This window comes from Cupressus sempervirens, chromosome 5, assembly GCF_028749045.1.
Source record: "Cupressus sempervirens isolate cs-2001-9-10 chromosome 5, ASM2874904v1, whole genome shotgun sequence".
In the NCBI taxonomy this organism is placed as follows: domain Eukaryota; kingdom Viridiplantae; phylum Streptophyta; class Pinopsida; order Cupressales; family Cupressaceae; genus Cupressus; species Cupressus sempervirens.
In genome coordinates, this window is record NC_143122.1 from 642,870,725 (window position 1) to 642,942,813 (window position 72,089).

The window sequence follows — 72,089 nt, forward strand, 5'->3', positions numbered from 1 at the left end:
TTATTTTAATAAAACGAAATTTTATTTGAAATTGACCATTAAGTATTTAATTTCTAATAAAGATTTGGGCATAATCCTTGAATTTATATTTTAGCATATATATAAAAGAAATAAATGAATATGAATATGATACAGTAGACTTTCGTCACTTTACCAAAAGAAAAAGGAGTAAGAATTAAAATTCTAAGTTTGGGAAAAATCTACTGGTATTTCTTACAATAGAAGCAGCATGGAGTGGAAGAGCAATAGCAACAATGCCAATGATTTCCATTCAGATACAACTCATGCCACACTGGATGGATAGCTACCAAGTCAAAATTTATAATATTCTTCTATTTTAAATTAAAGGGTTCAATCTATTTTTTAACTTGTTCAAAAAATGTTGTATATATAAGCTCAATATCTACTCTCTGCTTGCACACAATTCATTCCTTGTACCATGTGCCATTTCTCTTGCTTTAGGGTTTCATTTTAAAATTATTTTGCCCACAAATTTATACTTTTATCATTGAGTGCTCTTAGCAACCCAACTAAAATTCAACCAATGACATGATTGTTCTCTTGAATGTTGGAGCTTCCTACTTCATTGTAATACACATTATCTAGAAGTGATGTAGATACTAGCTTGAAGTTTATTGGATGTAGAATGAAGGTATGCATGGTTGGTGTTTGAAAAATTTAAGAACAAAAATGACAAGAATTTAGATTATTAAAGTTTGACCAAGATTTAATTTTTGTACCAAAATATTATTTAATTTGAGCCTCTTATGCTTCCATTTTCATAATATCATGGGTTGTCATTTTGGAATTGCTCAACTAGTATGGTATTGTATTGCATTTCTACACACAAGTAGAGGATTTGGAATTGACACAAGAGTAGACCTAGGGCTACTAAGTTTGGGTTTGGCAAAAAACTTAAGTGTGGGACATATTATTCATAAAAAATCTATTTTAATTAAATATATATTAATAAATTTTATCTTTCATAACACCTTTGAATATATTTTGTAAATTTAAGACATTTTAGTTGATTCCTCTACTATTTACATTATGTTATTTTTTTCCATATCTATTTTTTGTAAGATATTATATGTCATTGTTGTGCTCTACTATGAACATAGATTAGATATTATATGCCATTGTTACTCATTGCTCATCATGAGATTCTAATGATGGGCTTTATATTGTAGGAGAAACTATACCAATGGCTTCTGAGGGCAGCAAGATTAGTGGCTTCTGAGGGTAGTAGAATCAGGGCCCATATTAACAACATAGAACAAATTTCTTTATCTTTAGGTCTAGAAAATATATTGTTCTCCTTTTATACTTAATTTAAGATAAACATGCCACAATTTATTCTCTTCTAGTCCTTAGTCAGGTATTAGATTAAATGGTTTATAAATTAACATTTTTTTAGGATATACTAAGAGCTCTAGTTCTATTTCTTTGGTGATAATAGTGTATGTTTACTTACATAGATAGGAGTAAAAAAAGTGATCACTTTACAAACTTCTCGACAAGATTCTTAAATTTTTTTCCAAAAACTATAAACTAAGATCTTATGAATTAGTCCTCAACAACCACCTTATAGATTAAATGGGACAATTCCAATAATTTCTACTCAAATGCCAATGGATGCTCTCTAAATGTAAATGAATTTTCAAATGCCTACTTTGACATGTTTTTCAATTTTTCTATTCAACAAATAATAATGTCCACGATTGCTTGATTTCCCAAAAAAATTCAATTCCTACATATTTTTCAAAGTCTAACACACCTTGATAAAACCATTCCTATTTAGACTAATAGTTTTCCTCCTCTGCAAATGCTACCATACATTCAAGACAATATCAATGCTCTATTGACGAATCTCAAAGGTTTACAATCAATATCATAATCACCTCCTCATATTGTTCTCACATCATGATACTATTCCAAAGGTCTCATGGCCACATATGAAGACCTCAAATCTCATCTTTCTCTCTCTCATGTACCTTGGTATCTTCCCTTAGTTTCCATACTTTCACTTCCATAAGTTTAACCATTTTAAAAACAAGTTAATTACTTTGCATGACCATCCAATATAAAAATATGTTGCAAGACAACTTTTCAAACCCAAGCCAAACTTCTCAAGCTTCGATTATGGTTGACACATATAGGCCACAACATCAATCACAAATAATGTTGATTAATGAGGCTCTCAACAATGTTCATTATTTTCAAATCGACTCATTCAATTCCAAAGTAGGTGATTGCTTATTTGACACAATCCATGTTCTCCTTCATGATCAATACACACCTAATGAACTACATAATGGACTTGTCAATCACTTCTTATGTAGTATTCACAATGGTTGTGTTGAAGCTGTCCATTGTTCTCAACATGAGCTACACCCATCAATATTGTATGATTTGCATAGGGTGCATGAGAAAATTAAATATCTGCATAGAATAAGAATTTCAGCAACCAAAGTAAACAAACATGGTGAGGTTGGACTTTGGGGTGACATATTTTGTATATGGTGGCTAGCACATTGGTTAAATATCTCAATATGTGTTTGGTCTTCAACACAAAAGAAGCCATACTTACATTTTACCAAAGATCCATCACATCCTACGATATCTATCCTCTTCCATGATAGTAATCCAACATTTGGCCATTATGAGCCTATTTTTTAATGAATAGGTAGAGAAACTACACTTCAAAAAATGCAACTAGGATTACTGAACATGGATTATAATGCATTGGACAATTGGCATATGATTTCCCACTCATTTAGTGACATTGGCTTTCGTTGGGTTCCTTCATTTTCTATTCATCCACAGTAAAAGCATAAATGTTGCCATAATGTTCTTGCTTGATAGCAGATTTGATGTGATTTCTTTATGCTTATTTGTAGCCTAGACATTGATAAATGCAATTAAAGTGCACAACAAATTTTCCCTGGCATGCTTTCTAGCATTCAAAGAAGCTACTATAGTAGATAAACATACTCTCTCACAAATACACTTTCTAGCTTCCACAGTTGTAGTGCCCATGCTGAAAGTGCTCTAGAGGGCTCTAAATTTTTCCTTCTATGGATTTTGCACATATTTCATGCTAATATACATGTATGGAAAGTAGATACATCACATAATGTACATGAATTTTGCAATTGTAAAGAACCATTGAAAATCATTGACTTACTAGGCTTCACATCCAACAGATGACACTGTCATTATGAACCACTCCAATGAAATCTACATCCAGTAGCTAACACACATAGGAAGCCACCCTTCATGCTACAACTAATGTCAAAGACATGTGCATTGAAAAACCTACACAATTTATCCTCATCTAGTTCATGTACTAGAAATTCTGTGGACATGTCTGGTGTAAATATGAATACAAGTTGATCATTGCATAGCTTGAACCAAGAAATACATAATGAGAAAACCTAGTAGAAGGCCATGGGAAATGGTCATGCTAGTCAAACCAGTAACACAAGTACAAAAAAAAGTTCACACCCACTAAGGAAGAGGAAACGTGTGTCACAACTTGGTAAACAAAGTCATGGTTCAAACAACCACATGCTTGAAAAAAAAAAAAAATGCAATCACAAAATTCACTAACAAATACTTGTGAAGCATCAAGGACACACCAACAGAAGTGTGTGCTCTTTGTGACATGTTGCACTTCCACAAAGATACCTACACAGTCGATGAAGCATTTCTCCACTCCTTTTCTTTGCTTCCCTTGATAGGAATTGTAAAAAAAAATCAATAGGCCAACCCATTTGCAAGAAGTGTTTCAAAGATATTGCAGATGGCGACATTCCCTCTTTTCCAACACTATGGAATATTAGGTGCAATAATTATATTGATGTTGTACATTCCTTAACTACTTTAGAAGAAAGACTTGTCTCTCTTCGTATTTCTTTTGCACATATTAGACAATTAGGATACAAAAGAGCACAATATGGCTTGAATGGAACAATAATCAATGTGCTTTTGGATTCCAACAAAGTATAAGTAGCTCTTCCAAGATAACTTGATGAAACAAGAACAATAGTTGTTATATTAAAATAGAAGTTACAATATGACAATGCATATGTACAAGGGAATGTTAGACCTCCTTGTGTAATGAATTCTTTAACTATTCTATCCAAAACACCCCTATATAGAAAAGAAAACATTTCAATTAACAAAGATTGAGAGACTCTATTTGCTAGCCAAATGGAACATAACTAGATGCAAACAGACCTAGAAATAGAAGTAGATGACAACTCAAATGACCTTAACAAAGAACCCATTATTGAATCACTTATACACTAGTTTAATGACCCTTATCCAATCAAGGACCTAGATACAACCACCATTGATATTACACCATCTGAAGGGTTTAAGCCTCTTAGGATATTCCAAGATGTATACTCAGAAGAAATGAATTTTCCAACTCTTTTTTGTGGCTTCCCATGCCCAGATGACATAATTAGAAAACTTACCTTTCAAAAAATAGCAAAGTGGGAACTCACGCACAAGGACCAAGACTTTGCAACACATATATTTGATATTTTCTTTAAGGCTATTAAAATCATTATTCAACAAATATCTTCTCTCACATGGGTTTTTATATGAAAAGCTGAGTTAAAAGGTAGAAAGCTATTTGCAAGAGATGTTCATGGCTTTGCTAATCTAGAAAGAATATTACAATCACCATTAGGGTTTAGATCTCTAAAGAATATACTTACATCTCTTGACTATTTGGAAAATGTTCAAAAAAATATATTTTCCATGATAGAACAACTAGGTCCTCCAACTTTCTTTGTGACACTAAATAGTTCTGAACATTTTTAGGAGCCATTATGCAAAGCATTGCAATGTAAATTAATATTAAAATGGACTAAACACAATGAAACAATAGAAGATAAAGACCTAGATTTCAAAATTAGGAAAAATCCAATGCTATGTAGTTGATACTTCAACCATAGGGTGAATGCATTCCAAAAGATGATGCTTAAAAATCCTACATTGCTTGGCAAAGTACATGACTATTCCTTTGTCACAAAGTTCCAAAACTGAGGTAATGAACATGTTCATTTCATACTTTGGATAGAAGATGCACCTGTCTATGAACAATGTAACAATTATGAAATACAACATTTCATAGACACTTACATCTCTTGCAATTCCACATCGCTTGATGAAAATCTGAAAAAATAAATTAAAAAAATGCAAACACATTATCACACAAGGACTTGCAAAAATACAAAACATCTACTTGTTGATTTAGTTTCCCCTTGCCTCACATGAGGAGGACAACCATATTAGAGCCCATGTCAAATGCTAATCCTCAACTTAAAGACAAGGCAAGAAAGTTATTCAATGAACTAGTGAGTAAACATTACACAAAGTAATCAACTTTCGATAACTTCCTCAATGACTTCCACATAAAAGAAGTAGATTATATCATAATGCTATAGGTGACATTGTCCTTCAAAATTGTCCTCCTAAAATGAGAACCTATTGACATTTGGATCAATACATTTTCTAAATAAGTTCCCTCCCTATGGTATGCAAACACAGATAGACAGTTTATATTAGATGCATATGATGTTGCATCTTATTGCAACTCATACATGACTAAGCAAGATAAGACCTTGTCCCTCACATTTCACCAAATATGGGAACAATGTACTAATGCATACAATGACAAAGTTTACTACATACAAAAACTAAGCCAGGCTGTCCACATTGTTCTCTCATTACCATTGTGTAGAAGTTCAAGAAGGACCCTTTTCATCAATACTTCTCCACCTAAAAATAGAATTTCTATGCTAAAAAGACCTAAACTACTGGAAAAAGAACAAGATAACTAAGAAAAAATATTGTATGCATCCACAATAGATAAATACATAGAACAATCAAAACATTTCCATTGCCTCTCATTGGCTGAGTGTCATGCCCAAACTACGAGGGCAAAAACACACATTTTTTTTTCTAAAAAAAAATTAAAATGCTCAAGTTTGATAAGTTTGCGATCACAGTTAAAGTATAGGTTCTCTACGTTATGTCTTAAGTTTAAAACTCTAGAGGATGAATACATCGTTAAGATTTTGAACTTTCGTTAAAAGGTTGATATCGATCATGATTTACGTTAACTTAAAACAATATATGCAAATTATTTAAATGACAAAGTAAATGAATTTGAGTTTTAAAATTTATTGCAAAATCTAATCAATCAAACCTACATTAAAACTTATTTAAGAAAACAATAAACCGATAATATTAAACCTACTTGATGCTCAAAAATTTGTTTAAAATTAAATTAAAACTAACTAAATTTACCTTAACATTTTTAAACAAATAACTATTAAACAACAATAGGAAAGACTAACATAAAACTTAATATATTAAGCTAACTCAATTTAACTAATATATATTCAACTATCTAACAAAATAAACTAATATATTAATAATTACCAAAACAAAATAAATTAAATAAACTAAACTATCATATTAACTAAACCTAACATCAATACTAACAACTAAAACTATTTAAAACAACTAAACTACAAACAAAAAAAACTTAATATTAGATTAAACTAACTTAAAACTTACATGCTAAATCTAAAATAACTTATAATTTAAATAAATTAAACTATCCTAGCACTAACCCCATAACACTTAACTCCTATTACTAACACTAACCTATACTACACTAAACCCTACTCTAGCCCTCCCCCCCCCCCTACACCCCCTAGGCCTGCGCATGGCAGGCCGGGCCCTGTCCTTGCGTGGGCGGCATGTCACACAGGCCTAGTCTAAACAAGGCAATCTAAAAACATAAAAAGAAATCACCTGCGCCTCAATCCACGTGATGGGGCAAGCAACCAAAATTTAAACATTTTCTCATAATCATGAAAGACCACTTGATCTCCAAGTGCTACAAAAATTTATGGGGGAACCAGGGTGATGGGACGTAGGAACAGGGTGATGTCACCCCCCATGCACTTTGGTTGACTAAGTTTTTAAATTTGCAACATAAGTCCTATCAAACTTCATCCAAAAGCTGCATCCAACAAGGGGATATGGAAAGCATTAAACCTATAAAGTTTTATAGGTAAGATTATAGATATTTAGGATATATTTTTCTTTTCTTTGTTTTTTTTGTTGGATATTTTAATATTATTTTTAATTTTAAAAATAATTAACAATAAAGCAAAAGGTATAAAGAGGGAATCTTTAGATTCTCTATTACCAAAAAGGTAACAATATGTTTCTCTCATACAAATTCTAGAGACTATTTGGCTCTTGGATACAACTTTTTTTTTTTCTAATTTTTCTAAGTGTGGATTTACAAAGAAAAAGTAATATTTTTCTTGGGTCTATATTTTAAGGTGTATATATTTTTTGAATAGATTTGAAACATGGATACCATAGTTTGAGTCACATTAACACCATAATCATTTATTCTCCTATAGGACTTAAATTGGAATAATTCGACCTTTGTCATTATTTCTTTTTAAAGAAAATCTATAAACACTTGTTACAACCTTACCATATCATGAAATTGAATTATCCGTTTTGTTCAATAATGCCATAATTGTTTGATTTTAATAATCATGAAAACTAAATCTACATGCATGATCATAATTTTTGCTTTCAACATATAAGGAAACTTGAATTTTTGCCAAATTAAATCAACATCAATTTCATCCTATTTTTGATGTGCATCCATCTAAATTTAAATCATGATTAAATCACATGATAACCAATTATACTCAAACACCAATTTTATTGGCAAACCTAATTCAAAGGCTCAGCCGGGAAAGAACCAGGAAGAAAACCTGGCTTCGTTGCCATTACAACAAAGTTTGAAAAGTAAATTACATAGAATATCAATCCCAAATTACAACAACTTAATTGAATTTTCTTCATGATCCTCATCAAGGGATTCATAATAATTTTTGCAACACATTTCAAGAACTATGGGGGGAACAAAAATCTGATCAGGTGACCAAAAGCATGACCAAGAACAATTCAAACGTGCATAATCATACAAGGTTTTCACAATATGATTCACAATGAATCAACACTAGGGAAAGGTGGATTCTTCCAATAGGAGAAGTGAAGCACAACACCAAATCAGATGCCCAATCAAGGCTATTAACCAAGAACTTCTGTTCTTCCATTTAAACATGCCATACTCATATGAGGTTTGTGCTGACGGGTAGGGGCCCATAACACCCTACCCTCTCTCCCTCTTCTCATCTTGAGAAGAGACTCTACACTGGTTGGAGTCCAACTAAATAGACCTTTCCCAAAATTGGTCACTTCTGCCCTATCCAAGGGTGAGTAATACCAAAACACCCATGCAAGAAAAATCTCAAAATTGCAAACATAAACATGAAAGGAAATCATCCAAAATAACATGGTTTTCAAATCTTCCCAACATACCCACAATCATAAAAACATTCAAATAACAACAAGGTAGCATAAGCATGAGACAAACATGAAAATATGTACAAGAGAGATGAGAAATCCTACCTTCACAAAGAGGTAATGGTAATGAACAAGTTTGAGTAGAGCTTTTCCCTTCCTTGCTCCAATCTTCCAAGACTCTTCTCTAAATGTAGAGATTGGGTAAAAACCTCCACTAGTCCAAGAAGGGCCTCTAAATAAGCCTCAAACTCAACCACCAAAGGGATCAATAACTTCACCCACCCACCTACAAATCTAGAAGCTCCTAACTCAACCCACACTATGGTTAAACACTAAAAGGAGGAGAGGTGAGGCAACTCATGGTAGCCATGGTCAATTTTCGCACAAAGGCAAAAAGAGACTTTTTGAGTGACCTCAAAAGTCAAAAAAAAAGGGGCTTAGGTGTTGGAAAAGACCCCTAACCCATACCCATACCCTTTGGGTATAATTATTTCATGTTTTAAGCCTTAGGAAAAAGGTTTAGAGCCAAACCAAAAGCTAGGAATAAAATAGGACCATCTAACTACTCTAACATGGAAGATTAAGCACTAATCTAGATTAAGGGTGACTAAACTCAATTAAGAACCAAAAAGCAAACTAACACTAACTTAAACCAACTTGGGTCCAAAGGTAATACAACTAACCCTAATCAGCACACTGAAGAACATAAACAATTTACGAGTGTCAAGCAACACTAAAAGAACATAGTTACAAACACTAACATTCACTAAACACAAAAAGATGCATACATACATCTCACAATACAATACTTGAATTATGAACAACAAGGTTTCCCAAAAATTAGCACATAGAGATTAGTTATGTTCCTCCGTAAGGTTTCCTGGCTAAATATCTACACACTCATTGCACACATCAGTAGTCCTGTAAAATCACATGTACATATATGTATACATATCAGAAATCCACATAAATTGAAACATACATCAATAAGGGTTTCTTCATCCTGCTTAATTCTTAACCATTTAGAATCTCTTAAATCAAAGTCTCAATCCTACATTTACTGATTTCATCAACATACATATACATGAAACATTAAATGACAAGCATCAAATATATCTAAAAGTAACATCACACAACATGAAATAATATAGTATGTTCTAAGCATCAGATAATGTCTCAACATCTCGAGTCGTGAATATCAAAATAATAGTAATGTATCACTATGCTACGATGGGTCGGGGCGAGGCCTTACACTGAGTATACATCATTTTACTCCACCAAGTCCACAAACATACATAAAAGGAAAAAGCCACTTATTATATGCTTTTTCAAATACAATCCACATATTGATTGTGAAAACTACCATAGAGAGAAACTACTACTATACATAACATTCCAAAGTAGTGAAGATACACTTTTACTTGGCCATGAAACATGGAGTGCAACATTTGATGCACACAAAGTACAAATTTACAAAATTGAGAAGTTGTTCACCGCGCATGTTGACAACAAGTGGGAAAATATCAATGATGCCACAATATAACCTTGCAACAACTACACACCAATAAACTTTGAAGATATGGAAACAGAAAGTGAGCAAGAAAAATATGACATTATGGTCGATCTTAAACACATTAACTATACTAAACCTATGTAAAACACCTAAAACTCTCCATTCTTAGAAGTTTCTCACCCATTTTTATAAATTAATGATGAGTACTTCAACATATGGCAGAAGTTGAATAAAGACCAACATTCCATACTAAAAGATCTACTAATGAAAAAGTGTCTACATCCTCAGAAAACAATTTACTTGTTCCTTACTAGTGTCACAAGTACTGGCAAAACCTTCACAACTAAAGTCATATTTGAAGCAATGGTCCAAATCTATGATAAAAAATTAAACAGTGACCCTTTTGAATTCAAATGACTTATTGTGGCTGCCATAGGAAAAGCAACCTTTAGTGCAGGCAGCATAACTATCCATTCATCTTCAACCTGCCATGCAATTCCTCTAGGATGCTACCCCTAGATTTAAACATGTTTGATAACCTTAGTAAGAAAATTGAACAATTAGAGATCTTGATTATTGACAAAGCCTCATTGATTGGCTCTAATATGTTGTTCAACATAGATAGAAGATTGTGCCAAATCAAACATGTGCGAACAAAGCCCTTTGGGAATATTGATATCATCTTCTATGGGAAATTATACTAGGCTCAACTTGTATGTGATTCTTGGATTTTTCAATAGCCAATAATTCATGGTGAAAAGTTCCATACACATTTTGGAATGATCATGTATTGTGCTTTGAACTAGTAACGATAATAAGACAAAAAAATCCACATTTTATCTTTGTTCTAAACCATATTAGAATTTCCCATCAAACTGATGATGATATTTTGTACCTCAATAGAACATGCCTAAGGATTTCCCCCATTAATCCAAAATTCCCATACTTATTTTACAGAAATATAGCCATTTAAGAACACAATAAGAAAATGCTTGACTACTTACCTATTGAGCTCTATGTCTTTGAATCCATTGATAAGAAAGATACTCCAATTGATAGCGTTGATCTCTAAGCTGAAAGGTCTTCCATGCCCAACATCATGTACTTAAAAGAAGGATCTTTGGTAGAGATAATTGTTGGAAACTTGGACACATAAGCTGGCATAGTCAATGGTGTTGATGGTATTTTCCAAATCAAACATTGAATCAAGAAGACATTCTCTAGATTCATTTTAATGATCCTAAGATTGGAGGATCTTGCCACCTCAAACTGGAAAATTTGTACACAATCTATATTTCACCTTCTTGGACACATATCATGAGAATAGCTAAAAGAAAAAGAACAAGTACTAAAATAGTCACATGAATACAATTCCCTCTTCAACTAGCACGTGCATGAACTATCCATAGATCACAAGGGTTGACAATGGATGCAGTCACTTTTGACCCATACAAAGTTTATCAACATAGCCTATCTTATACTACTTTGTCCTATGTACACAACATTGACTTATTGTATCTAATACACAAGATGGAAGACAAGAACTTTAACATTTGCAAGAAAGTTGATGAAAAAATGCAACGCTTACGCACTATGGCACAGTGGGAAACTAAATACACTCTTTCCTCAATAGCTCCAAACTAATTCATTATATGCTCCTTAAATACTTGAAGGTTCCTACTGCACTCCCTTGACATAGCCCATGATCATGATTTGTTCCAAGAACTCTCCTCTATTTGCAAGAAACAAGGCACAAAGTTCATGACCAACTTGACTTTCTAAAAACCAAATTCAACTGTTACTCTTCATTCTCTACTCATGGACTTCTAACATGTTTAGAAAAGACAATTACTATGATTGAAAATAAGACCTTCACAAAAAAATCTTGAATCTATCACCACAGATCTTCTATGCTTAGGCCATACTATATACATCACAAGCTTGTACTTAAAACCTAATGCACCTATTGAAGACCTAATAAATCTTATCACAATGGCGACAACCACACTACTACCCAATTCCAAACACTTCATTGTTGGAGACTTCAATATTAACATGCTACTACAAACAAAGGTACAATTAACACTTGCTGAGTTGATGCAACAATATAACCTAACCTTAATTGTCAACAAACCAACCACACAAGTTGGCACTTTGGTGGATCATGTATGGGTGCACAATATTGGTATCAACCTTACCAAATTCACTATACTAGAGACATACTAGTCAAATCATCTTGCAGTCTCCCTCCAACTTCCACTCTTGTACATACAACACTGATTGCTCTACAACACACAAGATGCTTTCCGTGCTAGAGTCATATTTGATAAGGTAATTATTTCCCCTCCTATCTTTGAAATATCTTGCTATTCTATCCTTAAAAGTGCACTATTTTACACCATGCATGAATTGTCACAACATGTGCATTTCTTAGTTTCCTAGCTAAATAGTTCTAATACAAATGCTATATTAGTTTACAAAACATATTCTACAAGATACATTTCAAGCTTGATAGCTACATAAGACTAAAAACAAGACATTCATCCCCTACACAATACATATGCTCCAAATCCATAACTTGAGCACACTGGCACAAATCTAATCTCTGTATCTTTAATACTCCTCTAGGGTTTTCATCTTGGCAAAATAAAATAAAGGCCAACATATAACCACAAGTCCATACCCTTAACAGTAAGCCAATAATTTTTTTAATGAAATCTAACTTTAATTGCATTCTTCATATCATATTCCTCACTATTGGCTTAATGAATTCAACACTGTACAAATGCCTAGCTTAGAATTTAAAATTCATAGTTATGTTATGTGCTAGGAATCGCACATAGATTTTTCACTTTGTATTCTCTTTTCTTGTTTCCTTTGCATGATTCAAAAAAAAAGCATGAATACTAAAAGTCATTTCACTTTGGTATAATGTTGTTGTGCATTACAAACAACAATTAGTTTGTTCTAGTTTCATCATGTTATCCTATTGTAGAGCAGTACTATTGTGACAACAACAATGGATTCATCAAAATTGATGCAGGAGCATCTTGCATGGAAAATTATTTGGAAAAAAAAAAAATTGAAAAAAAAAAAATCTGGAGGAGAGAGAAAGTGACAAAAATTAGAGGAGAAATAATAATAATAAAAAAAAGGGGGAAAAAGGAGAAAAGAAAGAAAAATAGGATTTCTATTTTCGAGGTGCATAGGTGGCATAATAGAAAAAATAAAAAATAAATAGTTGTCATTCCATTTATCGAGGTGTGTGGGTAGTAGAATTCTAGAAAGTTATGAATATTGTAGAAAGTTGTGGAAGTTGTAGAAGGTTGTGGATAAGTCATGCATTGGATGGTAAGTGCCTATTTAAGCAAGGCATATGAGCATTTCTAATCAAGCTCAAGGAGAAGCTCAAGGAGTAGAAGCTTGAGAAGTAGAAGCTCAAGGAGTAGCTTGGGAAGTTGAAGCTTTGGAAGGAAAAGCTTCAAGATGTGAAATTTGGAAGGTGTGAAAGAGAAAGAGGAAGTGAAGAGTGAGTTTTCCTGAGTTTGTGGACAGAGCGCCGAATGTGAGGCAGTTTACAGCAGGATTGTGATGGAGTTGTGAGTGTGTAGATAGAGCGCCAAATGTAAGGCAATTTACACTTGGATCTTGGATAAGGTTAGAGAAGAGCTAGTGACTACAGTTTAGAAATGAAGAGGTTGCTTGGTGGCTTGCAAGCACAAGTTGAGATCTTGGGGGTTTCTACTAGAGTGTGGATATGGACTAGCTTGGGTTTGGATTGGATCTTGAGAGATCTTATAGAAATGTTATTGTAATAATTTTCAAGTTCAATAAAATTTCTTGGGAAGCATTTTATCTCTCTTTGTCTTGTTACATTCTTGGTTATGAGTTGGTAGGGTGGTGTGGCCCTTCCTCAAGTGGTATCAGAGCAATACTTCATTAGTGGTATCAGAGCATACCTTCATCAAGTGGTATCAGAGCAAGAGTTCTTGAGTGTACAAGCAGATCGTCGAAGTGTGAGGCAGTTTGTACCAGGACCTTGGTTGGGTGAAGTTTATTAGAGTGGGAGTTCCTGAGCGTGTAAACAAATCACCGAAGCTGAGGTAGTTTGCACTAGGACCTTGGGAGGACATGCAAATTGATTGATGGATGCAGAGATGGAAGACTGGACTTGTTGAGGCATGATTGTGGTGAGCTAGTGGATTGCAGATCCATTGTCCTAGACTTGTGATGTGGTTCTTGATTGTTTGTGCAAGGTGGTAGGTTGCGATTTGACTTGCAAACAATTCAAGGTTGTCACAAGGAGCGTAGGAAGGATTTGTTGCAAAGGGTTTACGAAGATCTTGGGAGATGGCCCTGAGAGGATTGGACCCTAAGATGATTGCAAAAATCTATGATATAGTGGAGAGGAATTTTTCTAAGATGTTTGCTCAGTTGGATGCTAGATTGGCTAATCAAGCTAAGAAGGTCAAGGTGGAAGAGGTTGGTTTTGCTAATTAGTTTGTGGAGTCTGATGCAGAACCTGCAGAGCAACTAGAGGTTGTTGCTAAAGATATTCCTAATGTTGTTGATGTTGGGGTGGAGATTGGTTTTCATGATTAGTTGGTTGAGTCTGACATGGAGACTACAGAGCACTTGGTCATGGATGATCCGATTGTTGGATGTGAGTTATGTATTGCAGAGCATCTTGTTGTGAGCAATGAGGTTGCTAGTTTTGAGAGTTTGGCGTGTGTTGATGGAGATCTACATGTGGCTTTTGATGTGGGATTTGTTGCTATGGGTGTGAATTCACTAGTTGCTGATGTGGATGAGAGTTTTCTGTTGAAGCATTATGTTTAGTTTGTTCCTGGGGGTGAGCATGCTAATTGGATGGTTGAGATTCTAGTGTTTGATAGAGTAATGATGTGGAGGATTTGCATGGTCGTTTTGTTGTCCCTATTGAGGTGGAAACCTTTGGTGAAGATGAAGATGGTTTTAGACCTTTCTTTTTGGCATCAAAGTGTGGGACACACTTTTCTATGTACCGGAGGAGTTTGATGCAGGAGCATCTTGCATGGGAAAATTATTGGGAAAAAAAAATTGAAAAAAAAAATCTGGAGGAGAGAGAAAGTGACAAAAATTAGAGGAGAAATAATTTTTAAAAAAAGGGGGGGGAAAGGAGAAAAGAAAGAAAAAGAGGATTTCTATTTTTGAGGTGCATAGGTGGGATAATAGAAAAAATAAAAAATAAATGGTTGTCATTCCATTTATCAAGGTGTGTGGGTAGAATTCTAGAAAGTTATGAATATTGTAGAAAGTTGTGGAAGTTGTAGAAGGTTGTGGAGGAATTCAAGAAGGTTGTGGATAAGTCATGCATTGGGTGGTAAGTGCCTATTTAAGCAAGGCATATGAGCATTTCTAATCAAGCTCAAGGAGTAGAAGCTTGAGAAGTAGAAGCTCAAGGAGTAGCTTGGGAAGTTGAAGCTTTGGAAGGAAAAGCTTCAAGGTGTGAAATTTGGAAGGTGTGAAAGAGAAAGAGGAAGTGAAGATTGAGTTTTCCTGAGTCTGTGGACAGAGCGCTGAATGTGAGGCAGTTTATAGCAGGATTGTGATGGAGTTGTGAGTGTGTAAACAGAGTGCTGAATGTGAGGCAGTTTACACTTGGATCTTGGATAAGGTTAGAGAAGAGCTAGTGACTGTAGTTTAGAAACAAGGAGGTTGCTTGGTGGCTTGTGAGCACAAGTTGAGATCTCAAGGGTTTCTACCAGAGTGTGGATTTGGACTAGCTTGGGTTTGGATTGGATCTTGAGAGATCTTGTAGAAATGTTATTGTAAGAATTTTCAAGTTCAATAAAATTTCTTGGGAAGCATTTTATCTCTCTTTGTCTTGTTGCATTCTTGGTTATGAGTTGGTAGGGTGGTGTGGCCCTTCCTCAAGTGGTATCAGAGCAGTACTTCATCAGTGGTATCAGAGCGTACCTTCATAAAAAACAAACCATCCCAGCAATAGAAAGGTACTAGAATTAGATTCCTTACACTTGCACCATATTGATTCCCTCTCTTTTTAAAAAATTTAATTTTATACTTCCCTCCATAATATTGACTAAATACTTAATTGTAAACTATATTTTGTCAGCAATTAGCACATGGCTTCTGAGGGAGACAAATGCATAGAGCTTGGCAAGGAAACTAATACAATAGAGCAACAAGGTTCAAAGAGGTATAAAGCACATATCAATTTTGAATTCTCCTATAGGATTTATCCTTATGACTTATCTAGAATGCTTTGTCCTTACCAACTCCAGTCAACAAACTCAACGACATTCCCCATCCAACATCTTCTAGATTTGCACATCTCAGTCTACTCTTTCTTTTGAAGGTGACATACTCATCACCTATGGCCTTGCTCTTTCCAAAAATAATGACAATGTAAGCATAACACAAATAGTCCATATTGACCTTGTCGACAGCATTGGGAAAACGACAATCACAACAAATTTGACAAACAAGATAATTTAAAAAAAATCTCCAAGCTCTCACCTGGTTCGAGCATCTGGCTAACAGATTTCTTAATCAAGAAGAGAAGCTATTTTGAAAGAGGGGATGCTAACTACTATATCCTCATAACTGAGGCAACATCCATTCAACCCATTGGAAGAGTTTGCAAATAGCTTAAGCTCACCCCTCATGTAAAGATTTCTAAGTTGATTCAATCTACAAATGCCTGCCTATTTGGTATAATAGTTGTCCTAGTTGCAACCCACTGCCAAACAACTTTTGAAATTGAATTGCGTGTAAAGGATGGAGCAAGAATTTATGAAACAACTAAGGTAAGATATTTCCACTATAGACTAAATCATCTATGATTTGCGCCGTATTTAGCATGTCTATTTCTATCCATCCCTATCATTCCTAACTTATTGTAGGTAATTATTTTAGAAAACCACTCACAGCCGTTTCAAACCCTAAAAAGAATAGTGACCTCTGTATATGAGAACTAAGCATACAAGAAATACTAAACTAAGAAATCAAAAGCATTTACAAACTTGTTAAACATAACATAAAGTGAGACAAAGAGGAAACAACTCAAATGAGAATTTGAGCCATTAAGAGGCTCTCTCAATGAGATTGTTCTCTTGTTTTAGGGATGAGTCTATTTGATAGGTTTGCTATGTATGCTCAAATGCTCAAAATGGCTTCAATGGATGATTTGGATTTGGGTGTGGATGATGGCTTTGTTGTAAAAATTTGGTCTTAAAATGGCATTATAACTTTAGCTTAAGGATTGTGATGAAATGGCTTGGGAGGGGATTCAATTTATAGGCTAAGGGCTTGAGGGATGGAGGGTTAAGATGCAAGGAGAGATGAAAGCTTAAGGAGGGCTAGGATGCACTCAAAGGGGAGCACATGGATTGTGCTTGTTTAGCACCAACTAGGGAGTGACACATGTCACAAGGTGAGTGGATGGAGGAAAGGGGATGGATGAGTCAACAAAGGAGGCTCAAGGGATAATATCTTCATAAAGACCCTCATAAATGGCTTTGTAAGAGCAATGAATGGGCTTGTAAGAGTCTTTATGGCTTTGTAAGAGCATTCATTGTTGGGTGGTTGGGATATTTTGGAGGGAGTTGAGATTGTTGACTTTGCTTGGCTTAGGAAAGCCTTAAGCTTTCTTAGGGAATCTGACAAGGTTAGGGGGAGGATTAGAGGTGATTTAGGATTAGATTAAGCTTGTTAGAGATATGCAAGTGGATGGCATTCATGAGGGTGGGTTAGTTAGTGGCTAAGCTTGGTTAGTATGGGTGGATGGGGTGGATTAGGCTAAATGAAGGGTTAGGGATAGGTTAGGGGTTATTATATTTGAGGGTTTTATTTATCAAATAGATTTATTTAATAAATGGGGATTTTGGAATTAGATAGAAGAATAGGATTTAATTGATAAATAATAGGTTATTTAATTTATCAATCAGGACTATAGATGATTGATTAAATTAATCAGCTAGGGGATGACAAAGGATTAAGTAAATAGGAATTTAATTAATGATGCCTTTGGAGATACCTAAATAGGATTACCAAAGCAGTGTAATCAAATTTAGGTGTCTACAACCTCAAGAAGAACACCTCTCTTGCCACCCAAAAATGTTATTAGAAGTGGGTTAATGGGTACAAATATCATCAAGTCAACACCTTCCACATATATTGATCTTCTCAATGGTAAGCACTCAAAAGACACTTTGGAAACATTATGCTATAGTTGTACACAAGTTAGTATCACAGTCACATATTATCTGAATAGAAATTACTTCTCTATTTTCAACAAACATAGCTTACAATAGGCCTTACTAAAATCTTGACCAATAAATACAGGTTTCTGGAAGCTTGAGGCCAAAAAATGCACATCATCCACCATATCAATTAGTGTGTAGCACTTGCCATGAACCACCTCCTTCACCAGCTTTGTTAGCAACAAATATGGAAAAATGCCTTGCATGTGCAAAAGACACAACATTTACATATCAACCTTCTGTATAATGTATTATGGAGTATGAGGATGAGGTTGTTAAATGTACCTTGAATGGTAAGCTACTTGAACACCACTTCCCTTATCCAAGTTCCTTTTATAATTATAAAAAATACATGTCTATGGTTGTTAATTTCTTGCATAAGTTTGAAATTCATAATGATGTCATAATGACCATTGCAAAGAAATCTAGAAAGGTAAGTTCAATGGTCTCCTTCATTTTTCTACAAATAAAAATAGTTATGATTTAAAATCATCTGTCTCACACTTTATCTTTGCCTAACTCTCTTCTGTTTCACTTGTAGAGTGTATGACTGCAACAATTCTCCAACTTGACTCTTCCAGTCAACCATATATAGTTTTGAAGGCAATCCCCACTTCTTTCATACACATTATACTAGCTCTACTTCCTTCTCCTATTCTTCATTATGGTTGCAATTTCAAAGTTATTCATTTTTGCAACAAATTTTGCTTCCACTAAGTAAAGATCACACCTTCAATCTTAAGTAAAGAATAAAATCAAACTACATTTTAGAAATGCCACAGTCTAGACTCAATTAGCAACAACTAACTATAGGGATAACACAATCAAACAATATTTTTAAACATCAACTTGATACTCTCATGTAAATTTGAGAAAATTGTATCATTTTAGACTTAGAGAAATCTGGCTATGTTAGAAAAACTAGCAATGTAATCAAGTCAAATGCATTGTTTTGCCCTTTTCAACACATTTGGACCTCTAAAAAAATTAGGACCATTCACTACTCAATTCAAAAAATATCATGCAATACATTTTATTCAACACAGATGACGTGAAGGACATTTCTCCATGTTAGAGATATATGCATGTTTCTTTTCTGTTCTTTTCCTCAAAACTATTTTGCTTCTCTCTATTAAGTAGATCTTTTTTTGTTAACAGAGTTAAATTACTCATTTTAGTAAATATAAAAGTAATCTTTTCCCAAACTTGATGTAGGTGATATAACACTCTGGGCTTCCCAAAGTACAATCAAGAAGTTTTGAGAGTAGTCAGTCCCAGTCCCAACATATGGAAAACAACATTAAGTACAATTACATACCCAGCCTGCTAGATACAACTTACAACATCAAGTTGTTCCAACATATTTTGCAATATCTACCAATTCTGGTTTATGAAGCTTCCATACTATTCACTCTGTAGAAGTCTATGTCACATCAATGTAATCGCAAACATTATCAAACTAGTTATTACAAAATGGACCTCAACAAACTTGCTATGAATTCACATATCAAATCCAAACTATAACTTATTTTGTAAAGGATCAAAATACTATCCTATAAAGTTATAAACTTTTCAATGACAAACTATACTCAACTTTTAGTTGTTTCAAGTTATTTTTATGATCTCATATTTTGATTCGATATATTTGTGCATTCAAATTTTTAGTCAGACTTAAAATGAGATGGGATAATATATGTTTTCCAATTAGAAACATTAGATATAATTCTCTATTTAAGTAATTACCTATATTCTATCTTCTTAAACATGAAAACATTTCTTGCATCTTTATTATTGGTTGAGTGGTCCTTCTATTTGATATATACTCAATTTATAGTATATGATAACCCTTCAACAGTCTAGTGAAGATCCCTAAATTAAAACAACAAGATCAAGAATTAGTGCTCTTTTCATATTGATTTCAGTCATGATCATTTCGATCTTATGCCTTGGGTGGTCTTCATCTGGTTCCTTCTTCTTTCTGCACTTTTCATGGTTGGCGACATTCGCATAATAGTCATGCACCTTGTTGCTAGGCTCCTCAGTATGATAGGCACCTCTATTTGCCTAAATAGATATTTTGGTTACTTAATCCCTCTACAACTTACTGTGTTTTTTCCAAATATTTTAATATGATTCATGTTTTTTTACTATTTAGTATAGAAACATGGACTATTCTAACCATTTTTATTCAATTAAAACTAAATCTATTCCTTACTTTCTGTTCATATAAGCTAAGTTCATCATTAGTAATTGTTGAACTAGGATATATCTAAATTTTAATTTTAATTTGTTTAGAAACAACCTTATAATTTTCCTTGTAGAATTTGTAGTAGAACATAACAAAGAAAACTAATAAAGTAGATAGAGAGTTAGTATATAAAATTAATAGAAAAATAAAGATAAAATAGTGTCATATGATCACATTTAAAATCTAAATGTAGGAAAATACATTCAATGATAAACTAAAGCTTTCGATAAATTTTCTTTTTTGAAGACCAAAAAAGGTAATGGAAGAATGAATTTGTGAGGGACAACTTTAAGAAACCCCTCCTAAGAAAAATATGTAAAATGTGGCGAATTCAACATTAAATATGTAGGAAAAATTTCTAATCGAAGGCAATTTTTTCATTCGAGGAAAGGAAGAAAATTATTTTGTATTGGTGAAATTTTTCTTTTTGTATCAAAATTTAATAATAATTGTGACGAATTAATTTTTTTTTGGTCTGCAAATAAATGTAGGCAATTTTTTTCGTTGGTCATAAACATTTTCGTAATGTAAGAGGCGAATTAATTATTTCATATAACACAAAATATTAATATAATTGGATAATGTGTCATTTTCCAAAGAGAGATCATTAATTTTTTTGGTGAATTTATAGAATCACAAGTCATCCATGGCCCACATGCCAAGTGTACACTGTACAATGTACTTATAGTATGCCAATCCATTAAGAGTTAATTAATAATGTGTCCTTTTTTATTGTTAACTTGGTTCTCATCACGTTTAATGTTGTCATTTTTATGGTGAAAGGAATTAATTTGGACTGTTGATGTAATATAGATCAATGGCTTCAACTCTATTTCGAGTCTAATTTCAAATAACATATCATAAAGTCTAAATCTTCCCAAAATTAAGATAGGTGTCCCAAAGACCAAAATAGAAAGTAGTTGGCTAAATGGGGATAGTTGGAGACACACATTGGTAAAATGGTAGGCGATGCTCAACTCGAGGGAAAATATTATTTTATTTTATGTGCGAAATAACATTGTCCAATAAGAAAACATTAGGGAATCACTAGTGAAAATTTTAAAATAATTGTGTTCTAAATGTAGATTGCATTGGCGATTGGACTGGGATTTGGACCAATTATGTGTAAACTAATGAGCGATTGGACTAGGATTTGGACCATGACCCAAATTATTTAATATTTTGGCGACATGGTTGACCCCATATGTAGGTTTTATTAGCCAAATTGTGATTTCCCAAAGAGATGAAATAGCCAATTGACCAAGGTTCACCAAAATTTGTTGTAATCACTTATAAATAAATAAATAAGTGTAAACATATCAAGAGTAATTAACAAGATAAATTTTGATTTATTTTTTCTTTCTTCTAATTCAAAAATTTGATATTATTCACATTTTTAATGTTTTTATGCTATTCCTATAAATGTATTAAGACATTTTTTTTTACTACATATCGGTATTTACCCAATACAACTGATTTCTGTTATTTACGAGGGTTAGGGATTCCCAACCAATAAAACATTTTTGAAGAGGTTAGAAAAAATTGAACTGTCTGTTCACATTGCTGAGAATAGAATTATTTGGTACTCTAAAATTCAACATAATAATTAACAGGTCATACGATAGATGAAATATCTTTGACGATGATTTCATAGCACGCATAAATCCTATTCGATTTGTATGTTAAATGTCTCGATCGATTCTGAAGAACGAGTTAATTTCATCATACCTATTTATCCATGGCTCTGTTGTTATTATATTCAAGTGCAGAAGATTATATAATTTAGGTATTAGATACGACAACCATAATAATAAAAAACAAAAACGTTCTTAATATCAGAGCTTTGATTTTGATTCTATGATTCTCTATGATTCTGATCAAATTTCTTCATTCGTCACCAGGACAAGGTAGATATCTAAATATGAAATGTAAATTTCATGATCCATTACCTAATGATCAAACATCGAAAATAAGATAAAAAGATTAAGAAGAATAATAACGAACCCATCCAGAAACTCAATTTGATTCCTCTAAATTTGAATTTGATACTGATGGAAGATAGCTATTTAGATCATTCATACTAGTGGGTAATGTAATGATTGCAGTCGTGTTAAGATAAGCAACATGTAATGCCAGATTAAGACCCATTTAGAGATCCAAGAAGCCATTATCAAAATTAAGAAGTGGAATGCCAATCTAAAAAAAATAGTGTGTATTTAGTTCAAATCCTTTTCACAGAATCGGTACCTGAATATAAATAAATATCTATGCACATAGTTAAAAAGCGGGATAACACATTAGCTTTCCCAAGAGAATCTTGATCATTTATCTGTAAAAAAGTGATATGGTTAGCTATACTATCTTCTTGGGTACTGGATATTTCATTTAGGTTAACTTTTAAATACATTTCAAAGAGACTTTGTTGTATTCACACAACAAAATAGTCCAAAAAAATCAACTCAAGTTTTCTTCCACCGTCATCATCAACGTCCCTATAGGCAACCCTTCACACTACGCATGGATATAAAGCACTCAGAACTTCTAAAATGATGTTCAAGCAAGTAGCATATTTTCCTTAACCTTTATTTTTTCAGAATCATTCTTCTAGCTATTATCCAAGTTAATTAAATTGAATTCAAAAATATCCACATCATCTGCTCAATCATTCCCCCTGAACATATTCCATCAGATTATGACCCTTTGGAAAATGTAATTAGACCTTTGCATCGCTTATGAAATCAGTTGATAGCCAATTATATAATGATAAAGCCCAATACAATTAATTTGAAAACATACAACTGAATTGGCAAAAGCATTCTACTTATCTAGCTATTTCTAATGACTTTCTGTTTAGTCATATACGGTGACAATCATTGGATTGATATTCACAACTAAGTTGGGTGTATAGTCCACTAATTTTTTATGAGGCTTTTTCAATACTAATTACAAACTCTAATTCTCACTAATTTTAAGTCAAATCTAACTAATTCTATGTCAAGACTTCTTAATTCTATGTCATACTATTATGATCTATTATGAATTCTAGCTATGTGTTCAATTATCTATCTTCTCTCAAAATTTCCTCCCTTGTAGTTAGAAAAGGCAGGGACTAAAGTTCGAACAGAGCTCTTGTTCATATAATATAGATCTTTTTCCGTAGCATGGATTTATGGATTTTGTGATGCTTTTCTTGCTTTGAAAATATTCCAAACATTTTTTTTCTCATGTCCATCTAGATTTGAGTTGTGGTTACTTAGAGATGAGAAAAATATTTTATGGCTTTCATTTGTTATTTTTATTTGCACCTTTTTCTTTCATCTTCATATATTTGATTCCTCCAATTGATTCTTACATCCAATATCAATAGTTTATTCCTCCATCTTGTATTTTTTTTGTCTAGATTTTTTTTTTTAAATGGGAAAAAAGAGGGGTAAAATTTTATTGAGAAATAAAGGATTACAACAACGAAGACTCAACAAGGATCTTTATCTTGAGAAACAAGTTCATCAAATCCTTGTAATAGATCAAGGGAGAGCTGACCTCTATCTAGAATATTCTAGCTCAAAGCATGAACAAAAGCCCATTTGGCCAAACAGTTAGCAACTTTGTTCCATTGATGAGAAATGGAAGTAAACCTAATGAACTCAAGAGATGTACAAAAGAGAAGAGTCAGACTAACAACAGTAGCTAGCTTCCAACTGTACACTAGAAATGTGTCACACTCTAAACCATTCTATCCAAACGATTCCATGAGTTGGAATGCTTGGATGCCGGCTTAGAGCTCCCTATCCACGGAGTGCAAGGAGTTAGTATTTCAGCATGAAGGCTCTCAGCCAAGCCTTATAAATGTACTTCTTGCTAGTAAACCATGCAACGAGAGGTTCTTTGAGACAAGAGCAAGAGTGCAAATATCTTCAAGGAATCCCTCAAGAATGCAATGCAAGTATGGAAACTAAGCTAAGATGATAATGCAAAATGCAGCTATACTAAGCATGTATGAGATTGTTACAAAACCAAATATTTAAACTATGTGAGATTATTGCAAGAAATCAAAGTTAAACTAAAATGCAACTATGCTAAGAATGCCATATGATCTTATGCTAATGTGATGGAATGAGAGAATGAGACAAGAAATGAGAAATTCTCCACAAAGCTCCAAAGAAACCTGTTAGAAAACCTGCAGCATAACAATATTCAAATGATGATGGATGCTTTGAGGGGAAAGCTCTCTCCCTTTTTAAGATGTACGGACGGTGGAGATCAAGATGAAGATGGTGGATGATCAATGGTTGAATTCAAAAATAGGAGTGATCCATGTGCACACACAAGTCAACCAATAGAATATAAGTTGACTTGTCACATAAGACAAAAAGTCTCACAAGCCTTTTCTTTTAATTGTAAAATAGAAAAAGGTCTTTATGTGTGCACTTTAAGTGGGTTAGAAGAATGGGGTCTTTCATTTAATTAAAAGGGGACATGTTCTTTTAATCAAATAATGAACTTAGGATAGCATAGTCAAACTATAGGTTATAATCAAATAAATTGATTATTAGCAATTTGGTCTAGGTAAATGATTAAATTAATTTAACCAAAATGTTGAGAAGGGGGCTAATAGTCTAGATGACCATTTTTAGGTGATTACATTTGCCCCTCTTTGACTAATGCGTGATCGATCTGGGAACACATTATGTCAAAGAAAATCGAAGCCAAGTAGGCGATGATAGATATAGATATCTGATTCCAAAAAATGAAATGCAGAAATAGATAGCAAGTCCTAAATGCACAGCCTGATAGCGATAGTACTAAACATTAGGAAGATGATGTTAAGATCCAAAAAGAATTTTAACACCTAGCAAAGCGAATAGGTTGAGAGCAAGTGATAAGGTCAAACAAATGCTCCTAAGAAATAGATAGCTGTAACTATCAACAAAAGAGTATTTCTGCCTCCTCGGGATCGAAATTGAAATGAGGTAAGGGGATGCAAAAACTTGCTAGACATGAGAAAAATAGAATAAAGCAATGTCCAAGATGACAGATAAATGATTAGAACCCAAGAATGACTATAAGAAATTGATAAAATGCCCCAGTTTGACTAGAGTTGACCTTGAAGGATATAGCATAAAAATTAGGTCAAATCGAGTAGAAAGAGGATTTAGATGTGAAAAGGTGAATAGAAGTAGATATGAAGTATGGAAATGATGAAGACATGAAGAAATGAAGATGCCCCAGTGATGATTTAAAGATTAGACCTCAAATGGTCAGCTAACTACTCAGAAGAAGGTAGAATTTTAAAAGACAATTTTGACCATCAAGATGAACTCGGTTTTTGATTTTGATCTCGAAAATGGATCCAGGACGTCGAAATTAGCTAGGGGTGCAATTTTTGCGCAATTTTGAGTAGTAAAAAAAATTAGGTCAAAATGAGGTTGGAGGCTATAAAAGGGGTCCAAGTGTCATTTTCACTATTCGTCTTTTTGTGATTTGAGAGATTTTGTGTGGTTCACATAGCATCATGGCTCAGGCGAACATTCCTCTTCATCGACATCATTTTGAGCGCAGCCGGTTGCACAACCGGCCAGAGCGATATGGGGCGGCGGTAAGTGACTATCTTTTTGTTGCTTTTTCGAGCTTTTTGTGAGTTTTTTGCACGTTTTCAAGCTTTTTGAAAAAAAGTCGCGCGATACTTTTTTATGTATCGCACGGCTTCAGAAGTATTATCGCACGATACTTTTTTTGAAAAAATATGTCGCACTGCTTGGGAAAATGTGTCGCTCGAGGGACACCCAAATGTTGCACGACATGGTGCGAAGTGTCGCACCACGTAAAAATGTCGCACTAATATTGAAAAAAGTGTCACGCGACACTGTTTCAGAAAAAGTGTCGCACTCTTATTTAAAAAAGTGTCGCGTGACACTGTTTCAAAAAAAGTGTCGTACTCTTTTTGAAAAAAATGTCGTATAGATAGTTTTGTTGTTTTTCTGAATGCTTTTTTTTTCGTCATGTGACTATTACTGATGATTGCTTGTTTTACCTGGACAGTAGGTATTCTTGACATTACAGATTAGAGCTCCCAGGGTGGTTGGTTTACGCGTTGTGCAACATTTGAGCGATGAGGAGCAGACTGTGGTAGTGGCTATGGGCTTGCGCTGGGTTGTACGGATGCCCCATATTCGGGCAAACCACGGTTTGCTGTCTGCGCTGGTAGAGAGGTGGCATAGCGAGCATAACACCTTTCACTTACCGACCGGCGAGGCATCGATTACTTTGGAGGACGTATATCGCATTCTACGAGTGCCATGCCATGGCGAGCCGGTAAGTTACTTGGTTAGTAGTTTGTTGATTTAGCCATTTCAATGTTGGATGCCAGGTGTACTAATGTTAAGTTTTCATGATGGTACAAGTGTACTATGATACGACCCCGACAGAGGGGCGAGCGCGAGTGCAGGAGCTTTTCCAAGATGTGACCATTTTGGACCGTCACCTGAGTTGGGAGAGATTGATGACTGAGTATGGATATGATTATCCTTTGCCCAGCTTATTATGTTCTTTGGTAGCCCAGGCCCTGGTGACAGACTGAGGCCAGAAGGGCTTTCCACTAGGATGGGGTCGGCTGGTATATGATCTGATCTCCCAACCACGTAGGATGGCATGGGGGCCTGCGATATTGGTAGAGATGTACCACGAGCTTCATGAGATAGTATATCATGAGGGTGGATCATGGGCATGTGGAGCAGTGTTAGCGCAGATCTGGGCTTGGGAGCACATTGCTTTGATTCGACCACGGGTGCAGCCACGAGAGCGCAGCTAGCCATACATTTTTTGTTATAGCGGTTTCATCCCACAGAGGCATAGTGGAGATGTGACCTATTATCGATGCGTGTTTGATGAGCTGACAGCATTCACATGGCGACCATACCAAGAGTGTTAGCGATGGTCAGATTCATGGGAGTTAGATTACATGTGGTATAGCAGACTGCTGGTGGGTCGGAGCACAGACATTGTGGAGCGGTTTGTGATCAGTCGAGTATGGAACCAGTTTGTAGAGCGACAGGTGGTATCAATGGAGACTACTACCTATGCCCGGATGCACATAGATGAGGGATTGGGATGGTTGCCGATGTTGGACTATCATACAGTAGTTCAGGATACTGCAGCACTAGTGGCGACTCCCTGGGATTATCGCCCAGATGTGGCAAATGCAGGGGCTGATCCAGGGTATCTTTATGAGATGCAGAGGCACCCGTTCCCCCGATTCACACATCCAGATGCAGCACCTGCAGGAGTGGGAGGTGGAGGTGGCGACAGAGGAGGAGGAGGCAGAGGAGGAGGGAGAGGGGGGAGGCAGATGGAGGGGGAGAGTTCCCGAGCAGGGAGGAGGAGGATGCGAGCGCAGGCGAGGCATGCGACAGAGGGGTCCTCGGAGTCGAAGGAGGAGGAGGTGCCCTTGAGGAGGCGGTGAGCGGTGGGGGTGGAGGCACCTGCAGAGCAGCCGGCAGGAGGAGAGGAGGAGGTGCCCTTGAGGAGGCGGCGAGCGGTGGGGGTGGAGGCACCTGCAGAGCAGCCAGCAGGAGGAGATGAGCAGTGTGCGAGGATCCATGCCTTAGAGGTAGAGATGTAGGCACTTCGGGTGACTATCACAGTACGGGATCAACAGCTGATGGACGAGCGAGCACGAGAAGATGAGCTGCACCGAGAGTGGGATGCTGCGAGACGAGAGGCAGTGCATCATGGTGCCCGAGCTGCCTACTATTATGCCACCTATAGGAGTGTGGTGCCACCAGGACAAGGTCTTCTTGATTATTCAGAGTGAGCAGGCAGATCAGAGGGTGCAGTGCAGGCACCAGATAGGAGACAAGCTCCTCCACCAGGGCCAGCACCAGCTGCAGAGGGTGGCAGTCAGACATGACATTGTGTTTTGATTTGTACCTTATGTATTTTTGAGACATATATCCAGATTTTGGATCTCACATTTGTATATGTACCATGACACATTTGATATATATATGAGATATTGGGTTTATTGATATTCTTGTGTACTTGTCTCAAAAATGTATGTTTTCAGCTTTCATGTGATGTTTTAGTTTTTTTGTTTCCAGCTCATGCATGTGTATATGCTTATGTGTATTGTTTTTGATCTCTCATATGGGTGGTATAGATTTAAATGTTTTCGTGAAAATGTGACACTTGGATAGATCGTATGTGATGATTTTTTTGGATTAACCCCTTGTGATGATAGGTAAAGAAATGTAGCGAAAGATTAAGAAGGTGAAAAGACATGAACAGGAAGAAAGAAATATATGAAAGGAGTTAGCTGATATGTCCACAAAAAGATGAAGAGAGAGCTTTCCCCATATGCAAGAATGCAAGACTAAGCTAGAAAATGAACCTAAAAATGCAAGCTAATATGCAAAGTGGTTTACCAGCAAGAAGCGCATAACATTTAGACTCTTAATTTCATCATTGAGCATTTATTAGGGACATCATGAGATCATACAACCATCACTAGTATAACTATGAGGATATGAATATGATCGATATTAGATAGGTATGTGGAAATCCAATCTAAGCATCAGAGACATGTAAGTCAAGATAACTACACGATTAGATTCCCTAAGTTTAATTTAGCAAGATTACACCTGTATCAAGGCATAAGCGCCAGGATAAACCCTGAGTGCGGTCTTGCAAAACAGTCAAGGATGATACATTTATAAGTCAAAGTGTTGAATAGGAAAAGCATGAATGCTTACAACACTATAGACAAACAAAAGTATACCCACAAGCAGAAATCAAGAAAATATGTCCCATGCTCCCAGTCTTCTAGTCAATGACATCCTTGAAAGACTATTAGGGAGGGAACACCTGGCAAAGAAATCATCATAGACAACACACAAAGTAGATAAAGATCAGCATAGCTCAGTCGTTTAAGTGTTAAAGTGTGTGTGTGCAAGTCACTTGGCCATTTCTTCAAGACTTGATTATGATAGTGAGAAATATCGCGACATCGAAAACCGTAGGTAAACTATCTATAAAGTGTTGAAAAAAACTTGATGTCAAGGTGAGGGAAGTGTTGAGAAACACTATGTTGTGAGTTGTCCAAGAAACCCTAATGCGCAAGAATACCTCAATAGGCTAAGTAGCTATGCCCCCAAGATGAGGATAAGAAACAATTCCAAGCCAGGAAATGTGTAGCGAAGTGGATGATTGAGGCTAATAGACATAGGTGCGAGGGTTTCAAGTAGTGCCTGTTTCCAGGTTTTCACCACTTTGACAGATTTTTTTCAGGACATTTTTCAAATTTTTTTTTTTTTTTTTTTTTTTGGGTGATACATCAAAGTGAGGTTTTCACTAAGATGATCATTTTTTTAGGACATTTTCTGATTTTTAAGATTTTTTCAGGCTCATAGATATATACAAGATAGCCGAGCAGCAAGCTTCTAAGCATAGAACTTCTTCAAGTGTAGGATGTTGATAGGTTCCGCAAGTTCTTCACCTTCTGAAGTAGACAACTGGTAAGCACCAGACCCAAATGCTACTGTTATAATGTAAGGACCCAACCAGTTAGGTTCAAATTTCCCTTCCTATTCTCGATTTTGCTGATTTTTGGGATTCTCTCTAAGCACGAGTTCACCAACTTGGAACTCACGAGGGTGAACCTTTTTGTTATATTGTGTAGACATGCACTTCTGATAAGCTCTCATGTGATCAAAAGCAGCCTTGCGCCGTTCATCCAGAGTCTCTAATTCCTATACTCTCATAGCTCTATGATCTTCATCAGTTATTAACCCGTGTAAGGAGATGTGCAAAGAAGGTATTTAGACTTCTAATGGGAGAACAACCTCAGAGCCATAGACTAGAGAAAAGGGTGTAGCCCCTGTAGGAGTACGAATAGAGGTTCTATAGGCCCAAAGTGCCAGATTTATTTGCAAGTGCCAATCTTTCCCAGACTTGTGAACTGTGCGGTGTAGGATTTTCAGCAGTGTTTTATTAGAGGCCTCAGCTTGGCCATTCCCTTGGGGATAGTAAATGGAAGACCAGTGTTGCTTAATTCAAAACTTTTTGCACAGCTGTTTTAAGTCTTTATTTTTGAACTATCATCCATTATCTGTAACAATAGAGGATGGGATACCATATCGACAAATGATGTGATTCAGTATAAACAGGGCAACATGTTTGCCTGTAGCAGCAGATAATGGTACAGCTTCAACCCATTTAGTGAAATACTCCGTTGCTGTGATGATGAATTTATGACCACTGGATGAGCTTGGATGGATCTTTCCTACCAAGTCAAAGGCCCATTGCTGAAATGGCCAATATGTCATAGAAGGGATTAACTCTCGCCCAGGAGCATGTATCAAGTTACCATGGAGCTAACATTTCTGACAGGACTTTGCATAGCGCACAACATCAGCTTGCATGGTGGGCTAGTAATAACCCGTCCTAAGCAGTTTTCGGGCAAGTACAAGGCCATTAGAATGCGCCCCACAAATGCCATCGTGGACTTCAGCAAGTGCCTTCTCGGACTCTTCTAGCTCTAAACACCTAAGGAACGTTCCATCTAGACCCCTCCTATACAAGTCACTAGAGACTAAAGCGTAGTGTGAGACATTACGAAGGAGTTGGCATTTTTGGTTGCGCGTGAGGGTTTCGGGAATAACCTGATCATGTAGGTAGGAGAAAATAGCCACATAGCGGGAGGAATCGTGACCCACAACAGTGTAGATCACCTGGTTATCTAAAGAATCATAGGTTGGATGATGCAATTCTTCCACCAGGAACTCAAATCGCGATTCATGTTCTTGTAATTGGAAGATAGATGCTAAGGTGGCCGTAGCATCAGCAACCTTGTTTTCTACTCTAGGAATTTGTTGGAATGTTACAAAGGTAAAATAGTTCCTTAGAGCATCTATCAACTTTTTATAAGGGATCAATTTATCATCCTTTGTTTGATATTCATTATTCACTTGGTTCACAACCAGTTGAGAATCCCCATAGATGTGTAGCTCAGTTATTCGCCATTCAAGGGCCATTTTGATCCCATTTGTTAATGCTTCATACTCTGCAATATTGTTTGTACATGGGAACAATAATTTGTAGCATTTTGGGATCGTATAACCATGAGGGGAAAAAAACAACACCCCTGCTCCTGCTCCATTCTGTGTATGGGATCCATAAAAAAACATTTTCCATGTTCTATCAGTAATGTTCATGATTGAGGCATCTGGAAACTCAATTTGTAGAGGTGCTACATCTTCAAGTGGGAAGTCAGCCAACTAGTCAGCTATGGCATGTCTTTTGATTGCCTTACGTTCAACATACTGAATGTCAAATTCGGAAAGAATCATCATCCATTTAGCAAGGCGACCAGTAAGTGCATCTTTACTTAATAAATATTTCAAAGGGTCTATCTTGGCAATCAAGTGAACTGTATGGGCCAACATATAATGCCGAAGTTTTTGGGAGGCAAAAACTACAGCAAGGCATGCCTTCTCTATACTTGTATAATTTAGTTCATAAGCCACCAAAGTTCGACTAATATAGTATATGGCTCTTTCTTTACCCGTCTCATCACTTTGGGCTAAGAGTGCTCCTAGAGAAGAATCCATAGCTGAAATGTACAGAATCAAAGGTTTTCCCAGAATGGGTGGCATCAAAACTGGCGGTTTTGCCAAGTAGCCTTTGATTTGGTCTAAGCTTTGTTGACAGTAACTGTTCCAAATATGGGTAGATCCTTTATGCAGATTTTTATTGAAAGGTTGAGCCTTATCAACTAATTGAGAGATAAATCTTCTTATGGATTGTAGCCATCCTTGCAGACCTCTAAGCTGACTGATAGTCTTTGGTGGAGGCATATCCATGATAGCTTGGACCTTTTCAGGGTCAACCTCAATGCCTTTTGCTAAGATGATATAACTTAGCAATTTTCCAGAAGTGACACCAAAGGCACATTTTTTTGGATTCAACCTAAGTTGGAATTGTTCCATACGGTCCAATATCAAACTAAGGTCTTTGAGATGTGTGTCTCATTTCTTTGATTTCGCCAGTGTGTCATCAACATAGTCTTCCATGTTTTTATGCATCATATCATGAAAGATGGTTGTCATTGCTCTTTGATATGTAGCGCCAGCATTTTTGAGCCCAAAAGGCATGACATTCCAGCAAAAGGTACCCCATGCACATGTAAAGGCTATCTTTTCTTGGTCTGCTGGAGCTATCTTTATTTGGTTGTACCCAGAAAATCCATCCATGAGCGAGTACATCTCATAACCCGCAATCATGTCCACTATCATATCGATGTTTGGTAGTGGAAAGTCATCCTTGGGGCACGCTTTATTGAGGTCTCTAAAATCAGTACAGACTCGTATGGATTTGTCATGCTTGGAGACAGTTATAATTTTGGAAATCCACTCAGCATAATCAATGGCCCTAATGAAGTTTGCATTCAATAGTTTTTCTAACTCTGTCTTGACCAGTAGAGCCACATGTGGATGCATTTCTCTTAACTTCTATTTGACAGGCTTGACTTCTGGTGAGATTGATAAGTGATGCATGATGAGATCTGTATCAAGCCCTGGCATGTCAGAGTATGTCCATGCGAAGTTGACCTTCTTGTCTTGAAAGAACTGAGCAAACTGTGTCTTTTCTTTGTCTGACAAAGATTGAGCTACATGGATAATCTGAGGACATTCTTCTGTTCCCAAGTTGATAGGCTATGTAGGTTCGACTAGAACCGAAGATCTATCCTAGAAATAGCTTGGCAGACTACCAAGTACCTCATCTGCAGGTGCCTCAGAGAGGTTTTCACCATTAGATACATCTTTATTTTTACTTTTTTGAGGGTCAGACACCACCACAATGTGGTTTTCGCCATCTGATCGCTTATTTTTTCTTTTAATTTTTTGACTGAGGTACTTGATATCTGATTTCGTCATGTTAACCGCGGGTTCGCTGGTGGAAGAAATGACAGGTTCAATTGCGTTTAGATAACAAGTGATCTCATAGTCATTTTGGAAAGACCGTATTTCAGGTTTTTGATTTTGGATAGACCAATCTATGAGCTCTGGGTAAATTAGCGAGAGTGAGGGAGAAGTTTCAATGTGATTGATATGGAAGGAGTCATCTCTGGTGACCTGTGAAGTTGAGCCTATAGAAAATGTCGCAAAAGAGTCCAGCTCAGGAATAGTCCTAGAGGAACTAGCATGATCCATTGAGACATGTTTTGAGTCAAACTCATCTGACCCCATACTAGACCGTTCGACTACATCGGGTTGGGTTTCATAGGCATGAATGACATCCACCCCTAGCTCGCAAGATGCATCAGAGAGGCTTTCCCACTCATACTCATGAGAATCTGTACTTTGACCCCTATTTATGAGATGAGCAATATTCTGCCTAATTCGTCCTCTATTTATGTCCTTAGAAGTAGACCCTTCTTGTTCCTGTTGTTGGGAGGTAGAAGCTTCTTCATTATTAGCAGTAACTATGTCTTCTCCCCAAAGGAGGGAAGTGAGAGGAACAAAGTCTTCATCTTGTGCAGTAGTAGCAATTACAGGAGAGTCATCATCCTCTGATTCACTAGACATGAGTAATCTTTGACTACAATTTGGTGTATTATTGTCTAGCCCAAAGCCTAGACCAGCAGTGTCTCGAGCATCATGACCTTGAGTGTGACTTAAAGGTTCAACTAGAGCGTTCTTACAACCAGTTAAGGACCCGTGGCCCTGGTAGCCCATTTTTGTCAAAAATTTATAGCCTTTTCCATATTTTTTGGGAGAAATAGGGGTAGTCATTGTAACCTCCTTGTATTCCTCTTCTTTGTATATCCAGTCCCTAATGGCTCGTTCTTCCTTCTCTGGTTCCAGTGGTATGGAAGATTGCACAAAAGTGCCAAAAAGTGTCATAGCAGAAGCAGAAGACTTCTTTGCAATAGTTGGTTTTCCATAAGACCGAGGGGAAATTGGTAAGGTAGCAATAGAATCCAAAGTATACTCTCCCATACCAAGGCTCATCATTTTTAGTTTTTTTTCACATTCTGTGAAAGATGGTGCTAGCTCATGAGAAGAGCGATTGTGCGGGACTAGCGTTTCGACAACAGATAATGTGTTGATAGACATGGAGTTGTCACCAGGGACAACTACTTCAGTACCATTAAAAGGGAACTTAATGCAATGATGGTATGTAGAGGGTACTGCTTGCATATCATGAATCCATGGTCGTCCCAACAACAAGTTGTATGCAAGTGGTATGTCTAAGACTTGGAAGACGACATTCTTCTCAACTGGACCAACTCTGATTGGTAGTACAATTAGACCTTTAGAAGGCCTTTCAACCTCATCACAGGCCTTTATAGTGATCTTGCATTTAGGATCGATGGCAAATTCAGACATGCCCAATTGTTGGATTACATTGAACGAAATGATATTTAACCCTGCACCATTGTCTATCAGAACTCGATGGACACAGGTACAAAAGATTTGAACTTCGATATGAAGAGTAAGGTTATGGGGATGACTGAGAGCTCGGTCATCTTCTTTAGAAAAGGTGAGATATTGAGGCAAGGAGATGTGGTTAACCATAGCTTAGAATTGTTCCATATCAATATCTGTGGGAACATTGGCAGTACGTAAAGCTTTCTCAAGGATATCCCTGTGCAAAGGAGATAATTCTAGCAATTTGAAAATGGAGATTTGTGCTTGCGTGCATTGCAGTTGGCTAACAAGATCATAGTTGGAGATTTTGGAAGTAATTGGTTGTTTAGACGATGAAGCATTTTTAGGATCATTAGCAACTTTTAGGACAACCTTAGATTGCCCCCTAGTGACAGCGTTGAGTGGTTCACCTTGAGAATATGAAGGCTCAGCCACCCGGAGTACCAACTTGGGTCTAGTATCAGTATGATTTTGAGGAGTGGATCGTGTCCTTAAGACCACTTTTGGTCGTTCATCTTCAGCATCATAATTTGGCTAGTTGTCATTGTTGGAGCTTGTCATACATACGTATTCAATGGGCTCAAGCATGCTTATAACATTATCAGTGTCAGCGTAAGCATAACTGATTTTGGCATCATGATTCTTTTTGGCAGCTACCCTTGAGGTCTCACCCTTTTCATATTCAGGTAATGGTTCTTGGAAAGCTTTATGATCAATATTCTTAACAAGGCCATCTATAACAACTTTGCCAGCTTCGATGAGGTCTTGAATTACATCTTTGAGTTTGAAGCAATTCTCTGTGTTATGTCCCTTACTTCGGTGATAGCTGCAAGTATGATCTTCTCTCCACCATGGAGGTCTAACGGGTGGATCATAAGGACATGAGTTGTTTGGAAAGGTGACCAATTTGTTTGCAATTAAGGTTTTTAAAACCACTTCATAAGGTTCGACCATAGGTGTGTAAATACGTCGCTTCTTTGCAAATTTAGAGCCTTTGTCAAAGGTTTGTGGTTTCAAACCTTCTTGTTGCTTTGCTGCATAGATGGCATTGGAAAGGTTAAATGCAGGTTCCTTAGTCTTAGGGGTGTCCACTACTCCGTCATTGACAACATACTTGTTTTTGTTCCAAGGGTTTCCTTTGTCTTTACTGTTCCCATTGTTAATTCTATCCTTGTTTATGGTAATATCACCTTTTTTGATAGCAACATCCTCAATGTGATATGCACTTTCTACCATGGCGTTGAAGGATGTGAATAACTGTTTTCTTAGATCAAAGTATAGTTCGGGTATAAGCGTGTTGACAAAGATGTCAATTTTTTCAGCCTCGGGCACTTGCCGAGGATACCGAGAGTATAAAGATCTCCATCGTTGAAGGTATATTGCAAAAGACTCTCCTGGTCTTTGTTTGATGTTGCATAAGTCTAGCACTGTCACAGGATGTTGAATGTTGTACGAATATTGCTGGATGAAACGTTGCGCAAGTTCGTCAAATGTTTTAAGAGGAGGACTCAATTTTGTGAACCACTCCATAGCTTCTCCTCTTAGACTTCTAGGGAACAAACACATAAGAAAGGTGTCTTCATGCATAAAGTCCATGCTAATAGCATAGAAATGTCTCACATGGTCATGAGGGTTACCATTTCCATCGTATTTGTCATACTTAGGAACCTCTATATCCTTAGGAAATGGTAGCATGTATAGACCCCTATCAAATGGAAGAGCGCAAATTGATTCAACAAATGATGTCTTAGGTGGGTCTTTTGAAGTTTGCAGTTGTGTAAATTGTTTTCTTAGTTCTTGTATTTCTTCCCTTAAGATTTCAGACTCAGTGGGCTCTTGTTTTGGGATAATATGTTCAACATTAAAACCTTGAGGGAGTTTCCATCCCCTAGCTGCCATGTATCGGAAGTATTAGTCTCCATTTTCCTCTAAAGCTCTGAGCATTAGTTTTTGGGCGAAGCCATCTTGTTGAAATTTGATCACATCTTCGCTAGTTACTTCTTCATCACTATCATGATGAGATGGTTTAGGTGAAGGACATGCGCCAGCGGCAGCTCTAGGAGTCCTTGGAGGTGTGTGATTACCATCATTATTTTCAAAGGGATTTCGACGACAAGTTCCTTTATATCCTTCGTAGCGTGCCTGATTGTCAGTTTCAGCTTGTTGATTTTCTCTCTCCGTAGTGTATATAGCCTCCAAAGTCTTTTGGGTTTCACGTGCTTGTTCTTCTAAGCGATGTTTAATTTCATCGGGATGCACCATAGTGACTATACCACTCGTACCCTCGAGTGTCTCAAAGGGTGTACCAAATGGATTTTCGAAACTATAAAGTGGGTTGTGCCGAATGTTAGCTGTTTGTGTTTAATCAAATTCGAGGTTCTTATCACAAAGTTGTTTGTGAGGATGTTTGGGTGGTGTTTCCAATTGTTTGAAAATGAAAGGCGTGTGGCTATTTTTACCACCTTGATATCTAGTTGTGACCGGCATGTAAAGAGTTGTCTTTGTTTAGTAGGAAAAGAAGAGTGAGCCGAATTTGAAGCTTTTACGATCAGGACTAGTCACTTGTCAAAACGTGATTAGATGGCTTGTCAAACAGTGCTCAAGATCTTACAGCACGGGTGACTCGAGCTGAGCGGACGAGCGAGAAGCTCAATAGTGGATAGCTAGAAAGATAATAGCTGAATTTTGACAAGGGATTTATCAAGACGTTTCAAGACTTACATTCGACAAACTAAACCCATCTTTTCAACTTAGGATGAATTCTTCACACACTGATACGTGACCAGGATCAAGGGTGACTAGCATGATGCTCCTTAGACCAAACAAATCCGATGGCAAACTTTGTTTTTTGACCCAAAATGACTCTGGGTGATACTTTTTCAAAAGGAGGGCGACATAAGTTCAACAAATAATGTCGTGCGACAGAATTTCAGCAATAGTGCGATATTTCTTGTTCAGGCGACAGATATTTATACCAAGTGCGACAGAATATTAGACACAGTGCGACATAATTTACTACTGACGTGCGACATAATTTTTGAAAAAAATGTCGCGCGATATTTCTTGTCAAAGCGTGCGACAGAGTGCCAGTTTTGTGTAAAAAAAGTCAATTTTTTGGTTTGGAGTTCGTTTCAATTTGTCAATCAGACAGCGTTTCGTCTCAGCTTGTATCAGTAAACAATAAGGTTTGCAAATAGTAAGTGTTGTAACATGTCTTCAAAAAAATTGATCAAGGGTAAAAACAACCTTGTCAATACGCACTTGGGATATCAGAACAGCCTTTCTAACAACTCTTTATCGGAATGTTTATGTTGCAAGAACGTTAACACTAGTCAAAATATCGAAAACAATAGCCAAGCAATCTACCTTAGAGTCACGGTTCATTACTCAACAACTTAGCCCACACTTGATGCTCCTTCGCCTCACACCAAGTGGTTTCCCACAAGAGATATTGGCTTTGTCATGGAAGTGCCATAAGCACAACCAAGGGAACACATATGGTGAGTGTAAATCTTGGGGTGATCCGGGTAATCCACTAGGATCGATCCTTGCACCAAGAAGTTGAGCGGCTAAAAAGGGTAGTTACTAACTTAGAGTTTTTAGATCGGGCTTCCATTCATAGTGTTCCTCTTGCTCCCAATTATGGGACACCTCACCTTGTGATGAGTAACCGATCTCGCAATCACAAGAGTACCTTAAGCATTCTTGCCTAGTGATCTCCCTATGGTCGAAATCCCATACGCGATCACACTAGGCGAAGACAAACACTACGTCTACCAAAGTTTTGTGTCCTTGGTAGCCTTGAGGTTATAGTGGGTTGGAAGAGCCAGGTAATCGGCTTGTCCCCACTTGGGTCGTCCCTCTCAAGTTGTCCAAGAGCAGGCCCTCTAAAGGATCTTAACTATACAAAGTGGATCAACTTTTGGAAGTCAAGATTTCTGATTCACCACAAGGGTGAAGAGAATACTCTCCTATTCCAATTGTTTTCTCCCAAACATGCCAGGAAGATTCAGTTACCCCTTGTTTTTGGAACCAAATGGCAAGTCAAGATTTCTGATTCACCACAAGGGTGAAGAGCATACTCTCCTATTACCAAAAGATTCCAATCACAAGTTTTATGTGCCTATAAAAGATGAACAATTTATTCAATCCCGCACATGGAAACAAAAAATAAAGCAAGTTTGGGTTTTTATGCTTTGGGAAGCCCTGCAAACAACATTAGTAGCCCTTGCGCATTTGAAGCTTTGACATGCCTTCTTTTTGTATGCAAGGTTTCGATATTTTCTTCACAAAAAAAAGCAACCTGCAATCACAACTCGTTAGCCCATAAGTTAGCACAAAATAATCATAAAAACTGCGAATTAAACCTCTGTAGAATAGTTTAGAAATTTGTTTAAAGACGACAGCAAGCCAACTACGAAGAAATTTGATCAAATTCCTCAAGGAACGAGCAAAAAAAATGTCAGGCGATACTTTTTGCTGAACAAAAGTCGCGTGATACTTCGCAGTATAAGAGGGCGACAATTTTTGTCTAGGCGACAGTTTTTACATATCTGTGCGACATAATTCTGCACAGAGGGCAACAATATACAGCCTGCAAGCATGACACTATTTCCAAAAAAGTGTCGCATGACAGTACTGTGAACTGTCGCGCGATACTGGAAAAATGTTGCCCAATACTGCGACTGTAAAAAAAAAGAAAATACAGAGCAGTACGGAAAACGTGAGCAAAAATAAGAAAAAGTAGGGTGAAACGTACAGTCCAGCCCCACGGTGGGCGCCAAAAATGTACACTCGAATTATGTCACACTCTAAACCCTTCTATCCAAACGATTCCATGAGTTGGAATGTTCAGATGCCGGCTTAGAGCTCCCTATCCATGGAGTGCAAGAGAGTATATTTCAAGAATAAGAAAGCTCTGTGCGACATAATTCTGCACAGAGGGCGACAATATACAGGCTGCAAGCGCGACACTATTTCCAAAAAAGTGTCGCACGACAGTACTGTGAACTGTCGCGTGATACTGGAAAAATGTCGCCCAATACTGCGACTGTAAAAAAAAAGAAAATACAGAGCAGTACGGAAAACGTGAGCAAAAAAAAGAAAAAGTAGGGCGAAACGTACAGTCCGGCCCCACGGTGGGCGCCAAAAATGTACACTCGAATTGTGTCACACTCTAAACCCTTCTATCCAAACGATTCAATGAGTTGGAATGCTTGGATGCCGGCTTAGAGCTCCCTATCCACGGAGTGCAAGGAGTTAGTATTTCAGCATGAAGGCTCTCAACCAAGCCTTAGAAATGTACTTCTTGCTAGTAAACCATGCAACGGGAGGTTCTTTGAGACAAGAGCAAGAGTGCAAATATCTTCAAGGAATCCCTCAAGAATGCAATGCAAGTATGGAAACTAAGCTAAGATGATAATGCAAAATGCAGCTATATTAAGCATGTATGAGATTGTTACAAAATCAAATATTTAAACTATGTGAGATTATTGCAAGAAATCAAAGTTAAACTAAAATGCAACTATGCTAAGAATGCCATATGATCTTATGCTAATGTGATGGAATGAGAGAATGAGACAAGAAATGAGAAGTTCTCCACAAAGCTCCAAAGAAACCTGTTAGAAAACCTACAGCATAACAATATTCAAATGAGGATGGATGCTTTGAGGGGAAAGCTCTCTCCCTTTTAAAGATGTACGAACGGTGGAGATCAAGATGAAGATGGTGGATGATCAACGGTTGAATTCAAAACTAGGAGTGATCCATGTGCACACACAAGTCAACCAATAGAATATAAGTTGACTTGTCACATAAGACAAAAAGTCTCACAAGCCTTTTCTTTTAATTGTAAAATAGAAAAAGGTCTTTATGTGTGCACTTTAAGTGGGTTAGAAGAATGGGGTCTTTTATTTAATTAAAAGGGGACATGTTCTTTTAATCAAATAATGAACTTAGGATAGCATAGTCAAACTATAGGTTATAATCAAATAAATTGATTATTAGCAATTTGGTCTAGGTAAATGATTAAATTAATTTAGCCAAAATGCTGAGAAGGGGGCTAATAGTCTAGATGACCATTTTTAGGTGATTACACCAACTAACATCCTCAAGCTCCTACAAAGTAAGCAAGTTCACCACAATTTGGGAGTCAGATTAATTTAGATAATATTGCACCATCCCTACAAATAGCATTGTTTCACAACATAAAAAAATTGCTCGAGTCTCCATGAGATTGTTAGTATGGTAACCCTTATGCACTGAGAAAAAAGAATTTAAATTCACTAGAACTACAACGAGCCACTCCCCCAATACCAACAAGTCCTGGATTCCCTTAGGAAGAACCATTAGTGTTAATTTTTAGAACTCCATTAGGCGGACAAGTCCAATGCCCCTCCTAATTCACCCATCCTTTCTACTGTTGCCAAGGTTGTTTGGGTGCTCTTTGATACCATTGATCTGCAACCCCATCCTAAAAATGAAAATTCAGGTGGTTGCATATAGCAAGATCAGCCAGATCCATACTCCCATTTAGCGACCACTTCACTCAAATAGTTTCCTGAAGAGAGAGTGAGATCTTCCACCAAATATGCATAACACCAATTTGAACATCTTGGAAGATTTGACAATTCCTCTCCAGCTAGATATGCCAAAGAATGAAAGATGGGCTAGCAATCCAAGCAACATGGAGAGGAGAAGACATGGAAGGAGCACTACCCATGTGGGCCCAAAACTTAGGCAAAGAGGAAACATGCCTACAAGAGAAACCCCAAGCACTTCACCAAAGGTGCTACAACTGAGTAAAAAAAGAGCAATGGAAGAATAGATGTGGGATAGACTCCTCCCCATTACCACATAAAACACAATATCAACAACCCTGAAATCCACATTTACAAAGATTATCCAATGTAAGACAACAGTTGTGAGCCACTAGCCACATGAAAAAATAACACTTGGACCAAGAAAATTTATTCCAAAATTGCTTCCACCAAGAGACCTTAGCATTCCCGAACAATTGTCTAGTTATCTCTTGATACCCAAGAAAGACATAATATTTACCAGACAAGGTACATCCCCAAGCCAAAACATCTAGCAGAGAGGAACACTCCCTAGAGGCCAGAATCTGAGAAAGCTCCTAATAATCCACCTTTGCACCTCTAAGAGGTCAATTAGAAGAGTGTTTCCATCTGTAACCAACAAAAGGTCCCAATTGATAAGGAGTCTTGTCATGAGCCACTTTATCCCAAGGTTAAAGTACAAACCTATGTCACCTTTTATAAAGGAAAAGTGATATTAGAATTTAAAGTCTTCAACTTTAATGACATAAAAGTGGCATTTGTGCTTAGAATTTGAAGATGATGTAAACTAATGAAATGTGTAAAATTAGATGAAGTTTATGTCTATATTTATTTTTTAAAAATAGAGTGAAAATTTTGTCTATTTTTTCATTTTTAAAGTCTATTTTTTAATTTTTTTAAAATCTTGAAAATATAGAGTTTTTTTCCCGTCAAACAAATATATGCAAATATTCATATTTTGGTTTGATTTTGGAATATGTTAGAGTTGACATGTATACCTAGTGCACCAAAAAAGAAAAATTGAAATTTAGCTAATATTTTTCAAGTTATAACTAGTCAAAGTCAAAGTTATCAGAAATTGATAATTTTTTTCTCCCGTCATACTTTTTCCATGAAATCTATATATATTTTTAAAAATTACATATTCTTGAAGAAGACTCTCTCCTCTAGTCTAGTATTAAATAATAATAAATTTTGAACATGATTTACTATTTTTTTCTTATTTTTGAATAGACATCTTCCTGAATCTTAAAATACCTACTTGTAATATTTTTAAATTATAACATATTATCCATAATCAAAATAGTAAAAGAATTATATGATCATAATCTTGACTCCGAGACCTACAAAACTATATTTTTAGTTTAAAAAAAAAAATTCAATTTAGTAAGTCAAATTGGCTTTCAAAGTGAGAAGTTTGTAGAAGTTCTTATTTTTTCTTGTGTGGCTACCACCTAGGATGCCACATAGGTAGTTATGGCCAAAACTATTTTGACCATAACTATTTCGATCAAAAGGGTTATGTCGAAACCCCTAGGCTTATAAAATTGCCATTAACCACTTTTTGGCTATTTTTTATGATATTTTGAGTCACTTTATACATGGGGGTTACAGTCGAAACCCTTTCAGTTGGAAATGTTTCAGCCGTAACCCTGCATGCCATGTCAACGAGGAAACCTACCACATATATACAGCTGGAATGTGTTCAGCCATAACCATTATGACCATAACTGTTTCACCTATAACCCCTTCAAATATCACAAATGGTGACATGGGTTTGTGCTTTCACCCCCCATCTAGAAGCATGAAAATAATCATAGAGAGTTTGAAGATGCAGGTACATGGATAATATGGAGGGGAATCCATCCCAAGCATCAGACCAAAATAATGTTAGGATTAAACCATGGACATAAATAAAAAAGGGTACATGGATGATATGGAGGGGAATCCATCCCAAGCATCAGACCAAAATAATGTTAGGATTAAACCATGGACATAAATAAAAACTACATGCAAATATAACCAATAACAAAAAAAATTAATAGATCACACAGAAATGAACACAAGGCACCAAGATTTAATGTGGTTCACCCAGTCCCTGGGCTACGTCCACCAAATAGCAAGGCCGATCTTATTACAATCCAGTGATTACAACCTGATTACAATCCGTAATCCCTTACAACTCAATACCGTCACAAGAACCAATTTCACATCACATCATAATAATAAAATACCTAACCCTAAACCCTTTTATACAAGTATTTTATGTCATTTTAGGGTTATACTTAATAATTACATGTCAACCCAAAGTCCTGATAAAACAGGGCTCAAAAAAAAAATTTCACCCAAAAAAATTATGGAGTATGTACAATACTTTCCTAATCAGTCACCACAATCTAACAAATAAAGCCTTAGAGCCTCCCTTACATATCCAAAAAAGACCCCTCTTGACTAACAAAGCACTAGTCTTCAGAGTATGCCAGACCATAGACCCACAACCTTGAAGAGGAAGTGCAGAAATAGAGCAAGGATCAACACCTCTAAAATATTTATGAGTGATAATACAAGTAGAAAGTTGATGTTGTCCAAAGTAACATCGCCAACAAAGCTTAGTAGCCAATGCTTACTACTCAAGAGAGTTGATCAAAGAACAAGACCGCCCTCCTTTTTAGGCTTGCAAACAATCTCCTAGCTAATCAAACTCCATTTAGGGCTACACAAATAACCACTCCAAAGGAATTGTTGAGAAAGAGCATCAAACTCCTTGAAAAAGGAAACAAGAGCAGCCTGAACCATGCTTCTATAAGTAGGAAGAGCTTGAATAATAGATTGAAGAAGGGTAACCAGAGTAGTAGTAGAAATTCATCTATGAATCTAATGATTTACCTTATCTTGAAGCTTGATAATAAAATTTTGAGCTAGAAGAGTCATGTCTGCCTAGAAACAATAATAGGGATGCCAAGATAAGTCAAAGGAAGTGACCCAATCTAAAATCGTAGAATATCAACAATTCTTTGTTGAATAGAATCAAGAGTGTTAAGAAAGTAAATGGAAGATTCGTGCTCATTAAATTTTTTGCTTGAAGCTACCAAATAAATATCCAAAGTAAGTCGAAAGGCTTCAGCTTCCTTGATCCTAGTGGGACTTGCAAGAGTAGAATCATCAAAAAATTGAAGGTGAGAAAAAGTGGGTAAACCATTACCCCACTGCCACCACTGAATAGAGTTCTGGGACACCTCTCCCAAGCCCTCAACCATAATGATGAAAAGATAGGGGGAGAGAGGATCACCCTAGTAGAGACCTATAGAGGCATCAAATAGCTGGGAAGGTTGACCAGTAAGAAGAATAGAAAAAGAGGCATAAGTAACACAACTCATAGTCCAACTCACCTAGTCAAAGCTAAAGCCAAAGGTAAGAAGAATATTACTTAGGAAACTCAATTTAACTCTATCTTAGGCCTTAGTTATATCCAACTTAACAAGCATAGATCGCTCCCTTGAACTAGCCATAGAGTGAATAGCCTCAGTGGCAATAACCACCCCATCCAAAATTTGTCTACCAGCAACAAAACCACCTTGTTCCTTTGAGATAATAATGGGGAGCCACTTTTTAATTCTCTCAACAAAAAACTTAGTAATGACTTTGTAAACTAAAAAAATCCAGTTGATTAGCCCCTTCTCTTTTTGAAAGTTGAATTCAATGCCCAAAGCATCTGCTTGCTAGAATAGGATTCCTTAACCACCTCCAACAAATCATGATTAATGATGTCCAAAAATTCTTGAAAGAATTCAACTGGAAAGACATCAGGACCAGGAGATCTTTCCTTAGGCATGCAAAAAACCACCTCCTCTAGCTCTTCTAAAGGATCGGTTGCATGAGATATTCATTCATTTTTTGGGTAATAAGAGAAGGAATCCAAGACAAAAAAATATTTTCTTCATTATCAATAGGAGGAGAGTCCTCAGAGAAGAGGGTAGAAAAGTATTGAGTAGCCTCCTAGAACAAAGATAGCAAGGAAGTTACTTGAATGCCTTGAGAATTAACCACTGAAGAGATATTGCTTTGATTCTGGTGAGATTGAATAATTTTATGGAAAAAAGTAGTGTTCCTATCTCCTTCCTGGAGCTAATCAACTCTAGCCTTTTGCTTCCAAAAAATTTCCTCTCGAAGTTCCCATTCTTCTAGAACTGTAGAAGCTAGGGATTAAGCCCTCCAAAGATCCTCTGAGAAACCTTGATTTCTAATTTGCCTAGTTATGACATCAAGATCTTCCTAAGAAAGCCTCTTCATAGAGTGAAGGTTCCCAAACATTGTCTATTCCATATCTTGAGCTTCCTTTTAACATATTGAAGCCTTTTAGAAAATGAAAACATAGTAGTACCATATGTAGGAGCTCCATCTCTCCACCAACATAATATACAAGATCATGAAGAGAGGAGTCACAAAGGCACATCAACTAGAACTTAAAAGGTGGATGCTTTAGAATAAAAGCCCTAGTAGCAGAAAAGTTGATTAGCTAATGATTAGAACCCCTCAAGTCCAGAATTTTGAAGAGAGAGTAACAGTGCGACTATCCAAGAAATAAGAAATCTATCTAGATGTTTTGAGATAGCATTAGCCTAGTCCTTCAATTATTCCAAGTATAGAGACCATTAGAAGGCTTAATATTAGAGAGGTGCAAAAGAGCTATGTGTTGACAAAGAAGAGTAGAAGAAGGCTCCAATCTAGCCAAACCACCTTGCTTCTCCTCCAGACTTAAAATTGAATTGAAGTCTCTTCCTAATAAGCAAGGATGAAAAGGGTGACAATTTCTAACATACTAGATACACCTCCAAAGTTCCTCCTTTCCCACAAAATCAATAGGTGCATGCACATTACATATCATGATTACCTCTCTTGAGTCCAAAGAAGAAGCTGCCATAGATGGAGCTAAGCAGGAAGACACCCATCCAAGGGGAGAAATTTTTTGTGGATCCCAAAAGATAGCCAAACCACCAACACTTCCTATAGCCCTAACACACTGGCATTGCCCACGAGGCCAAATACTAGAGGCATATCAAACCATAGACTCCATAGAGAACTTAGTCTCTTAGATACAAAAAAAATTAGGAGAATGATCAACCACCAGATTCTAAATAACCTTTTGTCTAGGGATGCTATTCAACCCCCTAATATTCCATGAGAGAATAATCATCATTGAGTAGAATGGGGAAAGTGAGCTTCCAATGGTTTCACTAACCTAGACTTGTTAATATATCTCATGTGAGTTTAATATAATCATGGTCTATTTTGTGCCCACTCCTTAGAGAAGTAAAGAAAACCTACTTAAAGGGTCTATGCATCAACCCCAAGGGTAGAGGGGACCCCTTACCCTTACCAGATGCTAGCACATCCTTAACCAAGTTAGCAAAAACAATGTCATTATCCTCGGACACCACCGATATCACTAGAGCTTTTGACTCTAAAGCTATAGGGACCTCACTCTTCTAGTGTATCACAAACTAGGATGCCCCACAAGTGTCATGAGGTGAAAGTACCTCATCTAGGCAAACTGGATCAGAAGAGATACTAGAAGAAATACCCTCCTCTAAAACCATACTATCCAACACCTCGAAGCGATTGAAACTCAAATTAGGTTGTAGATCTTTCAAAGGCCTCTTCTGATTAGCTCATGTTTTCATGTGTCTGCTTTGTGTTTTCATGCATTGACATGTTTGCTTTGTGTATGCTTTGTGTTTTCATGCATTATGATGTATATTAAAATCTGGTTGCATCCAATTATATGCTTCATATAATAGTTCTACAAAAGATATATATAAATGATTTTTTCTTGAAGACGAGCAAAATCTAAGAGGGGAGGACTGTGATAAAATATATAATTATATTATTAAAAAAAAAAAATTTAATGTGTACAAAATTATTAAATATATAATTAAATTATTTAGTGTTTCAGGAAAGAGACTAAGTTTATACTATAATATTAGTTTAAAAAATAATTATAATATAATTTTATTAAATAGTTATATTTGATCAAGATATTCATATTTAAATATTTAATATAATAAAAGAGTAAAATAGATCTGAAAATTTTCAAAATCATTTCTTTAATTTTAAGTGTTGAATATATTATATTATTCTATTGACTATTATTTTCTATTATACTATTATAATGGAACTTATTTGTTTCTTTTATGTAAAATAATATTAAGACTACTTTGGTAACTTTATAAATTTATTAATTATTACAATAGTTGTAATAATAACTTGATTTATTATTAAAGAATCATATATTATTGAGTTAAACTATAAAAAAATAGGTTGAATTATATGAAATGCTTAATATAATATAGTCTTGAATTGATTTAAAATGTATTGTAATTGTTAATGAATTAGTGAAATTTAATAAATGTCACAATGGTTATTAGTAAAATGTTTCAAATTTTCAACCATAAACCCTCAATTTTTTTTCACTGAACACTACACCATTAACCATTCTTTAGGGTTTAGCGTGGGAAGGAAACATTCTAAATTTGGCCTTTCAAATTGGTCAGCTCCTAGCTTTCTTTCCTTTTTAATAAAATTTTCTACATATAATTATAGAGGAAGTTAAAATGTATTAAAAAAATTATTATCATTTGAATTTTCTATATTATTTAGTAAAAATTAATGTTTCTTCTCAAACTTAACATATAATATTAATTAAATTGTACACAAATGAATACAATAGTGAATGTACATAAAGATGACCACCAATCACTCATTGTTTCCCACAATTACATATGTTTAGTAAAATCAACCCTTTCTTTTGACTTAACTAATACAATGTTTGTATATTGGGGTATTGTTATTACAAAGCATTTTATACAAATACCATCTTCACACATCGGAACACAAAATTATAATAACAATTAGTTAGTAAAATTCTGTTTATAAAAATTAAAAAAATAATCTATCTAAAAAACTGACCAAATAATATTTTATTAATTTTTATTTAAATCTTTGGTAAAATAAATATTTTGATTTGCAATCTTAGTTTGTCTATTTATATAAAATAATTTATTTTCAACATAATATTTCTCATGCATCAAATCAACCAATTAGATTTTAAAAAGTAATTTCTATAATATATAAAATAGAAATATTTAAATTCTATAAATTATTTATCTGGATCCAAAACAATTCGCTGTTTGTATTTTAATAAAGATAATTGTATTTTAACAAAGATAATCGTATTTCAATAAAGATAATTTTATTTGAACAAAGGTTTTTAATTTAATAATATACAATATATTCACTTAAAAAATAAATAAAAAATAGATCTGAGCAGGTAGAATAGTTTTTTTATATTAAACTTATAAAAATAATAAAATATAAAATAATTTTAATTCAATAAAAAACTACAAACAATAAAATACTTTCAACAACGAATAAACTAAATCTATCTATATGTCCACAGAGAAAACTGAGTTACAGATCTATCCATTAAATCATGTTTTGGCGCAAGATTTTTGCAGCAGTAAAAAGAAAAGTGTGCAGGAAGTAATATGAAACCTGAAAGAGCAGATTTCAGTAAATGCGATAAAATAAAAACAATCACCACTTCTCCGCTGCAAAATTATTCCAGATGCACTCTTGCTTGTTCTGTTACTTACAAATTTTACTCATCCACCATATTATACAAGAGTAAAATCAAATTAACATGCAATTAAAAAAAATTAAAATTATTAACTCGGATATATTAAATATATCTATTTAAAAACTGATAAGACATTCACTGATAATATCAAAGAAAGTGTGCTATATGAATTTTTTGATTCACAATATAATATATACTGTGGTATTGCTATAAAAATCCAACTGTGTTTTATTTGAGTCAAATTCATGAGAATGTATGGAACACTTGGCATTTATTGGTTCATCAATATTGGTTCACAAGAACCCAGCTCTCATGAGAATGAATGTAACACTTATTAGATCTAGGTGATGATCACAGAGGTGAAGTCCCAGGACTTTCCAGGAGGTCACCCATCCCGATACTACTCCAACTCAAGTTCATTTATCTATGGAGTTTCCTCCGTGATTAAACTCACTCTGCTAGCAATGCCAAAATCAGACGACTTGGCAGGCCTGGCCGATGTCTCAGAACTCTTCCTTTTTCCCCTGCCACAAAAACTACCCTGATGACCTTTTTGATGATGATGATTCAGCTCAAGGGAGTCTTCAATTGGGAAAAACCCTGAAAGGAAGCTCTCATCTTCTTTGAAAATTTGGAGGTTCTTATGCTGGAGGATATCATTAACTACGTCAGTATCAAATCCTACCATGCACCCAAGCTTCAACATTTCACACAAACCTGCAACAAGATCTGGATGTGCTGATAAAAGACCTTTTGAAACTACCTCAGCCAATTCATTTGCCAGGCAAATCTTTTCCTTTTTCCCGTTGTGTGGCTCAAATTTCTGTATCAACATCTTCTTCACATCTTTTTCCCAGCGCACAGCAGACTGCGCAGTCACACTAATTTGCTCTGTCTCATTATCTTCCCTTGTGACTTTCAAAGTGTACACAGCTGCAAAGGGTTGAACGGCTTCATAAGCCGAAGACTCCAAAAGAGCTCTCATAATTTGATGTCTTTTATCGGCTGAAAACTGGAAGGATGGAGATGCGAGATATCCAAGGATAATCATATACAGACCTTTCCCCAACAATCCCTCCCCTGCTTGAATTCTGTGCAGAGAGTTATCACCTGAAACAGACAACTCCGTTTTCTCTACTGCCTCTGATATTTTACGCCCTCCAAGAGAGTCATACATTGAGAAGAGTGAGTTCAAGGGTATTTCCGGATGTGAAGGGTTTGGGTACCACACAAATTTGATCTTTGTAGAAGATGTCTTGAACAAGTGAGTCAATGTAAGGTCATCAGGAATAAAAGTTTCATTAGGTGGGCATAACTGAATATGCCCATCTGATGTGTGAGATGGGATCTTTAGACCCTGTTTTCCTAACTTCCCTTTTATATCTGATGGTGATAGACTCCACTGCTTCAGCATATTGCTCCAAACCAAACAACATTCCCACTCAGTGACTATATGATTACCCACAATCCAGTCCATCCACAAATTGCAGTAATCCTCAATACTGGGATGCAGAGACACACCAAGATTGCTAGAGAAAAAGGGAAGTAGAGTGTCTTCATAAAATCCTTCCAGGATTTGTAGCCTTCCACAAAAGAGGCCATTGTCATCATGCACTACACACATTTTGGAATCCTTCCACTGAACAAACCCATCACTATGTGGGATGCAAATTTTGAGGGAATTGGAGTCCCTAGGCCGCCAATGAAAACGGTGAAGATATTTATAGAGTCTTGTTATGATTTTGAAATCTGTGTGCATCTGAACTATTTTGGCAACTGTTTCGCATCCCTTTCCAAACTCGATCACCACCCCAATCAATTGGAGGGCCCTCTCGAAGTCATTCATATGCATGTTCGCCAGATTGTAGAAACTCGAATCTATAAAAGGCAGGTCATTTAACATTACACCACCAAGAGACCATTCGGTGTTGTACAAGAAAGATTTGTCTGGGGACTCATACCCCCAGTGGGTTCTTAGCCATTTACCTTCCATGATACTCAATTGGAATCGTTGAGGGAGGGTCCCTATTGAAGATTCAATGAGAATCCACTCTAAAAGCAGAACAGCTTGATCTCTTGTGATGGGAGAGGAAACTGCAGGCAATGGAGCTTTGGGAGGTTTCAGGTTGGGAAGATCCACTGCTCCAAGCCAATCTCTCATAAACTTCTCAAGTTCCTCTGCCTTTTCCCCTCTCAGTCCTCTTGCATTTGGTTTCATGTAGGCAGGAGACAGTGCAACAATCCCTTGTGCAACCCATGGGTTGTTTCTTATTAGCTTGTACCACTTGCCTATACATGAAGGCACAAGTTTGACTTTGCAATTACTACTTACCATTATTCCCAATTCCGTAGCTAAAGGCAAATCCTTGCAAAAATTGAGCATCTCTATTGAATTCATATAACCATTGACAGACGAGAAATGCAAAAAATGAGCCACATTTACTACAAATTCCTTACTTGTAGATGCCTTGACATCTTCCATCAGCTGCTTACTAAAACTTGAAACAGAAAGATAGGTGATCCCAGCATATCCATCTAGCCAATCCCGCAACCGTGACTGTGCATAGTAGTCCAAGCTCTTCATGGCCATCTGTGTTTCATTTGGCATGAACTTGTGATGGTGAGCACTTCCCAACACTTTACTCCACCTTGTCAACCATGCAATATCTCCTTCTTCAGGTAAAATGTATATTTTGTTCCCCTTGGAAAGAGCCATTCTCAAACTTGTCCACCCCACACCACAGGAGCCATTGTCAAACTTGAAAAGTGGAAAATCCTGGAGAGAGCTTGAAATTCCTCTGTTCCAATGATCAGCAATAAAGCTGAGCAATTGAACATATAAATCCTCAGAGAGCGCTTTCATCCAGAGAGGGCTACTTTGAATACATGTGGAGTACCATTCCACACCCACATAGTCCACTCCCAAGAAATCCAGGCAAGTTGATTCATCAAGGCAAGAGTGTGTTATGAACACTGCATTAGACCACAGAGTACTGGGCTTTACCAAACCTTGTTCAGCTGCTTTCTCTAATATCTGTCTAAAGCCCGGAAGTATCCTGCGAGCTTCAATTGGCATGCAATATGTATTTTCAAGTTCACACAAGAGGACATCCTCTGTCCTAAGCTTGGCCTGGATGTCTTCCCGAATTCGTCTTAGCTGTGGATGAGAGGGGATGTCAGTAGGGAGATATGTGAAGCAATATGATCTTGCAGAGGGAGGAGCCCCTCCCACACTCTTCATAAGAGAGAGGAAAGCTGCACAGAATGCTGAGGGAATACAGTCAAGAATCCCTTCATTCCACTTGTTGTCCCAAAGAATGCTTTCCCTCGAGCATGGCAATAAAAAATCTGCCTGAATAATGAAAGGGAATCCAGTCACTATTTCTGTGGGAAGAAATACATAAATACCAGCCCCTACTCTCTTGCCTCTAGTAACTCGATCTTCGCGGGGAAAGGCCAGTGTTATCACCCAACTGTCGATTCCTCTTCTCTCCTCTACCTGATTCTCCATATTCACTGGAAATCTTTGCCTCCACATGTAATAACCACATTCCCCATTGGATTTCCCATTTTCTTCTGCCGACAGATGAAGAATAAATGATTCACTTCCCTCATCCTTCACGTTCTGAAATCCTATTTCCTTGGACATGGAGACTGCATTCATTCTGGAGTTTTGGTCTTGGTCTTGGCCATCTTCATGGATGGAGAGTCTCCTTATTTTGGACATAAACAAAATGACCTCTGGATGGATATTCACAAGCTGTTCCTTCACACCTTCCACCTTCTCGGGGCGTAGAGGGAGAAGTATGACTGTGTTTGGAAGCTCGCCTCCCCATTGGCTACTGTATATTCTTCTTAGATCTTCAATATCTGGCTTCTCAATCCACTCTGGAACTATATACCCAAGTTTGTCCCCAGCTGGAGGGATTTCATTGAATCGAATGTTGTACCCATTGCTGAAAACATAAGGCTGATTCGTGACCAGGAAAACGCTCTTGAATCCTATTCCTGAGATTGACATGAAAATGATAATGCATTTATACAAAAGCAAAGTAGAAAATTTCGCCATCATTGAAAGTCAAACAGACCAAGATGGAACCTCCATTTAAAATTAAATGACATCTGGTATCTGATGCATACACTCTGCTACAACACATCCATATTTGTAATTTGGCATCATAAATTAAAGAAAAGAATTTCAGGATTATAGTGTCAGTTAAGTTGTAAGGAAACATTAATAATATCACACAGAAACTAGAAGCAGAACATCCAAAGACTAATATCCAGCAACCTCTGTTCATTTATTCATCTCTGTAAAACTGAAAATTACATATTCTGAATTGCTCAACTCAATAGTTTCAGTGCTCCCCTTTATGATTAAGAAAATCTTAAATTTTCTCCGTGATGGAATCTAAGCTCCCAGATTAACTCATATAAAGACTACAATGAAACAACATTCTAAAAACATAAATAATTAAATCCTAAATCTACTCCAATGGTGACTGCAAGGTAAACTGTAGATTTGCTGAGAATCAAATCCTGAATTGACTCATGCATAACTTTCCTTCAACTAATATCTGAAGCTTAACAAACATGACACACTACAGAAGATGACCAGTTGTGTGCTGGCAGTTAACCTACAGTTGTTATAGAACTCCCCTTCATTTTTTAAAATTTGAACCTACTGATTCAAAGTTTTTTTACATGGAAGTAAGCTTCAACAAATAAGCGAATTTTCAAAAAGGTCTCTTCTCCAATTGACAAAGTTCAACAACTTATGGTGCAATCGATTCGTGACTCAGTTAATAGTTTTGGTCATAGACATAAATAAACCTCTTCAATTTATATAGACTGGGATAGCTCTCTTATGAAAGAATTGAATCTCTTAAAATTACCATTTAACGGCAGTCTGTTTGCTTCAACATCTTTAAAGAATTCCTGTGATAATGCTAAATGGATTCTACCTACGCAAGGGTATGTGAAGTTGAATGTGTATGGTCCTTCTAAAGGTAACCTAGGTTCTTCAAGCATAGGCATGTGTATTAGAGATCATATGGGTCATTTGATTGCAGCAAAATCTCAATCACTTTCTATAGGATAAAATAATTTGGCAGAGGCATCTAGTATGCTAGAAGGTCTAACCCTAGCCTAAAAACTTAATTATGCAAAGATTCACTTACAAGGAGATTCAATGATTATAATCAATGCCTGCATTAACAGGGTTTCTTTTTCATGGAGACTGAAATGTCTTAGAGCAAGTATGTAGTCTTGTGGATCAATGTGAGGAGTTCAAGTTATTGCATACCTATCGTGAAGGGAATAAAATCAATGACTATTTGGCATATCTAGGAGTAAGTAGGATTGAAGTTGACTCTACAGGAGTAGACATTTTGATTGGGATGATCATCATGATTTCAAATTAAACTCACTCTCAGAGTTTAGTATGGTTCCCACTTGATTCTCTATTACACTCTCAAATGGCTACATACAGACTCTAATATTTTGTAAGATGACATTGCTGTGATATTTTTTGATACACCTTGCATTTGTAACCATGACTTGACTAGATCTGATAGGGGTCTGGAGAATGAAGATCTAACCATGCATATTGAAGACTAGTTTATTTTGGCAGCCATATCAAATTAAATGTGAGAGCCATGCTGTATTATGCTCGGCTCTTCTAATCTGGAAAGGAGGTTGCCATCAACTCTTTTTCAATAGGAATCATACTGTTTGTCTCCACCGTTGTACACAAAATTCAGGTCCTTATACTCTCGTTCATCATGCAGTTGCACTTTAGTTTCAGCAGCAAAGCTGAATGCATCAGTGCTTGTGACAACTGCTCCAGCTTTGACTATTGTTAATAACTCTCCATAATAACATCACTACTCCGAATGATTTTCTACCAGAATTGTGTGCCTATTATAAAATGACTTTCCACAACATTGTGTGAATGCTAGCATCAAGATTGCACTAGAAGCACAGGACTATAGGTACCTCAGACGTGCTTTGGTTCAATGCAGAAGGCTTCTTGGTGCAGAGCTGGTTGAACAAATCTGAGAGAAAGTGAAAGCTCTTCTCACTCTGATGGACCATGAACACTTGTTGCTACACGTTCCTGACCTGAGTGACACTGCAATTCAAGAGGGTGCTGATGATGTTGGGTAGTGCTAACAAGGAGTTTGAAAAGGTTGTGGCAGAGACATTATGGAAGAGTTAATCTTCCATGTTTCAGTTTTTTCTTTTTTGACTTCGGAACTGAGTGAAATCTTTGTCTGACATATGCATATATGGGATTAGCTTCTTCCGTCAATGCGACTATGTATAGGGTGACTTCCTATAGCAATTCAGAGGGATTGGAGTTACCATTTTGAGTCAAACTTCTATGTAATTTTAAACTGCAAAGATTATATCTAGGAGTCAAGTCTTCTAAGCTATAATATTGATTTTGCTGAATGTATGTAATAGGGTACTATAGGTTAGATTTCTCGGAACTCATAGACATCCATCCTGGTAAAAAACAGACTGATATGAGCCTTTATGTTAAATCTTATATATGTAATCATCTTAATATTATTAATATCTCCTACATAACTCTCCCTCAACTAATATCTGAAGCTTACCAAACATGACACAAAAACTACTGAAGGCGGCCAGTTGTGTGCTAACAATTAACCTACAGCTATTACAGAAAATGCTCTGCATTAGTATCCGAATTACACAAGTTTTAATATGAAAAAAAATGAATATATAATGAATGGTGTGGCTTATCTGATATCCAATTTATGTTCAAGAGAATGATCGCGAAAGTGACATTTCTAAAGATAGTGGTAAAATTTAAAAAAATTACAAATTAACAGATCAAATGCTTGCAAAGCTCCTTCGAAGCAAAATTGAAGGAGAATTATAGGGGTGATGTTAATTGGGTGAAATAGTTTACCAAGAAGAAACATAAACAGGTGATTGCCCAAATAAAACAGTTGAGGAAGATAGATGGTACCTTTCTCTCCAATGTAGCCTCCCTGTGTGTCACCCCTTTTAGTGGAGCGACCAACACTGCAGAGGGAGTCAATGTTTCTGCGAGTGAAGCCCTTCTCATTGTTAAACACCAACAGAGTAGCAGGGGCTCCCACACCAGCCACGTCTCTCCTCGTTATCACAAATTCAAGCGACGGTTCAACATCACCTTCATACTCATTGTCCTCAGCATTCTGCCGATTATAAACAGAGAAACAATGTGAATTCATATCACCCAGATAACAATTTCCATTCTTATCACCCAGAAAAACAATTTGAATTCCTATCACCCAGGAAAAAAATTGAAATCATATCACCCAGATAACAATGGCAATGTCGGTTATGAACAGAAAAACAATTTGAATTCATATCGCCCAGATAACAATGGCAATCTCGATTATGAACAGAAAAACAATTTGAATTCATATCACCCAGGTACCAATGGCAATATTGATTATGAACAGAAAATTTATTTGAATTCATATCACTCAGAAAACAATTCGAATTCATATAACCTAGAAAGCTACCTGTATGAGCTCCATGAGAAAATGGACATCCTTGGTGTAGAGTTCCACAGAGAGATGTTTAACAGCATGACGAAGATCTTCTGTAAGGGGATTTTCTTCCCCACCTATCGAAAATCTACTTCTCCTTATCTCTTCGATATGCTCCCTTGCAGTCGCCATTGTTAAGTGCAGAACTCAAAGATATCTATTTTGAAAGATGGCGGAAATCGGACGGACAGAAAATAAAACCATCAAATCATCTAATTGAACATTTTTTTAACAATGCATGAGCAGATAATAAAACAAAATAAGTTACCAAATGTACCTAAGATATGCTTGATTCTTTCAAAGTCTATTTTAAAATGCTCGATTCCACTGTCCTACTGTCCTATCTTTCGAGATCTTATATATTTTGAAATGGCTTTGGCTTTAGAATTGTGAGCCCGTACATTTTTTGAAAATGGAAAAATGGAAATTGAATGAATGATACAAAGCAATGAGTGCTGGATGTATGAAGGCAAATAATGGTGGATTTATGATGAGAAATGGTAGTGATATAATAGTGACAGGACAGGTGATAATGATGAAAGCTATGGGCTGTCAAAACATGACAGAGTATGCAAGAGCACAACTTTTCTAAAAGCTCAAGTTCGCAAAAGCATTAGTTTGCCAGATTGCATGGGGTTTCAATTGATAGAAGTCGTCGTGTTTATAGAACTCTCATGTAAATCAAGGGTTATGATTAAGAGGTGATAAGTGAATGACTATGATTAGAGAGTAGGTAGGGTTACCAGATTGCATGGGGTTTCAATTGATAGAAGTCATCGTGTTTATAGAACTCTCATGTAAATCAAGGGTTACATGAAGAGGTGATAGGTGAATGACTAGGATTAGAGAGTAGGTAGGGTTTCTATGAAATATAATGAGAAATCAAGAGTTAGGATTAAGAGGTGATAGGTGAATGGCTAGGATTAGAGAATAGGTAGGGCTAATGTGAAATATAATGAGATTAACCGGCATTATGAAAAAAATTGTGAAGTTGATGGATGTGAGTGGAAATGATTGTCCGGATTGAAAAGACACTGAGTGAATTAAAAAAACAAATAAAAGTATTTATTCCATTGGAAACAAATAGAGATGGTAAATTTGTAACTAAATAAATAAGAATTTATTTAACTATATGATTAAACTGCTTATACATTATGAAAATAAATAGATATATTTTTAAAAATTAAATATGAGTCTTGTGAAGTAATTAGATATGATAATTATTTAATTAATAGACAAATATTTATGTTAGGTGTCTATACTACTAAACTCAATTAGACATCTGTCTAAATATGCTTAAAAGTATGTATATATGTTCTACAAAAGAGCTCATGCCACTCCAATTGATTTCAAATCCCTTCTTGGCTAGGTCACCAAACACTCAAAATTGCTAAAACTAACTTTTACATCACAATAAATAGATCAATAAATAAATATATCTAAAAATAATAACAAAATAATAAATATTAATTAAATTAATATCAATAATCCCCCCTTAGTTCCCACCCACATGCTTGCCTCCCAATTAGCCCCCGGCTCCCCTTGCTCGATGTTCGGGATTAGGAAGGCGATGGTTGAGGCTAATCTTCCTACCACGCCTTCTCCTACCTTAGTGGCTTCCCTACCCATTCCTCCTGGGCTCTCTCCCCTTGAACCTTGTCCTCCCTTGTTCCGCCTTGACCCACCTGTCGCTCCCAACCTTGTTAACAATTGGGATTGCAAATTGGTTGTTAACCTTTCCGATGCCACTCTCGACCCCCTCTCTTTTAACTTCTTGAAACGGGGCCTCGATTTTGCGTTGACACCGCACATCATCCCACGAGTAGACTTCGTCGTGGAAATCGAGAATGCCATCCGCTCTCTCCCCAATGAGGCTGCCGAAATTATTAGGCAAGATTGTGCTGTCACCCTCCGACATGCCAAATCGCCTAGGCGCAACATCCCCAAGGCCGAGCTCCTTGCTTTCAAAAGTTTGTTGAATCATAATGACCTATCAATCATCAAAGCGGACAAGGGCAATGCCACCATCATTATGAATCAACAAGACTATGTCGCAAAAATGCTTGACCTTCTCTTTGACCCGCATAGTTATCGATCCTTATCTCGCAACCCTTGTGGTAAAATCTTGAAAAAAGTCAAAGCGAGTGTCTTGACCTCGTCTTTTGATGATGTCATCAAGAAAAAGTTGGTCCCTTCCAAGGAAGTCACTCCCCGTATCTATGGGGCCCCAAAAATCCACAAGAGGGGAATCCCGCTTAGACCTATAGTTGACACTATAGGTTCCCCCACCTACCCCTTGGCTACTCATCTAGCCAAGTTAATCTCCCCGTTGGTAGGTAACACAGACTCCTTTATCAAAGACTCAACCCATTTCGTCCACTTTATTAAGGATTCCCATCTGGATAGAAATGATGTCCTGGTAAGCTTTGACGTGGTCTCGCTCTTCACTAAGGTCCCTATCCTCGATTCCATTGAGCTTGTTAAGCGCAAGACCAATGAGGAGATTGCTAGTTTGGTTGAGTTATGCCTCAAATCAACCTTTTTCTCCTTCCAAGGGATTATCTATGAGCAAGTTGATGGAGTGGCCATGGGCTCCCCTCTCTCCCCCATCATCGCCAACCTTTACATGGAGCATTTTGAAGAGGTGGCCCTGCGTTCGTTCCCTCTTCAACCTAAATGGTGGAAAAGATATGTTGATGACACTAATGTTTGCTGGCCTCATGGGTTGGACAACCTAAATGGTGGAAAAGATATGTTGATGACACTAATGTATGCTGGCCTCAGTATGTGTGGCCTTTCTACTCATCAAGAAGCCAGATGGCTCCCTTGGTCGTCGTGTGTTTAGAAAGGCCACACATACTGACCTGTACATTCAATCCTCCTCCCACCATCATCCGAGCCAGAAATTGGGCATTCTTAAGACCCTAGCTTTGAGGGCCCATAGGATCTGTGATGATGATCACTTAAACCTTGAGCTCAACCATCTCTGCCAGGTCTTTAAGCTTAATGGCTACTCTTCAAGGCAAATTTCTAGAGCCCTCAAGCAAGCTAGGTCCCTACACCTAGCTCCCTCGAAACCTTCCTCTTTGCCTCTCCCCCCCCGCATCTTACATGCCTCCCTCCCTTTTGTGGAAGGCATATCCCATAAGATTTCCAAGATCCTATCTAAAAATGGTCTACGTGTTGCCTTCAGACCCCTCTCCAAGATCAGGAATCATGTCCCACCTATCAAAGACCCTAGAGATAGGTTTTCTAACTCAAGGGTCTACAAGGTGGTTTGCTCCTGTGGCACCCCATATATAGGGGAAACAGGTTGCTCTTTCCACACTCGTATCAAAGAGCATGTAGCGGACATTAGGCATGATAGGGTTCATAAGTCAGCATTGGCTGAACACTCTTTGTCTACCAAACATCACATATGTTTGGAGAATACGCAAATCATTTCCAATGAGGATAATTTTTTCAAAAGGAAACTTAAAGAAGCCATCGTTATCAACAACCACCCCATCAACCTTAATCGGGATGATGGCTGGACCCTCAACCCCTCTTGGCTTCCCATGTTGTTCTCCTAGGTCTGACACCCGTGCAGTGTGGGTTTTGTTTCCCCTTTTCCCTCCTTCCCTCATTGCATGGCTGCTCTCTCCCTGCCTTGTTTCCTGTCCTCTTCCCTCTTTTCCTTTCGTCTTGATTGCCCTCATGGGCCATGTTGTTTTTTTGGTCTTCTCTCTCCTCCTCCTCTCGTCGGGGGCATTGCTTCCACTGCCTTTCTCTTTCCTTCTCTTTTTTAGTTCCTTTGTTTGATTTTCTCTTTTTAGTGCGCTTCCTCTCTTTCTTAGTTCTTTTCTCGCTTCTCTTTTCTGTTTCCCTAGCTTATCTCTTTGATTTATTTATTTATTTATTTATTCTTTCTGGTTGTTTTTATTCTGTCCGCTCGTATGTGTATTAGTGGTCTAGTTGATAGGCATTTTTTCTTCTTTGCGTAGATGCTTCTAACATATAGTATAAATATATTAGATGCGTTTGTTATTTTTATTTGTGTTAGGTGTACTTAATATTTTAGTGTTCTCCTCTGGCTTCTCAATGTCTTTATTTTTTTGGTTATTTAGTTAGGTAGTTTTCCATGTTTACTCATCTAGTCAGTGTTTTAGCCCATGCCTCACCTTTGGTTTTAGTTCTTATCCATACATATAATATATATTAGCTTCTTTGGTTTTAGTTTTCCATATATATATTAGCACATATATATTTTTGGGCACGTTTATAAGTTTGTGTACGTATATATATATATATATTAGCTACCCACTTGCATATGTATTGCGTGTATTACATATATACCTCAAGTATTTATTATATTTTTCGTTATTTTCTTTTTTAGCCTTTGAAGTTGTTAGGGTATTTCTTAGTTGCTCTGATATTTTCACTTATATATATATATATATATATATATATATATATATATATATATATAGTGTTGCATATATGCATTTATATATATAGATATACATATATATATATATATATATATAGATATACATATATATATATATATAGATATACATACATATATATATATAGATATACATACATATATATATATATACATATATATATATATATATAGATATATATATATACATATATATATATATATACATATATATATATGTACATATATATATATGTATATATATCTATATATATATATATATATTTATATATATATACATATTTATATATCTTTGTTTGTATTCTTGTATATATATATATACATTTATATAACATTTTTTGGCTTTGGTTGTCTTGGTCTTCGTTAATAATTTATTTATGTTTTATTTTTATTTTTATTTTTAATTTTTAATTTTTAATTTCTTTATTCTTTATTCATTTCTTTTCATCTCTTTTTTAACTTTTTCTTGTGGGTTGACTTTGGTTTTAGTCTTTCCCCCCCTATTGTCTTGTTTTGTTTTTATATAGTTTTATTTATTTATTATGTTTTTTTTTGTTTTAACTTTGGGGTTGGTGCTTTCTTTTCTTTTTCCTGTTGTCCTATATATGGTGAGTCTTTTCTAAATCTGCTACTTACTTCATTTGACATCTCCTGCTCCCTCATCCTGATGATGGATCACTTAGTGTGATTCGAAACGTTGATGACAAAAATCTCCACACAATCTAATCCAGAAAACTGATCAACATAACTAAGATGGATTGTGGAAATCTGATCGCATTAATTAATTAAATTTACAATACATGTATTATTTTTTAGAGAGTAACAAACAAAATTTAATTAGTAAGGTTGCAGTTATTAGTGGGCATTGATATTGTTATGAAGTTAAAAGGTTCTTGATAAGCCCAAGGCTCAACATCCAAAAAATAATATTAAGAAATGAAAAATAAGAAGGGTAAAATCAAGTCCAAAAAATAATATTAAAAAGTAAAAAATAAGAAGGGTAAAATCAAGTTTGGTAATTAAAAAATTAACTAGAAATAAATGATTGAAATTATTTGAATAAGTAGAAAGCAATAGAGTTTAAATGTAAAAATGATATTCTCTAACCCTAATTTCTATGTTATGTCTATTATTTATCAACTCATTTTGTTACCTAGAAGATCATGGCTTCGTAGCTAGGGTTTGAGACAAGAAGCTCGTTGCAAAGAGGCTTTGACTAAAGTGAGCATTGCAACAATAGGATTCATCCTTAGGTAGGTAATTAAGAAGTGCATAATTGACTACTAGTACATTGAAATTTTCTTGGTTTTTTTAATCCATATGGCAATGTGATTTGGACTCACCATTCTGATTTTTGTATTCATATATTTCCTTCACAACTACCCTATATATAAGTCATGTATGCAAAATAGAGAGGCATGATTAGGTGCGTGCACTATTTGGAAAAAAACCACAAAAGAGATGTCATCTCATGAAATATGATGATTAGACAGTATGCATGAAATTGCCATTTCTTCCATCAACAAGTTTTTTTTCTTGTATACATAGGGTCTCTAGGAAGGCAAATACCTCTCTAAGAAGGGTCACATTTGTATGCCACATTTGTTATTTTTAATTTTTTTTGTTGGTTTCTCAATAATAGAAGGAAAGAAAACTATTTTCCTTTTCATTTTTCCCCTTCTTATTTTGCTATAGAATATAAAATGGTGAAGGAATCTACCTAGGGAGGCTATGAGATTCTCTACAACATGTTACAAACTAATCTCAATTTACAATTGAGTGAAAATTAGGGTTTTAGGTATCCATGGCCAAGATTCTTCCAAGTAAGTTCTAATCTAGACTATCCATTTCCACAAAAAGAGTGTCTCTTTCTGTATGCAGATAAGATGTCTGACAGCCACGTATTGAAGTTGAGAAGAAAGCTCAACCCACAACTCTCAAGGATCACTTGAATGCAAACATTCTTCTATAGAAAGAGAGAAGCAAAGCCATGGATGCTTGAATTCATGGATCCATGAAAGAGGAAACATCCTTGATGTGCACAGAAGAAATTATTGCAATTGTATTGAATGAATGCATGTGTAAATTACAAAGATAGATCAATCCCTACAAGATAATTAAACTAGGTTGCATTTTAATAATTAATAAAATATTTAATTATTATATGCCTAAAGTTTAGCTTAAGTAAAATAGAGATAATAAGTGACTTAATAATTAAATCAAAATGATTTTATTAATAAGGAAACACCTTATTACTATAGCACTCCTCCCCCCTATAAGATAAAATTAGGTAGTAGCTTAAAAACTAGAAACTATTGCTGAAAGAAAATTTGGGTCTCAACAACAATTCTTGACGAGGCATGTAATCAAAACCAATTCTCTATAAAGTGGAGAAATAGATAAAACTGCATGGGAAAAACTGTACTCTAAGAAGTGATGGAAAGAATGGTGAAACTAGTGAAGGATTGTAGAAGCCTCCAAACTAGATAATGTCCTAGAAATTAGGAACAAAAGGATTGTTGGAAGTCTAATGGGAAAATGAGATACTAAGAGGGGGGTGAATTAGGATCTCTAAAACTTTTACCCTTTGAAACAAATATCAAATCTAATAGCTTCATCTCCAATCCTTCTAACAACTAATCACATCCATAAACATGTAAAACAAATGATCAACACATAAAAAAAAGATTCTGGTTACCCAGAAATCCTCCAAGGTGAAGGTAAAATTGGTGTAGCAATGACACCTACAAATATTCACTAAGTTATAGTAATAAATTTTGCTAGTTAGGGATATGATTTTGATCATTTCTGATGATCTACCCTATGAGGGGTTTGCCTTATTAAGAGCTTACATGACTTATTCAGTCTACCTTGATTACAAACTTTAAAACTTACAACTAAGTAAGCACTCTGTTAGGAGATTGAAAAAGGTTTGTTAAGACCACTCTGTTAGGAGATTTACCTTAAAACACTCGCTAAAATGTATCAGTACTTGATCCTTTGATTCAAACCTCAAATGTTGATTACAAATCTCCTCTTTACAAACTTTGATCTGATCTCTAATATGATATATTTGTAATCTTCCCTTCACTACTCTACTTGGTCACTCTGTCTAGTTCACCTTCAAACTTCTCTACTAGCATCAAAAATTTGCTTGTCTCACACATACTTGTACTTCACTTCTCTCATAGATACTTGTAAAAATAGGGTTTGGATCCTCCTTTTATAACCATATGTAGAATTTTCTAGTTCAAAACTAACTATGTAGATCCTTCACTTTTTCCACTTAATGCTTCTATTTTTCTAATTGGCTGATTACCTTGTATAGGGATTGATGATCTATATCAAAATGCATGATCACATCTATAATTGATTCATTAAAAAAAACATACATCTCCAGATTAGAGAAATGGTTTACCTCAATACTTGTGCCATTCCAAAAAATTATATGTAAATTGGTTTACTTGGCACTTAAACATTCTAATGCTCAGTCATAACTATTCTGCAATGTTGTCACTCAGCCTATATCTGCTCTGCTCATACTGTGTAACTTGACATGTATATGCTCAACATGAACTATATCCTGGATGACTCAAAATATACTAGAGTACTCAATGATGGTAGAATCTCTTGACAATCACTACATCACAGTTCCTACATGAGATATATACAAGTATAATTAGAATACTTGGCCTTCATAGGATTGCTTGGTCACATGGATGACCAACCAACTCTACCAAATATATGACTAAGTGTTTGACACAAATAAACAACATGGCTTAGCGATCAATAATCTCCCCCTATGACATTTGCGGCAAAAATACTTTGTCATGATCAAACATTACATATCAATACAAAAAGTAATCCCCCTTAAACTATAATCTAGAAATCTGTTGACTCCAAAACTAATATATCCATCAAAATTTCAAAATTTACATAGATAATCACATAAATATACAATTGTTTATACCATCATACCATTCATCAGACCCCTTGTTTTTGTCACGAATGTGCTGACATGTAGTTGGAGTCTAAAAATTACTCCATATTTCACCAAAAATGATCTGTGGGAGTTTAGATTCGTATTCACTTTCTTCTCCAAATTTTCCTTTAATTCATCAAGAATATGACTTTGAATTTCTAAAGTGGTAGCTAGATTAACCATATTGTCACCAATAGAGAGTTGTTGATTGCTTTGGATTATATCTTTAACAATCTTAATATTTTTTTTCATAACTGCCAAATGTGGAGTAAAAAAAGCTTGAGTTGTAAGAAACTCAACACTTGTCTTTCCTTCATCATGAAAAAGTTCAGACTTCTTAATCTGAAAAAATCCTAAATTTGAAAATGAACAGAGCTAGAACTAGCATTTAAGGTCAATGTTTGTGTACTCTTCTACATTTGATCAACATTGAGCTTATTTGTTTGTTCTCTCACCTGCTTCATAAATGTTGGAACATAACATAGCTTTCTGAATAAAGAATTGATGTCAGGTACAGTCTTCTCGGCATTAGTATCTTTGGTAGATAGATCAATCATTGTTACTGCAATCTCGATGGCTACCTTCTCCATGACCTTATTATAATATCACCTCTTTGCTCTTTCCATCAACTTTTGGTGAACACCAATAACTAACTCATTTATTTTGTCTACAATATATACCAATTAATCAAGAATGGGTGTATTTTCATCTAAGTCATCAATAGTAATAGTATCTAAAAGAATATTCTTGATCTCAAACAAAACTTGTTCTTTCGATGCTCTCTTTGTAGCTCAGCTTGATTAGGATTCCTTCCATATAACTCACTCAAAATTAGCATTTTCTAGCTCTGTCAAATTCAACTAGTATAATAATATCTTAATCTAAGGTAACTAGCTTGCCTTTAATCATTTGGGGTGGGTGCCTTACCTTCTTCTATCTTTTTACCTTTTGAATTTGGGGTGATGGAGCTCAACAATGTCAATTATAAACCTTCATTTTGAACTACTAGATTTAAAACTTGTTCTCCTTGAATTATTTCACTTCTCCCCTTCTTTGTTCTACTCTTGGCTATGGTTTTGTTCCACTTGATTGATTTGTAGTCACAATATTTTGGAGTTCATGTGTTGAACTTAGTCTCCTTGTCTCATTTTCTCTCTCTATTGGAAGTCATGAATCATGCGGCCTTTTGTGCCTATAGTAGACTGATCTACTATTTCCCTTTTAGTTTCCTCTTCCTTTGTCTCTACTTCTTGACTTTTCCCTTCGTGTGTTGACCCACTCTATTTCTTGATAACAACAACATCATTCTTATTTCCTTGTAATACTTGGGCACTAAAGTCAATTGTAATTGTAGATCTTTCAGTGAGTGAAACAGTTACTTATTGAGTCAAATTTGTATCTCCATACCTAGGAAGATCTTTTACCTACACAATTACTAGATTCAACTCAGTCAATATGTCTTTTATTTATTTGGAAGCTTTTTCCTTCTCTCACTTAGTCCTCCTTGTCTTCTCCAATTCTTCTTCAAAAGATGTCACAATAGTCATTGTATCTTTAGGTGACTCATCTTCTATTAGATTGTCTTAGTTTGTTGTTTACTTACCTTTTCCATTTGTTGTACAGTCTCTACAAGAAGCTCAACATCATAGTAGATATCCTCTATATTACCAAGTTCAACTTTGTCAACTTTCTTCTCTTCTTCTTCTTCTTCTTCTTCTTCTTCTGTAGTTATAGCCACCAATCCAAAAAAAATCTTCCAAGCTAACTTGATTTCTTGTACCACATCCTCAACTTTGTTTCTCCAAAATTCATATACCCTTGTCTTTGGCACAAATTTATTCATATAATCTCTCATAGCTATAGACATATGATTTTTTCTAAAATCAAGCATAGTTTGGGCCAATTTAGTTTCATTAAAATAGTGGCTAGAGCCCATTTCCACTTTGCATTAATTTTATTATACAAATCTTCGAGAAATTATTTTCCTAATTCTATTGGCGTGTATTTAAAATTCATCATCATCTCAACTAATGCCTACTTTACTTTTTCTTTATCGTCTTTGTCTAAAGTTTCATATTTTATACATTTGAAACTAGTAAAGCCAACAAAACTTCTTATATTTTCACATACCTTTTCAATGTCTTGAGGTGCCCTCCTTCATGCTATTTGATACTAAATCAAGTCATTTGACTTGGTCCTCTCTTCCTTTTCATCCTCTTCATCATCTAGCTTAATAACTAATTTTCTTCTGGGTTTCCTCTTTTTCTGACTTTGTGTGGTCTTAGTGGCCTCTAATGTCCTCTTCTTAGGACTCTTTCCTTTGACTAGCTTTGTGATTTTCACTAGTCCCTTTCTTATAGGTTCAATAGTAGTAGGGGTTTCTTTCTTAGATCTATGTCTTGTGACCCTTTGTGGTGTAGATACAAGTTAGGTTGCCACTCTCTTTAGGCTTTTTTTCACCTTTGGATCTACCACCATAATCTTCTTAACTTTTCTTTCCTTCAACTCAATAACAACAATTTGTTTTTAGTTACCTTTTTGATCTTCTTCATCTTCATCTTCATCACTACTTCTATCCTCTCCAATACCTTGAGTGATTTGAAGGGGTGCTTCCATTTCATCTTCTTTACCTAATTTACCTTCCAAATCCTTAATAATATTCTTTCTCATCTTGTTCATAGGGGTTGTATTCACTTCCAATATAATCTTTACCTTTTCTACCTCATATTTGTTGAATGGATTGACCTTTGAGTCAAATTTGTTTGCTATAAGTGTAGTGATGACTGCAATCACTTCGTCTATATTGATCTCATAAGGTAGTGGTCTCAACCATGCTACCCTAGGTGTAACTTCCTGAACATAAATATTATTAGTATCAACTAGGAAGCATGCATCATCATAATACTTTTCAACAAGTGACTTAGGGATCCTTGTCCTCTTTTTCATCTTCTGTCTGAAATCTTCAAAATAACTATCCATCACACTCTCAAAATTCTCACCAATGTGTTGAATGAAGTCACCAATCTTCCTTGTCATAGGTTTACCTTGTTCCCATACAACATCACCAATTGTAGGGAAATAATTCTGAAAATAAAAGAATATGCATACAATAAGTGATCCAAACTTTACACATGGAGTTCTTTGTGTTGGAAATATAAGAGGAGTAACTGAGAGGGGAGGTGTGAATCAATTACCACTAAAATAATTTCAAATCCCTTAGATGTCAATACAAACTTCTTATTAACTCAAATCTTTTCATAACTCAGTTAACAAAGAAATCTTGAGATCTTAAAATGTATTAACCTTTAGTAACTTAGTTGCAGTAAGATAAAGTAGTAAGAAAATAACATGAACACAAGAGACACCAAGATTTAACATGGAAACCCAATTTGGGAAAACCACCAATGCAACTAGTTACAACTTTTCTCTCTTCTAAAGTGAGCCCTATTGGAAGTCAACCATGTTAAAGGTTACAAAACACATTGTTAGGTGTGACCATGTTCAAGGATTTGAATCACCCTGTTAGGAGTGGCCTTGTTAGAGGTCTTAAGACACTTCAATCTAGAAATGTCACCTTTTTAGAGGATTTGTACAAAAATGACTGCTAAGTCAACTCTAAAAAGAGATTTATTCACTGCTACAATTGTTAGAGAGTAACAATGATTGACCTAATTGATGAAGCAACTAATTTAAAGATTCATATCATTGTTCTAGTTTATCCTCTAGATCCTTCCTACTTAGAATATTCTTTGCAGCTCATTGGATGTTCTTCCCTTAATTAGATATCCTTCTTTATTCATATCTTATCTTTTTCCAAAACTTTCATATTTCAATCCAAAATTTGACCTTTCATATATATGAAATCCAGCATAAAGTAGGCTTGAATACCCTTACAAATAAAAAAATAGCATCCAATCAGTTGGCTTGCATAAACCAAATAGTAAACAAAACTATTCTGATGTAGGTTGACTAATATTGAAACTAGGCCACTCAATTATTATTGAGTTCCTTGGTAACCAACCTAACTCTATTTACATTGAACCCCTTTGGTAATTGACCTATCTCAATTTACACATGAATCCCTTTGGTAACTGACCTAGCTTAGTTTGCACTTGATCATTGAACTTGGCTTCTTCTGAACTTTTTCTTGGCTAATACTAGAGTTTTATGAGCTCAGTTACAACTAGCAGTGCTCAATTAGAGTATAACATTTGTGTAACATTAATGAAAATTTACAATCGAATACTTATTATCAACAATCTCCCTCTTTGGAATTGATGGAAACACAACATGTCATAAGAAAAGAAAACTTTGGAGAAAATATTCTTAGTTTGATTATGAGTCTTCAACCATGAGAACTCCCTTTGGGATTCTCTCACTGCCATCTTATCTTGAGACTCCATTAGATCAAGTTGTCCCTCTTTTTGATATACATATCACTTCCTCTGATTCTTCTCCAATTACATCAATCTTCCCCTTAATGAACATATGGCATGATTCAATCTCTCCCTCTTTGACATCAAATGCAAAAGACTTGATACAATGAAGGTATAGTGTACTTGATGTACTGATTCATATGCAATGAGCTCTAACTTCTTTGCATCAACTTGTTAGATCTTTGGTGATGTTTGGTTGATCCATCACTAATATGTACTCTAGGGAGCATCAGATAGAGGAATGACCCCTCACTTTCCTCTTAGATATAAAAATGGATCCTTAAGTAATGGTTTGGTAAATATGTTAGTAACCTAATCCTTTGTATTCACATATTCTATTCTTACCTCTTTATCTTGTACTAATTCTCTCAAAAAATAATACTTGATTGCAATGCACTTTGTCTTGGTGTGCATCATTAGATTTTGGATATATTGATTGCACTTGTGTTATTGCAATAGATAACCACTAGATTCTTGATTTCTTCCTTCATTTCTGACAATAGTTACTTGATCCACATTATGTTGGAACAATTAACTACTGCAATGACATATTCTACTTGTGAGGAAGATTGGGAGATGCAATTCTACTTTTTGCGTGTCCATGATACAAGCCTCTTTCCGAGAAAAAATTCTCCTCCACTACTGCTCTTAATGTTATCAATGCTTTCAGCCCAATCAACATCAGTAAAGTGTGTCAACTCAAAGTTTCCTCCTTTCTTGCACCATAGACCATAGTCTTGAGTGCCTTTTAGATATCTCACGATCCTTTTAATTGCCATCATATGTTTTTCTCTGGGATTTGCAGAAAACCTTGTAACTATACCAATTGCTAATGCAATATTAGGTCTTGTATGAACAACATACTAAAGTTTCCCAATCATGAATCTATAAGTTATAATCTGATTTACCTCCTTTGAATCATTATCCTTGGATAGTTTATGTCTAGTAGACATAAGTGTTCCAACTAGATTGGAATCTTCTATTCCAAAGGTTTTCAATATCTCCTTGATATATTTTGACTAAGTAATGTAAATTCCATCCTTCATTTGATGAACTTCTAAACCAACAAAGAATTTTATTTCTCCTAAACAGTAAAATTTTAAATTATTTCCTCATTTCTTCAGAGAATGACTTGCATAAGTCATCATAACCTATGAAGAGGATATCATCCGCAAATATTTCTACTAGTAATATCTTATTTTGTGTTCCTTCTTTAATATACAGTCTACTGTTATCGTGTGTTCTTTGAAAACCAATCTTTACCAGATATCCATGTAGTCTCTCATACCATGCTCTAGGAGCTTTCTTTAGACCATATAAAGCATTGTGTAACATGCAAACCATGTCTCTTTTATTTGGATCAATGAAACAATTAGGCCAATCAATGTAAAATTTCTCTTCCAGAATTTCATTCAAGAAAAAATGATTTTACATCCATTTGATATACTTAGAATCCTTTAAATACGACATATGAAAGTAGTATTCTAAATCCTTCAAGTCTAGCAACATGAGAAAATGTTTCTCCATAGTCTATATATTCTTCTTGAGCATATCATTTGCATGCTAGCCTTTCCTTATTCATTGATACTTCAATATTTTCATTCTATTTGATTTTGAATACCCACTTTGTACCAATTATATTTTTTTCCTTGGGTCTAGGAACAAGAGTCCAAGTATTGTTCCTTACAATTTGTTCAATTTATTCATTTATTTTCTCAATCTAACTTTCATTATTTAATGTATATTTAATAGTTCTACATTTAAATTTAGTAAGAAAATATGTACCTTTTAGTTTGTTCCTTGCTATTGTGCCTTTTGTCTGATTTCCAATAATTTTGTCAGGTGCATAATGCCTTCTGACTTCTTCTTTCTAGATTCATGACTTGTTTCACTTAGTTCACCATGCTCAAAGGTTCTATAAATTTCTAAACTATTCTTTTTTTCCCTATCTAAGGCTTGGTTCCCATAGTTTGTGACTTGGGTTCCTCTTTTTGGGACTTGGGTCAAATTGTCTGTAACACGGATTGCACTGGCTGCAACTCAAGTTGTACTAGCTATCCTCTATCAGAGACTTGATCTCCTCTATCTAAGCTAGAAAACCATGTAGTTTTAGTGAAGTCTAGGTAAAAAAATTTACCTTTTGTCTGATTTCTAGTTCCAACTAGGCTTCCTTTACCATCTAAAAGCATGGCCTTCACATTCATGAATTCTATCTTATATCCAATGTTGTTCAGTTGTGCTGCACTGAGAAGATTGTGTCTTAGTCCTTCAACCCAATAAGAATTGTAACATTTGGGTTCATCAGTTAATGCAATGCATCCTTTCCCTTTACATAACATGGTTCATTATTTCCAAATTTAACACTTCCACCATCATAGTGCTCCAAGGGTTCAAACTTAGTTTTATCACCAATCATGTGATGAGAACAACCACTATCTATTATCCATGTGTCATTCTTGCTAACATGGTAAATAAGTGCCATCTTTTCATTATACTCGTCACCCTCATCATCTTTAATAGAAATATACACCATTTCATCTACATCATCACTATTAGAATCTTGA

At 35.8% G+C, this 72,089-nt stretch overlaps 2 protein-coding genes across 2 annotated transcripts; one reads left to right on the forward strand and one right to left on the reverse strand.

Moving 5' to 3' along the window:
* Window positions 1-28,083: 28,083 nt before the first annotated feature.
* Window positions 28,084-56,792, reverse strand: LOC149557545 (uncharacterized). The gene is made up of 5 exons (XM_089830330.1): window positions 56,634-56,792; window positions 56,090-56,300; window positions 49,544-53,097; window positions 39,450-39,560; window positions 28,084-28,329 (listed from the first exon to the last, which is right to left on the reverse strand). Exons 1-5 carry the CDS (start codon window positions 56,790-56,792, stop codon window positions 28,084-28,086), a joined length of 4,281 nt encoding a protein of 1,426 aa, XP_089686456.1.
* Window positions 56,793-58,230: 1,438 nt separating this feature from the next.
* On the forward strand, window positions 58,231-59,505 carry LOC149557546 (uncharacterized). The gene has a single exon (XM_089830331.1). The coding sequence runs from the start codon at window positions 58,231-58,233 to the stop codon at window positions 59,503-59,505; it is 1,275 nt and encodes a 424-aa protein (XP_089686457.1).
* Window positions 59,506-72,089: the final 12,584 nt, after the last annotated feature.

What these genes read in the sequence shown, in the direction of transcription:
- LOC149557545 (XM_089830330.1), bottom strand. Translation starts at nt 56,792, where the DNA reads ATGGCGACTGCAAGGGAGCATATCGAAGAGATAAGGAGAAGTAGATTT. An exon ending in TTCTCATGGAGCTCATACAG is followed by an intron (nt 56,301 to 56,633) that starts GTAGCTTTCTAG and finishes TATAATCGGCAG; the next exon opens with AATGCTGAGGACAATGAGTA. An exon ending in AGGCTACATTGGAGAGAAAG is followed by an intron (nt 53,098 to 56,089) that starts GTACCATCTATC and finishes TGTCAATCTCAG; the next exon opens with GAATAGGATTCAAGAGCGTT.
- LOC149557546 (XM_089830331.1), top strand. Translation starts at nt 58,231, where the DNA reads ATGGTTGAGGCTAATCTTCCTACCACGCCTTCTCCTACCTTAGTGGCT.